The sequence below is a fragment of the Peromyscus eremicus genome, chromosome 6, assembly GCF_949786415.1.
Source record: "Peromyscus eremicus chromosome 6, PerEre_H2_v1, whole genome shotgun sequence".
Classification (NCBI taxonomy): domain Eukaryota; kingdom Metazoa; phylum Chordata; class Mammalia; order Rodentia; family Cricetidae; genus Peromyscus; species Peromyscus eremicus.
Window position 1 is genome coordinate 81,929,984 of NC_081421.1, and position 71,643 is coordinate 82,001,626.

General features: G+C 44.9%; 2 protein-coding genes across 2 annotated transcripts in view; both read right to left on the reverse strand.

The window, feature by feature from the left end:
- Positions 1-12,328: 12,328 nt before the first annotated feature.
- Positions 12,329-47,631, reverse strand: Fndc7 (fibronectin type III domain containing 7). The gene is made up of 13 exons (XM_059266608.1): positions 47,569-47,631; positions 47,072-47,090; positions 38,232-38,486; positions 36,924-37,184; positions 32,093-32,350; positions 26,929-27,183; positions 25,266-25,523; positions 23,679-23,933; positions 22,641-22,895; positions 20,095-20,355; positions 16,330-16,359; positions 13,392-13,453; positions 12,329-13,308 (listed from the first exon to the last, which is right to left on the reverse strand). The coding sequence occupies exons 1-12, from the start codon at positions 47,629-47,631 to the stop codon at positions 13,410-13,412; spliced, it is 2,214 nt and encodes a 737-aa protein (XP_059122591.1). The 3' UTR covers positions 12,329-13,308; positions 13,392-13,409.
- An 18,020-nt stretch (positions 47,632-65,651) lies between these two features.
- Prpf38b (pre-mRNA processing factor 38B) overlaps positions 65,652-71,643 on the reverse strand; it is a 9,404-nt gene continuing 3,412 nt past the window's right edge. The window contains exons 2-6 of the mRNA XM_059266112.1: positions 71,251-71,319; positions 70,897-71,048; positions 70,756-70,816; positions 68,085-68,308; positions 65,652-67,620 (exon numbers count right to left, since the gene is read on the reverse strand). Of these exons, the coding sequence (XP_059122095.1) occupies positions 66,777-67,620; positions 68,085-68,308; positions 70,756-70,816; positions 70,897-71,048; positions 71,251-71,319 (1,350 nt within the window). The 3' untranslated portion in view covers positions 65,652-66,776. The remainder of the gene's footprint in view (positions 67,621-68,084; positions 68,309-70,755; positions 70,817-70,896; positions 71,049-71,250; positions 71,320-71,643) is intronic.

Here is a 71,643-nt window from a genome sequence, read left to right on the forward strand (position 1 = left end):
CCTCTGAGGTAAGTAGGCCCCTCTGTTTTTGCATCTGTCCATGAACATGAGCTGTGGTAAACTGGCTGTCTGTGTAGCTGTTTGTCTTTTTTCCTTCAGCTCATCTTTTTTTTTTCTTTAAGATTTATTTATTTATCATGTATGCAGTGTTCTGTCTGCATGTATGCCTGCATGCCAGAAGAGGGCGCCAGATCTCATTACAGATGGTTGTGAGCCACCATGTAATTACTAGGAATTGAACTCAGGACCTCTGGAAGAGTAGCCAGTGCTCTTAACTTCTGAGCCATCTCTCCAGGCCCCTTCAGCCTATTTTAAAGCCTGTGTCAGAGAAATTATTTCTGCTTTCTGGGACGATGTGCCCCTGGGCAAAGTTTGTGCCCAAATGACCTCCTTCTGGCCTGGGACCACTGCTGCCCCCAAATACCTGGTTCCTTCTTGAACGAAGTTGCTGCCATCTGTGTAGAGATCACATCTCTGGTGATTAGAAGAATGTCTGTCAGGTCGGGTTGCATACCTTGGATGATGTCTAGCATCTCCAGTGAGTCGTGGATGGGCTCCTCAGGGTTGTCTGTGGTCCGGCAGCAGGGTGGTAAGATTGATGGACAAGGATTTATCAAAGATCAGTCTGTCCTTATCTAAAAGAAGGGCTTGGAACTGAGTCAGACAGGCATTTGACATCTACAGATTGGTGGCATCCCTCAGCAGGGTTTCCACAGTGTGTGAAGCTGTTACAGTTAGAATCGGTCCCAATGTGAGCCTGTCAGCTTCTTTTATAAGAATTGTGGTGGCTGTGATGGCTCTTAAATGTGGAGGGGAGCATCCAGAGGCTACAGGATCTGGTCTCTTTGAGATGTAAGCTATTGGCCTTTAGACCCAGGGTCTAGGTCAGTACTCCCTTGGCAATGACCTTTCTTTCATGGACATAAAGATGGAAGGACTTGGAGACACCGGGACAGTTAAAGAGTACAAGGGCCTCTTTTAACTTCTTAAAGACCTGTTCATGTTTCTCTATCTATTCCAAAGGGTGGTGCCCCTGGCTGTAGCAGAGTCCAAGGGTCTGGCAATTTCAGCAAACCCAGGTACCTAAGGACAGCAATAGCTCCCAGAAACTCTCTAACATGTTTCTTGGTAGTTGGAGCTGGATTTGCAGTACGGCTGCTATACAGGCCTGGGAATGCAGTCTTTCTCTTCTCTCAGTTCATATCCCAAGTAGGTAACCTGAAGTGAGTAAATTTGGACTTTCCTTTTAGAAACTCCACAGCCTAATTGGGCTAGAGTTTCCAAAAGGTCTCAGGTAGCTCTCAAACAGTCCTCCTCATCTTCGCAGCCAATAATAAATCATCCCCATAGTGAAGCGAGGTTACCTCGGGATGCTTGCTATGGAAGAGACTTATCCTGGTGGGGTGCTTCATCGAAGGTGGTGGGAGAGCCTTTGAACCCTTGAGGCAGTGTGGTCCAGACTACTGGTCCCAATATCCCTGGTTCAGGGTTGGCCTCTTCAGATGTGAAGATGGGCTGACTTAATGACAGGAGGATGGAGAAGAATGCATCTTTTAAGGTCAATACAGTGTAAACTTTACTCTCTGAGAAAACTGTAGGGATCTGTAACAGTCGTGTGAATGATTTCTACCTATTTGTTCACGTCCCTCAAGTCTTGTGGTGGTCTATAGTCTTGAGTTCCAAGCTTTTGGACAGGAAACAAGGGGATATTCCAGACAGACTGACAAGGAGTAAGTATGCCTCATTCAAGAAGGAACCTGGTGCAAATCTTAATCCCTTCACTGGCTTCTGAGCTGATGGGGTATTGCTTAACTCAAAAGGGAATAGCCCCAGGTGTTAGTTGAACTATGATGGGTGGCACATATTTGGTCAAGCCAGGAGGATTATCCTCTGCCCAAACTGTAGAAATTTCCTGGATTGACAAATATTTCCATCCCCCCCTTCCAGAGAAAGGGTTGGATTTTGAAGGAGTAGATATTCCTCACTTATTGGACAGGCTTTAGCAGGGCCTCCCAATTGCAACTTAGGAGTGTCTCCTGAGAATAATAATGTTGCATGGAGCTTGTTCAGGAGGTCCTGTCCTAGTAAAGGGTAGGGACATTCAGAAATGAAGATAAAAGAATGAGTCACATAGTTAACAGTCTGGTCATTGGTTCATTTATATTCTTTAATATCCCCTGTTGCCCCCTGCATTTTCATTGTTTGGTTGCTAAGGGGTCCTGGGGTTACCATAATACCAAATGTTTAGCCCCCATGTACACCATCAGGTTGGCCCCTCATGGTGAAGATTACTATAGGCTCCTGGAAGCCTGGTTCAGAGGAATCTTGGCCTTGCTGATCCTCCACAGACAGGATTGGCTTGGGTTTGGGGGCCTACCTGTTTTCATCATGGACATTCATTCTTCCAATGACCTGTAGGCACAGTGCTCCTTTTGTAAATGTTTCCTTTTTTTTATCATGGAGGTCATGGGCAGTGTTGAAAGTGACTGGAGCTTATCGTGTAGCCACAGTGGCCCACCCCATTTTCTTTGCCAAAATCTTTTCCAAGATCTTCTTTGCTGTCTCGGCTGTCAAACACCTTCTAGGCTACTTCTAATAGTTCTCACCTGTGGTGATATATTGTATCTGTTAATAAAATTTGCCTGAAGATCAGAGAACAGAACAAGCCACTAGATTAAACACAGATGCCAGGCAGTGGTGGCACACACCTTTAATCCTAGCACTCTGGAGGCAGAGATCCGTCTGGATCTCTGTGTGTTCAAAGCCACCCTGGACTACATGAGATTGACTCAGTCTAGGAGAGAAAACAGAGCCAGGCAGTGGTGGCATACACCTTTAATCCCAGTACTGGGAAGCACACACACCTTTAATCCCAGGAAGTGATGACTTGGCAGAGAAAGTTCTATAAGGCATGAGGAGACAGGAACTAAGGCTTTTCAGCAGCAGCGTCCCTTTCAGCCAGAGGCTTTTTCAGCTGGAGCCTTTCAGGTGAGAACTCAGAGGATTTCAGTCAGAGGATTCATGGAATTGGTGAGGTGAGACGTGGCAGGGGCTTGTTCCTTTGTTTCTCTGATCTTTCAGCATTTACCCCAATATCTGGCACTGGGTTTTTTATTAAAAGACCTATTAGAAATTCATGCTATACAGACTTGTTCTTTCCTGAAAAATCTTTTATATCTTCTATGTATGACCATCTTTTGTATCTTGCTATATCAGGGCCAACTGAATAACAAAGGCCAGGTTAAACACCTTGAAATTTGCCAGATTCTCTGAGTTTATAGAGGTGTATAACCAATAGGTGTCCAGGAGGCACTCCAGGAAAGCTGAAGGCTATTTATCTGGGCCCTGTTTCACATCTGCTACCTTGATAGGTTAGTGGTTAGTGGGTTTTCAAGCTGCTGGTTTCATCCCTCCTCCTCCTCCTCCTCCTCCTCCTTCTTCTCCTTCTTTTTGTTTTTGTTTTGTTTTTCAAAACAGGGTTTCTCTGTATAGTTTTAGTGCCTGTCCTGGATCTTGCTCTGTAGACCAGGCTGGCCTTGAACTCATAGAGATCCACCTGGCTCTGCCTCCTGAGTGCTGGGATTAAAGATGTGTGCCACCACTACCCAGCTGATTTCATCCCTTCTGACATGACCTGGTGGTTCTAATCAAGTGACCTCCTACCTCCCTCTGTGTTGTAGTCACATTGGGTTCTCCATGGTGACAGAGCATGGTCGATTGCCTCTACCCTCTGGTCATTTGTTGCAGAATATTTGTTTAACTAGGCAAAGATGTGTTGCACTTGCTTAAGTATATAAAGATGTGTTGCTTTTTTTCCTTGCCTGCCTAAGGCACCTGACTGGTCTAATAAAAAGCTGAAAAGCCAATAGCAAGGGAGGAGTTATAGGCAGAACTTCCAGGCAGGGAAAATAATAAGAGGATAAATTTAGGCTCAGAAGAAGAGAAAAAGAAGAAAGAGGAAAGAAAAAGAGGTGCCAGGGAGATGCTAGGGGCCACCCAGCCAGACACAGAGGAAGCAGGAAAGTAGGACATATAGGATGTAAAAAAGGTAAAAAGCCCCAAGGCAAAATATAGATGAATAGAAACAGGTTAAATTAAGTTAAAAAAAAGTTAGTGGGACAAGTATAAACTAGGGCTAAACATTCATAATTAATAATAAGACTCTGTGTCTTTATTTGGGAGCTGGTTGGTGGCCCAAAGAAAGTTCCAACTACAAATGGCACCCAACATGGGGCCCAAATTTCCACTGAGGGCCTGGGCAAGATGTATCCAATCTGATCTGAGTGGCTGGGCTTATTGAGGGTAACATTCACCACCTCCCAAGCTGTCTGAGAATCAAAAGTACCCCTGAGGGGGTCAATCAACCCCAAATGTGAGCTATTCAGTTTCATAGAATATTTGGAGGCAATTCATAGTGACAGGATAATCATAATCCTCCTTGACTATGATGGGGGTAACGTTTGTCATTCTTTAGAACACAGGCTAGAGGGCTGTTTGGCTTGCTAGTTATTACCCATACTGCCCATCTGTTCAGTCACCTCAACTCCAAGATAACCCAATTAACACAGAACACAGAAAGTACAAAAGACTGAGACAGCAAAATGTGACCAAAGACGAGACGAATAAAGACAAGTCAAACAAGACACAAAACCAGACCAAGACCCTCAGGTGGGCAGGGTGATGTCTTGCTTTTTGCCCTGGATGAAAGAGTATTGGGTCTTATCAGACCCCTGCTCAATCCAGATCTGGATTCTAATAGAACCAAATGCCACAGAAAATTATTGTGATTTACCCAGGGAGGCCTCCATTGATGCTTGCTGCTTTTCTCTGCATGGTAGTTCACTCTGACAGTCCATGAAACCAAAAACATACCTTGGAACTGAAAGGGAAAAATCAGTAGCCATCTTGAGAGATGCTTCCCCCTCCCCTCCTCCAAAGGTATTTGCTGACCAGCAGTTTTAGAAGTGACCAGAAGTTCAACTTATAAGGCTGGGACAATAAATCTATGTATCCTGGACTTGGCAAAACAAGATATGGGGAGTAATGGGCTCAACTAACCTCTGAGGAAAATAGGACTGGAACAATAAATCTGAATGTATATATACTGAATTCAGCAAAAGCAGGACATAGGGAGTAAAAATTTATGTCTCTGTAGATACTCTGAATCCTGTTAGCCATCAGTAACCTCATGCTTATAGTTCAGCCAGTAACTTCAAAGAACTACCTCACTCCTATCCCGACGCATCCAATCCCAAGCTGCATGTAAACCTTTCCTATATAAACCCCTTAAAGTGAGTGCTGGGGCCATCCTCCTCCACCACTGTGTTGGATGTTAGATGGCAGACCAAGCTTGCTTGTTTTGTTATTAAAAACTTCTGTGTGCTTGCATTGGATATTGGCTCTGTGATGGTCTTGCTTGGGGGACTTGCGACCTGGGCACAACAGAACCTTGGAACTTCTCAAGGTGCACACCTCCTGAGGTGGCCCTTCAGCCCAGAGTCCTGGAATGAAGATATGGCCTTAGAATTTGGGAGGGTGGTCTTATTTCACTGGGGCCTCCAGAAAACGTTAATCCTCTGGGTGAGAATAAGACCACTACCACAATTTTGAGCCATATTTGAAGCAGGCTTTGTTTTATTTGGGTGTACCTGAGAGCTGCCAGTGACTGTCTCCTGTCAGATTAGAGAGAGAAGTGCTGAGTTCATTTCTTGGGGTCCTTTTAAGGAGTAAAATGACAAGTAGTTGCAAAGCAGCTTTACAGAAGGGACACAATAGGGCAGTTAGGAAGGGCAGAAAAATCTCAAAAAGCAAAAAACAGTCATCATGTAGTCACTGGTTAGGGAGGGTTAGGGTGTCCTCAAAAACAAGTCAGAGTCGTGGGTTAGAGCAGGTCAGGTTCTGGGAAAGAGAAACTTTAAGACAGAAACTCAGCCCTTACAGTAAATGGGAGTTTATTTTTAACAATACAACAAAATGGCTCCTGCCTTCAAAATGGAGTCAGGCAGGTTCCTGAGCATCCTGTAGTAGTCAAAAGAGGGTTGAAACATTGAATGCTTTAAAGCCAGATGTCATGACCCAAATCTGCTGTCTCCGTACATAGAAGATGAAAGCAGGAAGATCAGGAGTTCAAGGTCATCCTTGGCTACATACCCAGTTCCTGGCCAACTGTGAGAGCTAAAGTTATGTTTTAAGCTTTAATTACTATGCCTAAGAGATCCATGAAACAAAAATGCCTGTGACCTATATGCCCCTTGCCCAAGGACAAATACTTCCTGAAATGCTGGAGGCTGTTATTTATGGGAGATAACAAGCCACATGTTTCCACTCCCTAAACAAGTTTGTTTGACTCAACTACACTGAATGTGTTTGATCACATGTAGGGGGGACGTTCATAGGCAGGAAATATGTCAGGATCATTTGCCCCTGATTGGATGTAGGCAGGAGGTACATAGGGAGTCTACCAGGATGTATGCTTTCTCCTGATTGGACCTGATGGGAAATGTGGTGAATTGTGGGTTTTGCCTTTTAAGCCCTGCAAACCATGATGAGAGGCCATTTTCTGGAAACCCAGACATGGGCCTGGTCAGAGTCTATCAACCTGGCCAGTATTTAATTAAAGCTTGCTTCAAATTTGACTTTGAATTGTGGTAGTGGTCTTACTCTCATCCAGTGGGATTAACACAACTGAGACCAGAGACCTTGCCCCCCCCTTCACTGACCCCCAAAAATGAATGCCTTAGGGACAGAATATAAATAAATGAACCAAGAAAACAATACTCTGTTATCCAACAAGTTTGTGCAAAAAATGCATGGAGATTATCCATATTTTAAAACCCCAAATGATTGCTGAAAGCTGATGAACAGGGATTGATTTGAGCTCAGACTAAGACAACTTAGGCCGCAGCCTACTTGAGAATCAGTCTTGGGCCCTGGAAGCAGTCAACCAGCCCCATCCCTGAGGGCCTTGACAACCATTATTTCCACTGGCTGACATAAGCTTCCCTACAGGATTTTGCAGAGAGCCAGCAGCTCCAAAGATTCAAACTGGTCACACGGTGAAAGGGTTAGTAAGTACTGTCTCTAATCACGTCTAATGTTGACCGAGTGCTTCGTGTACACCACGCACCAGACGAAGTGGATTATCTCTTCTGTCCTCAAGCCGTCCACAGAAGCAAGGAAGCCGACTTGATGCTGTTAGTTAGCAGGATTCCCTGGCGTGTGCTGCAGTGGGGAAAGACTGAGCTTGCTCGACACAGAGAACAAAGTGGCGGGGAGTGGGAACATACTGCGACAGGAGTGTTTTCTCTGTGTGAGGTTTTCGTGGCAATAATAGCTGGAGTCTTAGCTCCCTTTAAACCTCCTTTAAATTGATTCGGTTGCTCACAGTTTTAAATATATGCACCTTCTTTCCCACTACCTTTTCAAATTTAAGTCAAGTTCTGCTTAGTATGTATAGTAGGGTGGAGCCCAGCCCATAAGAAAAATCCCAATGGAGCAAATCTCCCTGGAGTTGTTTACCCTGGGGGTCAGAGAGAAAGAAGTAAGGTGGGTGAGATACCTCTGTGTTGTACCCTTCAAAAGACTGGGTGTCAAGAAATGACACAAAATGCCCTTCCGAGCTGGAAGTATGGTCACAGGCGCTGTGGTTATGACCTGTGTCCCTAAAGGCCCAGGGACAATGCGGAGTAGTGGAACAAGGCTAGGCCTTCGCTGCACACATACACAAGTCCACAACGTGCAAATTCCAGGTCTGATTCTTACTAACAGTGTGCATTCAAACCGGTTGCATTGTCTGTGTGAGATACATTATATTTGTCTGTTGTGGGGAGCAGTGTGTGGGAGCATGTGTGTGGGAGCATGTGTGGGAGCGCGTGTGGGAGCGCGTGTGTAGGAGCATGTGTGGGAGCCTGTGTGGGAGCCTGTGTGTGGGAGCATGTGTGGGAGCACTGTGTGGGAGCATGTGTGTAGGAGCATGTGTGGGAGCATGTGTAGGAGCGTGTGTGGGAGCGTGTGTGGGAGCGTGTGTGGGAGCATGTGTGGGAGCATGTGTGTAGGAGCATTTGTGGGAGTGTGTGTGGGAGCATGTGTGGGAGCATTGTGTAGGAGCATGTGTGGGAGCATGTGTGTGGGAGCATGTGTGGGAGCATATGTGGGAGCCTGTGTGTAGGAGCATGTGTGGGAGCATGTGTGGGAGCATGTGTAGGAGCATGTGTGGGAGCCTGTGTGGAAGCATGTGTGGGAGCCTGTGTGGGAGCATGTGTGGGAGCGTGTGTGGGAGCATGTGTGGGAAGAAGCCAGAGGCCAGTGTCAGGTGGCTTCCTCAGTTACTTGTCCACCACCTTTGCTTTTTTGAGGTGGGATCTCTCACTAAATCTTGCAAGGAAAAGTATCGGCTCATGACCCCCAAGACCAGGTTCTCAGCACAAAGGAGATTTATTTACCCCAGAGAGACAGAGGGCAGGGATAAGAGACAAAGGCAGGAGGCAGAGGAATGGGAAGAAAGGGAAGGGAGCCAGGGAAGAGGGGACAGGGGTGTTTGTCCCAAGGGGACAAAGGACTGCCTCTGGATAGAGAGGAGACAGACGTGGCACATAGGGAAATGACAGTTTATAAAGGTACAAGGGCAAACCCTGTGTTAGAATGAGGTGTTCAGTTTTGATTGGGCATATTAATTAGGTGAGCCAACGGGGGCGGGGGGAGGGCTTTTGATTGGTGGATTTCAGTACTTTGATAGCTGAACTTTGGTAGTCAGCCTCAAGAGGGGGGATTGGCTAAGTAAGGGAATAGACTTTGGAGTCTACCTTTGGGAATGTAATCTAATGGTTTTTAGCAAGGCAGAGGGAATTGGGGAGAAGGGCAAGGCCTGCCAGAGCCACATCCCTTCAAACCTGGAGCTCACCTATTTGGAATAGCCAGGCTGGTCAGCAAGCCTCAGTGATCCTCCCCAGGACTGGGATTACAGGCACACAACACCATGGCCAGCTTTTGCCCAGCTTTTGATCCAAACTCAGGTCCTGTGCTTACTCAGCCAATACTTAACCAACCAAGTTATCTCCTCAGCTCCTGAATAGATACATCCCAAACCTTGCAAAACCCAGCAAGCTGAAAATCTTTATTGCTGGTTTACAAATGAGAAAAAACGAGGCTGAGGAAGGTTAAGTACAACATGTAAGATCTCAGGATGAACTAGGATCTGAAGCTAGGTGCCTTCAAGATCACGGGCGCCCTTGTCTGTCTTCCCACGCTTCCTAGTTCTGCATAGCCTCCCTGAGCTGTTTCTCCAGGTCTCCTCTAGTTGGCTCTCCTACACAGATTAGAAAGCATGTTTGGATTCCTCTACTATGACACAGCAGAGTGAAGGCAGAGCACACCAACGCTGCCAGAGATGCAAAGCTGCACAGGTCGTAAAACAGTCAAACAGATAAAATGGCTTGAATTTCCCGCACTGGAATTAGAGCAGGTCACCCACCTTTTATCCTGTTTCCCTTTATCCAATGCTGGTCTTTTCCCCTAGCAATTGATGAATTTATCATAATAATCTAGCGAAAAATTTTCCATCAATAAAACATTGACCTGCAGGTGTCAGCAATTGCACTCCTGATTGTGACCCCACCCCCACCCCCCAAAGTGTTTGCACCGGGGAGTTGTGTGAACGTGGGTGAGTGTCTTGACTTTGCTGGGCTTCTTTTCTCCAGGAAAGAGGCTCTTACCTAGCTTGTGGGGTTCTTATGGAAGTGAAATGAACATGTAGAAAGCTCTTAGCAGTGTGTGGTCTGTGCATTACATATACAAGTAAGTGAAGTAAACACTAATTTTGCCCCCACATTGCCTTTTGTGGAATTCTGGCCAGCACATCTTAGCCTTAGACACAGCCAAGTGGATATGGCCATTTTCTTGCGCTGATCTTTGAGAACAGAGATCTTGCCCTTCCATTAGGCTTCAGCTGTCGTCTCTTCCAGTCAGCCATAGGCCGGATTCTGAGGTACCATTCTGAGGTACCATTCTGAGGGTACCTGTTGTCAACTAAGTGTATCGTATAGTCTCACATGGGTGCTAGCCTACACAGTCCAGAATATGCTTCCACTTCTCTTCCACCAAGGCTTCCCCACCAGGACATGGACCTCCTCTGAACACTGTGGGTCTCACCAGTGTTTCCTCACGGCCACAGTTCTCTGTTGTCTCAGCGTCCCATCACTGAAGTCTTACTTCAAAAAAGAACTCACCAAGGCAAGCACAGGAAGTTCCCCAAACTTCTGCATGTCAGAAGCGCTAGGTGAGCATAAGACAAACAAACCAACAAATGAACAAACAAACCCAACAGTTATTTCTGGGCCTGGTCCCATACCTAATTATGACAGCTGGGCATCTAGATCAGAGACTGCTGTTCTTTCACTGGGGTTCAGAAACAAAAGGAGAAAGGAGACTCACGGAATGGGACAAGGGAGGATAATGGGGGCTGAACATGAGCTAAGAATAATAATATACATGTAAATTTTTCATAATGACACTTACGTTGTTCTTTAACAAAAATTAATTCATTAAAATACATTAATAAATTGTTTACTTGTTTTTGTTTTGAGACAGGTCTCTCTACATAGCCATGGTTGTCCTGGAACTTACTATGTAGCTCTGGCTGTCCTGGAACTTACTATGTAGCTCTGGCTGTCCTGGAACTCTCTACATAGCCTTGGCTGTCCTGGAACTCACTATGTAGTCAAGGCTGTCCTGAAACTCACAAAGATCCACCTGCCTGTGCCTCCTAAGAGCCAGGATTAAAAGCGTACACCACCATGCCCAGCTAAAAACAAATTTTTTTTTTTGAGACAGGGCCCAATTATCTAGTTCTTGCTGGCCCAGAACTCCCTATGTAGACCAGCCTAGCCTTGAACTCACAGAGATCCATCTACCTCTGTTTCCTGAGTGCTAGCATTAAAAGTGTACACTCTCATGACTGGCAAAAATAATTTTTTTTTAAGTGAACAAAACTCAACTCTTCCTATTTGTGATTTTGAAGCATTAAACTCCACCTTTAGGACTGTCTTGACTCTGGGGAAGATCTCTTTATCAAGGGGCTCCTGGAGCCCCACCCTCCCCCTCCGAAGCACTGGCTATCAGTAGATCCTATGAGAGGAGGGATGCTGTCTTTAGTTGTGTGTCCTCTGCTGAGCCCACCACACCCCAACAGATAACCCCAAACCTAGGGTCACACAGATGGCCCTGGCAACTCTTGACATGAACACGACAGAGATGTTGTGGAGAGTGGACAGGGATGGTAGGAAAATGGGAAGTGAGTGTTGAATCTGCAAAGTGTACAGATATGAAATTGTAAAATTAATAATAACAATAATAATAATAATAATAATAATAATAATAATAATAATGGCCAGAGAGACAGCTCATTGGTTAAGAGCACTTGTTGCTCTTGCGGAGGACCTGGGTTCAGTTCCCAGCACCCACATGGCAGCTCATGACCACCTATAACTTCAGTTCCAAGGGATCTGATGTCATCTTCTGGGCTCCACAGGCATACATGTGATGCACAGACATACATTCAGGCAAAACATTCACACACATAAAATAAAAATAAATATTTTAGAAATACATACTATAAAGATCTCTTTATCAGTGACACGTTTTGCATCTCTGATTTATTGAGATATTTCTGTATGTTTGCCAGGCTGGCCTTGAATTCGTGATCCTCCTGCCTCAGACTCCTAAGTTTTGAGATGACCAGCATGTGCCCTTATACACGGCTTTCTGGTTGGTCTTATAGATTAAAAACAAAAAACAAAATTCATCCTCTCCATTGGATTTTGATTGGTTTCTTTGGAAAGGAGCTTTCTTTCCAAGAGAAGGGAAGCTTGCTCTCTCTTCCTCGCTGGCCTCAACTCATGTCTAACTTCACGCTCCAGTTCCTCTGGGCAGAGTTTTAGAGTTGCTTCCAAGCACACACATTCTTGACTCCATAGCTACGCTTTTAAAAACATGATTTCTTTTATAAGTGTGGGTATCTTTTCTGCATGGGTGTCTGTGCACCACTTGTGTGCCCAACGCTCTCAGAGGCCAGAAGAGGATATGGATCGCCACCACCACCATCACCACCCCGGAACAAGAGAAGAAGAGTCACAGGTGGTTGTGAGCTACCATGTGGGGGCTGGGAATGGAACCCAGGTCCTCTACAAGAACAGCCTGTCCTCTTAACAACTGAGTCATTTCTTCAGACCCTAGAGCCACACCTCTGCGGACTGAGCACACGGCCGCGTGCGCACGTGGGAGACAAATCTTATTCACACGATTCTAAAATCAGGCTTCTGGCATTAGACAGACATTGTTCTAGGTACAACAGATTTATGTTATATAGCACTGCTTTTCTCTCCAAACATGGAAAGAAGCCATTACAATGTGAGGGGAGCGTACAGAACAGGCTACAAGATTGAGGAACCCCTGAAAAGCTGTGTGTATGTCAGTCGGCCACGGTCTCAGACTCTGCCCTTGGCTGCCGCTCCACCCGACGCCTTCGCTCACCCCGAGAGCCTGATGGCAACCTTTCCAGCCACAGGCCTGCGGTTCTGCTTTTCCCAGAGGCTCTGGCAGATGTCTTCTCACATGCTGCTCTGACTCAGTGAAGTCTGCAGGCATGCAGCTCAGCTTCCCCGGGAACTTGTGCCGAGGGCGTTTGTTATCCCACGTTTCCCTAGCAACTGCTGCTAACTGACTCCAGCTAAAAAGTCCCAACTGAGGCGCGTCTTGGGGTGGATGCTGTCCTCCTGAGGGTGACCTGACTGCTGTGGGGGTACACGCCCGTCCTTCCCGCGGGGAGGATGCTGTATGGCAAGCTGTTGAGACACTCATGAACAGGATATATTAAAGTCTATAATGGAGTGCTGGGCAAAAAGGCGCGTTGCCTGCAATCCTAGCACTCTGGGAGGCTGCGGCAGAAGGATCCAGAATTCAACGCCAGCCTGAGCTACATGGGGTTGGGGTGGGCAACGTTCTGTGGTGCGTCGCGATGTGAAGCCTCGGAAGAAATTTCTGCTAAGCAGAGCTTTTATGCTTGCAGGCTCTGGCGATGAGCTGACTCACTCTGGCAGCCTTCCAGGGCCTTCCTGGATCGTTCCTCTGTACCGTTCTCTCCTCTCCACAGCTCATCTTGACTTCTCTGCAGCTGATGACACACTTGACCTTGCCCTGTCAAATTACAGAGTACGAATTACTCCGGTAAAGGCCAGTGGGGCCTTTCCTATCCTACGGGCGTTCTGTGTTCTAAATAGCTTGTTTCCGTCGCTGCTCGTGAACAACCCAGGGACTCTGCGGGAGAAATGAGAAGAGTTTTTAAAACGGAGGACAAATTTTTGCCGTGGAATCATACAGAATGAATTCTCACTACTCACCTCGCGGAGAGTCTGTTTTTACCTGGGGCCCACCGTGTCGTTCCTCTTCCCTCTGTAAATCACTGAAGGGGCCGGGGAGAGGACACGCGTGAGACCCGGTCCCCGGGCAGACTTCTGCTTAAGCACTCAGTTTGTTAGTGTTGACGGTCAGCTGGCTATTTCTACAGCACTTCACAGCAAGCACTGAGGAAAGCCAGCTACCAAACTGTTCAAAGTGACCAGGAGTTTCTGACTAACTAGCGTGTTTCACAAAACCAACCCTCCAAGTGCCTCTGAGCTCACATTACTGACTGGATGAGGAACATTCCTTTCACTCCCAGCCCAACTTGCTGGGTCCCAGGCAAGCGCCACCATTTCATCCATCCAGGCATTTGCAGAAGAGGAACATAAACCCTCTACTGCTAAGGAGGTTGTGGGGAGGAAAGTCCCCAAAGCTCCCCAGGTTGGGCAGGTGACACAGTGCACCGACTGTCCACCTGTTGCTTTCTCCTCCAACCGGGCATCAAGCTTCCTGCAACAAAGGAGCTCTCCTGAATTACAGCCCTGGTCCTCAGACCTGAGGCCGCTTCACTCTGGTGGGCTTGTTAAAGCAAAGTTGCTGGGCTCAGCCTCAGAATTTCCTGGTTACTAGGCCATTGGCCAAATCCCAGAGACAGCATTTTTCTTTCCCTCCCTCCCTCCCTCCCTCCCTCTCTCCCTCCCGCCCTCCCTCCTTCCCTCTCTCCCTCCCTTCTTTCTTTCTTTCTTTCTTTCTTTCTTTCTTTCTTTCTTTCTTTCTTTCTTTCTTTCTTTCTTTCTTTCTTTCTTGTTTTTGTTTTTCAAGACAGGGTTTCTCTGTGTAGCCTTGGCTATCCTGGAGCCTGCTCCGTAAACCAGGCTGGCCTCGAACTCACAAAGATTTGCCTACCTCTGCCTCCTGAGTGCTGGGATTAAAGGTAAGCACCACCACCAGCAACAGAGCATTTCTAAAAGCTTACCAGGAAACACTGGTGATGTTAGACTTGAAAGGGAAAAATCAGTAGCCATCTTGAGAGAGGTCCCCCTCCCCACTTCTCTAAAGGTATTTGTTGACCAGCAGTTTTAGAACTGACCAGAAGCTGAACTCATGGGAAGATAAGGCTGGAACAATAAATCTATATATCCTGGACTTGGTAAAACAGGATATGGGGAGTAATGGACTCAACTGACTAGAAATTGAACTTGTGGGAGAATAGGACTGGAACAATAAATCTGAATGTATATATCCTGGGCTCAGCAAAAGCAGGACATAGGGAGTAAAAAAACTATGTCTCTGTAGATACCCTGAATCCTGTTAGCCATCAGTAACCTCATGCTTACAGTTCAGCCAGTAACTTCAAAGAACTGCCTCCCCCCTACCCTGCTTGTCCAATCCCAAGATATCTAACTCTCTGGATGTAAACCTTTCCTATATAAACCCCTTAAAATGAGTGCTCAGGCTGTCCTCCTCCTCCCGCTGTGTCAAGTGTTTGGAATAAGGACCAAGCCCGGGGCTTGCTTTGTTATTAAAAAACCTCTGTGTGCTTGCATCGGATATTGGCTCTGTGGTGGTCTTGTTTGGGGGTCTTGCGAGAGGGCACAACAGACTCACATTTTGAAAAACAATGTGTTAAAGTATTATAAGGTTAAAATGTAATTATGTTAGAAGTGGCACATTAAAATGTTAATATCTAGAACATAACAGAAATTTATGAGGTGAAATTGATCCTGAATTAGTAACTACCACTTACTAATTACTACAGGCCTCTCACTAATTGGTTACATTTCATTTGACCTTTATTATGTTTTATGAATCGACTATTACTTCAGTTTTCAGATGAGGAAAAACTAGGCTTAGGAAATTTAACTAATTTGGCTAAGGGCAAATGAGAGCAGCAGGTTTTGAATCCAAAACTGTCTTGTAGAAAGTCAATTCAACCAGGCATTGTGGTGCACGCCTTTAATCCCAGGCCTTGGGAGGCAGAGGCAGGCAGAGTTCTGTGAATTCAAGCCCAGCCTGGTCTACATAGTGAGTTTCAGGCTAGAGGAGGCTACATAGTGAGATCCTGTTCCACCCCCCACCTCCCCCAAGCGTTAATTAGTGGGGTTGACAAGATTTTCGCTAATCCAAGAATCAAGAAGGACCAAAAATCTTAAGCAAACAGAATCCCAAGGCTCCTTTTAGCAGGTTAGAGGGCCCTTGCCAGCCAGGATCCTGATCTGGCCAGTCCTGTGTTCTTCCTAGATATGCTTTCCATAGCCCTGCAGAGGCTGTCAAAGGACTTACTCAGAGAGGGGGAGGGGCTGATTCTCTCCACGCGGCGCTATTCAAAGCATGCTCAGCCCTCACCTCATTAGCGGCGGCATGGAGCCTCTGCCCCTGCCAAGTGACAATGTGCCTTTGATGCGGCTCTGGGGAGCTGTGCACACGGTATGGAGAAGCCCCGCTTACAGCAGCGGCTCTCAGCCCTCAAGTCCCTTTAAAGTCATCAGAAGCGCCTTTTAAAACCCTGCTGCCCAGCCTTCACCTTGGAACAATGCTGCCAGATGTTCCGGGGCCAGAGCCCCAGCACCAGGAAAATGGAAGGTCTCCAAGGAATCTTAATGTGCAGCAAGGCTGGAATCATCTTCTAAAGTATGGATGAGGGGAGAAGGAAGAATCAACTGCCCTCTGAAAAATATTTGCATTTTTCTCTGGGACTCTCGCAGAATGAAAAGACTTCAACATCTAAAGGAATTCATCTCGGTTTGTGCGGTGTGAAGGGAAGCACCCTAGTAAGGGAAAGGCTATGGGGGAGCAGGGCACTCTTGCATCAAAGAAACGCTTGGGATTCTTTGTAATTATCGAATAAGCTTTGATCATGATTTCATTAAGTAACTACAAAACACAGCATCACAAATTCTCCCCTATCTCTATGCATGGAGGAAAAAAATCACTTACCCATCCCAAGTGTACTTCCAGAACAGGCGACTGTAAAAAAAAAACAAAAACAAAAACATAAGCATTGAAAATACACTCGTTGATGTATTTATTTATGGTGTGTGTGTGTGCGCGCGCGTCTGCACTAGCGTGTGAGTTTGCATGGGTGTGGAGACCTGAGGCTGATGTCAGGGGTCTTTCTTTGATGCTCTCCACTGTTGGCGTTTGAGACAGTGTCTGTTTCTCCTGGAACCTGAAGATTTGCATAGGTTGGCTAATAAGCTTCAGGGATCTGCTCATCACCCCGCCTCCCCCAACGAGCACTGGGACTACAAGCGTGTGCTACCTACCACACCTGGCTTTTTACTTAAGTTCTGGGGATCCAAACTTGAGTCCTTAACATTGTGTGGCAGGCACTTTACCCACTGGGCCGTCTTCCCCTCCCTATTGATGTATGTCAGATGGAAAAGCTACACATTTAAAAAAGAAGAAAAGGGCTGGGCGTGGTGGTGCACACTCGTAATCGGAGCTACTTAGGCAGCTGTGGCCACTGTGGGCAATTTAGCAAACCATTGTTTCAAAAATGAAGTTTTAAAAGAAGGCTAGGGAAAAGCCCCGGGGGTGGTGGTGGTGGGGATGTTAGCTCTGCAGTATGGTGCTTGCCTAGCATGCACAATGCCCTGAGTCTAATCTCCAGAACGGCAAAAAAACAAAAACAAAAACAAAAACAAAAAACAACAACAAAAACAAAAAACCAAAACCAACCAACCAAACAAACAAATAAACAAGCAAAAACCCAATAAATGGAAAGTAGGCCAAAGATAAGGAGAAAAAAACTCAAATAAGAGAAGGCAATGTTGAGGTAGGCGAGCACAGTGAATGGTTTGGTGGCCTGCGACTCTACCAGGTTTGGGCTGTACACACAGTCCCCTCTTCTGACGATGCATCTGGCAGCCTAGCTCCTCTGCAGGGCACAGACTATGCACACATGTCCCTCTCCAAACAACGCACCTAGCAACCTCAGGCGCACATTTGCACCGAGCTCCATGTCCACCCCTCTCTGACTGTGGGATAGGTTTCTCCTCTCCTAAGAACAACCACCCATGGACAATTTCCATTAAAAAATATTCCAAATGTATCAGGGTGGGAAGAATGGAAAGGATGACCTGGCCTGAACTGATTTGGGGCTCATGAGTAGTAAGGCAAACTATGTCCTCCAAGTGTGCTTTAGGAGGGATCCTCCAGTTACCATTCCAAGTCTGTGCATAACTGGGCCTGTATACAGTTTAGTGACTTGCAGAGAATTGTGGTAGATACAGACTTGGGAGCTATTGAGTCTCAGTTTCCTTATTTATAAATCGGACACAGTAAGGTCTGCTGAATCTACTTAGGGTTATTTTGAGCATTCAACCAGATATAAATGTGAGGATACTTGTTAAGTTGTAAAATATCCAGCGAGCATGACATGTTGTTATTGAGAGGTGAGCTCATCTTCCAAAGAGCTCATCTGTACCCCAAGAATCTACTCAGAAGGCTGTGCTATGGGCCAGATTATTTGCAGGGGGACAAGATTTAAAAAAAAATAACATTCAAAGCATGACATCTAAGGCTGGCGGGAACACCCCTTCAGGAAGAGCTGGCCATGTGCTGTCACCAGGAGCCATCTTGGACTTCCTGTCACCTCCGTTTAATTAGAAAATTAGACTGCTTATCAGTAAGGGTTCATGACTCATCTTTTCTTCTTCCTGTGTTCACCTGCCAAGTTCCATGGCCTTGTTATTGCGTTTCTCTTCTTTCTCTTAGAAGAACATGAAAAATATATGACTGTGCCCTGGTAGGGTAGCAGAGGGTGCTGGAACACAGAACAAGAGAATTGCTAATGTCTCCTGCCAGCTCTGCTGAGATGGCCTGGCTGACAGCCCTGGTTTGCGATCACAGCCTGTCTACCCACGCATATTTCCAGCCCTGATTTATGATTTATAAATTCCCTTTTCTTTGATCCTCAAACTTTTCCCTCATCCTCATTCTCAATCTGTGCAAATGAAACTTCAAGACTGTTTTTTTTTTCTTTCTTTCTTTTTTTGGTTGGTTTTTTGAGACAGGGTTTCTCTGTGTAACAGCCCTGGATGTCCTGGAACTTCCTTTGTAGACCAGGCTGGCCTGGAACTCACAGAGAGCTGCCTGCCTCTGCATCTCAAGTGCTGGGATAAAAGGTGTACATCATCATTGTCCAGCAAAGTTCAAGTCTTTTAAGGTCCAACACGACAAGGTGTCAAGTGACATCTCTAGACTATGTTTAAAAATCTGTCCCCAGATCTCCAATCACTTTAATTCACTTTCTATGAAAATACTAAGTATCTGGTCCACATTAAATAACAAAACACCACAATTCTAAAGAAGTCTGAATGCCTGCAGCTTGTAGACAATCCACACCCAACAGTTAAGTGGGATTGCCCTGCATCTTAATTCACGGGGCTGAGTGAAAGGTTAGTTTTAATATTTTTCGGGTTTATTAATTTTGTGTATGTGAGAGTGTGGGTACACGGATGTACACAAACCATTGTATGTGGAGGTCCGAGGACAACTTACAGGAGTCAGTTCTCTCCCTCTACCGTGTGCTGGCTAGTTTTATGTCAACTTGACACCAGCTGGAGTCATCTGAGAAGGGGGAACCTCAACTGAGAAAATAATGGGCTGTAGGCAAGCCTGTGGGGGCGTTTTCTTGGTCAGTGACTGATGTGAGAAGGTCCAGGTCATTGTGAGTGGTGCCACACCTTAGCTGGGTTCTGTAAGAAAGCTGGCTGAGCAAGCCAGTGAGCAGTGTTCCTCTACAGTCCCTGCGTCAGCCTCCACCCTAACTTCCCTCGGTAATGGAAGTGCAAGCAAGTAAACCCCTTTTCTCCACAAGTTGCTTTTGGTCATAGTGTTAAATCACAGCAATAGAAACCCTAACGAAGCCGGGCGGTGGTGGCGGCTCACGCCTTTAATCCAAGCACTCGGGAGGCAGAGCCAGGCGGTCAGCCTGGGCTACCAAGTGAGTTCCAGGAAAGGTGCAAAGCTACAACAGAGAAACCCTGTCTCAAAAAACCAAAAAAAAAAAAAAAAAAAAAAAAGAAAGAAAGAAAGAAAGAAAGAAAGAAAGAAAGAAAAAGAAAAGAAAAAAGAAACCCTAACGAAGACACACAATGTGGGTCCTAGGGATTGAACTCGGGTCATTGGGCTTGCGTGGCCAGGCAAGTGCTTTCACCCACTGTCCTGGTTAGTTTTTATTACCAACGTGACATAGTTTAAGTCACCTGGGAAGCAGAACCCTCAGGTGAGGAATTTTCTCCATCAGATCGGCCTGTGGACATGGCTGTGGGAAATTGTCTTTCTTGACGATTGATAAAGGAGGGCCCAGTACACTGTGGACAGTACAATCCACAGGCAGGGGGACCTGGGCTGTTTGAGAAAGGGAGCTGAACCTGAGCCTGAGAGCAAGCCGGTAAGCAGCATTCCTCCGTGTTTCCGGCCTCTGACTTCCCTTGATGATGGACTGTGACCGATAAGACAAACAAATCCTTTTCTCCCCTTACTTGCTTTTGATCGTGGTGTTTATCACAGTGACCGAAAGCAAACTAGAGTACCCACTGAGCCATCCTACCAGCCCCAGGGTTAGTGTGAATCTTCCTTGTGTGTTTTTCTTTTGGGTGCTGGGGCCTTGCGCATGCTATGCTAAGTGCTGTACCACTGAGCAGCGTTCAGCTCAAAGGTTGGTTTTAAACTAAGGCTCATAACTTGATTTACCTGAATATATCTTCTTTGGACAGAACGTAAGCTTCAGTCCTGTTTCAGCAACTGGTGAGACCATCACAGTGTACACGTCCCCACAGGGGATGTCGGTGACATCGCAGAAACTCAGGCCAGCACTTGGGGCACACGTGAAGATGCCTTTGGAACCATAGAGGTCAGTACTGTAATTGGCAGAGCCCCTGGAGGCTTGCCAGTAGATCCGGATGCCGTTAGGGCCCAGCCTATATAACTTGACCCCCAGCGGGCAGCAGGCACCTACAGGAGAAAAACAAGCCCAGAATTATTCATTTCATCATCACGTGAGCACAGCGGTGTGTTCAGTTGCTACAGAGGGGAAGCGCAGCTTGAGTCCTGTGCATAGAATGATTAATCTCTGGTTAGAATACAGCAAGGTTCGAAGGGCCACATGTGTTCTTCCCATGCCGAGCTACACGATCAGAAGTCCGTGTGTGTGTGTGTGTGTGTGTGTGTGTGTGTGTGTGTGTGTGTGTGTATGTGGGGGGTGGGGCTAATATAGACCACTGGCGAATCAAAGATCTACAGTTGGCAGAGAGATGCTGCCCTGCTCAAGACTCAAGCAATGAGTCCAATGCCCACGATCCTGTCAAGACATAGCACGATGCCCCGATTTCACTTGACTTTAGTGGGACTAAACTGAAATATATCACTGTGTTCACCTAGCAGCTGGGAACAGTAGCACACCTTAAAAGCAGCCACTTCTGTGACGGGCTTGTGAGCAAGTTGCCTGGTCCATGCTTCATCTGTGCTAACTGATTAGATACTCTGTGTATCTCTGCGTAGCCCTGGCTGTCTTGGAGCTCACGGTGTAGATCGGGTTGGTCTCTATGTTAGAGATCTGCCTGCCTCTGCCTCCTGAGAGCATCATCACCACCTGGCTTTGTGTCAGAGCAACAAGAAAAGCAGCTAATATACCTGGCTTAATTTATTCTTTTTACTTATCGAAAACAATCGTATGGTTTTGTTCTGTTTGAGATAGGGTCTCATTTAGCACAGGCTGCCCTGTGACGCAGGATGACCTTAATTCCCTGACCCGGTCGCCGGTCCTTCCCAAGTACAGAAATTACAGTCATGAGCCACCTTGCCTGGACTGATTCAACTTATTCTTTTTTTTTTTTTTTTTAATTGTTTTAGGGCTGGCAAAGTGGCTCAGCTGGTAAAGGTGATTGCCACCAAGGCTGACCAACTGAATTCAATCTCTGGCCCCCACGTGGTGGAAGGAGAGAACCAGTTCACGTACGGCGTCCTGTGACTTCCACGAGTGAGCGTACCCTGACACAAAATTACTTAATTTAAATTTAAAATGTTAGGTGGACGAATAAGCAGTCCACCATCTTCTCAGAACTGGAAGTGAAGAGGAAAACGAGGCAACAATAACTGAAAGCAGTGGGCTGGCACTCGGACAGGACATTATAAATGCCTCCATGCGGAGGCCAGGCAGACATTGCCTTTATTTCTTTCTTACCGAAAAGGAACTAGAATCATGGACAATAAAGGCAACCAAGGTTGTGAGAGGCCATTTCTAATTTAGGCTCCCAGGTAAGACATTTTCTACAAATTTGGCTGGACTGTCTGGATACCAAGCACCAGGGATGGTCCTGTCTTGGCCTCCCCAGTGCTAGGACTATAGGCGTATGCCATCCCAGAGCTGTTACGCTCCTTTTCCACATGAGTGCTGGAGATCAAACTCATGCGTGTGTGGCAGACACCTCACCCACCCGGCCAATCCAGCCAAATTGGTGAGTTCCAGATTTGGTGAGAGAATTGATCTCAAAAAATAAGGTGATGAGTGACTGAGGATGGTTAGCAACATCAGCTGTCCCCTACCACACACACACTGAGAAAGTAATCCGAATTTGAGGGAAGCTGGATAGAGATGCAACATCTTTTTTTTTTTTTAATGATTTAAATTTTTTTAATTTTGTGCATTGGTGTTTAGTCTGCATTTATGTCTGTATAAGGGTATCAAATCACTTTGAGCTGGATTACAGACAGTTGTAAGCTGCCATGTGGGTGTTGGGAATTGAACCTGGGTCCTCTGGAGGAGCAGCTACGGCTCTTAACCACTGAGCCATCTCTCCAGCCCCATACCATCTTTTTAAAAGGGAAGGACAGACTGGGCCTAGACCAGAGACCATGGACTCCTTAGCGATTGTGGCGGTTTCAATGAGACTGGCCCCCACAGCCTCATATATTTGAAAGCTTGGTCCCCAGTTGATGGAACTGTTTGGGAAGGATTAGGAGGTGTGACCTTGTTGGAAGAGATGTGTCACTGGGGTGGGCTTTCAGATTTCAAAACCCCATGCAGGCCCAGTCTCTCTCTCTCTCTCTCTCTCTCTCTCTCTCTCTCTCTCTCTCTCTCTCTTTCCTTGCTCCAGGTCAGCCAAGGCTACACAGAGAAACTATATCTTGAAAAACAAAACAAAACAAATAAAAAACAAATGGAAAAAACGTTGCCTTGGTCACACTGAACAGTAGTTAAGACATCAATGTTCAAGAGCTAGAGTTCAGAGTTCACTTACTGAAGGAATAACTTTGGTGGGCACAGTCCGCGGTCAGCCCAGTGGGGCTAATGGCCTTTAGTGCCACCGTGTAGTTGATGCCGCACGCAACGCATCCCAGAAGGCAGTGGTTCTGACGGGTGTGACACTTAGACTGTCCGATGTGTGACTCCAGCACCGTCACGTAGGTTTGAGCTGCTGTCCCAATAGTCCAGCTCACGTTGATTAGAGACTGGGAGACCTGAGCTGCTGTCAGACCAGCTGGACAGCACGGCACTGATGGAAAAAAGGGAACAGAACTGAGTTTCACCCCACGGAGTACTGGTAGACGATAACCAGTCACCGGGCTTTGAGGCTGCACTCGGGATAGAGCCCTTGAGGAGCAAGCTGAATCCAGTCCCGGGGGGCTCACAGTGGAAGCGGAGAATGTACTCCACAGTCCTCTGACCTCCACACACAGCTGATATGTTCACACACACACCCCCATCATACATGTGCACTCACACACAGTAATAAATAGCTAATAAAAAGAAGAGGACTTTGCTCACGTTTTACTCAAAATCCTAAATTTCCTATGTTTTCTCTTTTTAGTGTGCCACCACTGCCCAGCCAGTCAATGCTCTTAAACCACTGATACATCTCTGATACATCACTGATACAGCCCCAGAAACTAAACCCAGGTAGTGTTTTTAGAGAAAAATTAGAGGTCTCAACTAGAGATATGAATAATCAGATCATTTTCTTTCTTGTTAGCTGTTTTGACAGCGGCTTGGGATAATATAAATTCTAGAGAAGGTTTCTGCAGGGTCGGCGTATTGCTCCTTAGATGGGAATGTTGGGCAAGACAAGAGAATTCTGAAGATACATTTACAAAACGTGTAAAATGACAAAGGTTTTTTTTTTTTTTTTGTTTTTTTTTTGTTTTTTTTTTTTTTTTTTTTACCTCTAAGACTGGGACTCTTTGAGTACTGTAGTACTGTATTTCCATCATCCTTAGGGCAGATTAAATAAAATCCCTGTCCTCAAGCAAGGACTCACCCAGTCAGGGTTGCTCCATACCTGTTTCCAGGGGCACGCTGTAGCTGGGTAGGCTCTTTCCCGCCTGAGTTTCAGCCACGGCTGTGACGGAGAACACAGAGCCGCAGGGCAGGCCCTCAATCATGCAAGTCTCCCCGGTACTGCTACACCGGAACAGCCCCTTCTGCCCGTGGGCAGTCACCGTGTAAGTAGCGCCTTCATTGGTAGATCGCCAGTGCACATTAATCGTGGAGAATGCATCCTTTGAAATATTTTTTATCTCAGGACTGCAAGGAGCTAAGAAGTGTTAGATTAATAAACACCAGAGTCAAAAATGCCACACGTGCCATTTGGTCTAAAATGGAGTCCTCTCCCTCCCATCCCCCTAGCAAAAAAAACCAAAACAAAACAACAACAACAAAAAAAACCATCGGGGCTGGGAATGTGGTTCAGTTGGTAGAGGACTTGCCTAGACACACTAAGCCCTGGGTTTCATCCCCAGCACTGTAGCGACTAGGCTGGGAACCACACCTTGAATCCCAACATTTAGGAGGCAGAGGCAGGAGCATCAGAAGTTCAAGGTCATCCTTGGCTGCACGGTGAGTCTGGACAACTTGGGCTACATGAGACCCACTTCAAAAAAGAAAAGTAGATTGAAATGGAGCCATGTATGGTGGCTTATGCCTGTAATCCTAGTACTTGCAAGCTGAAGCAGGAGGATTGCTGTGAGTTGAAGGCCATCCTAAGTTAAAGAGACACTGTCAAATAAATAAATAAATAAAATAAGTTATCTATTAAGAAAGATCACCTGGTGGGGGAAGGAATAAAAGGAGAAAATGACAGAATGGTAAAATATATTATGTATGGATGAAATTGTGGAAAAGTATTCTTTCTTTTGTTTCTTTTCTTTTTTTTGTCCGGAGCTGAGGACCAAACCCAGGGCCTTGTGCTTAAGCGCTCTACCACTGAGCTAAATCCCCAACCCCCAAAAATATTCTTTCAAAAAACTAAACCTACAATTTTCAACCATACACGCACGTAGGTCAGATTCACAGAACCTTTTTGCAGAAAAATGTTGACATTGGCATAGGGTATTAGGTTCCTGCAGTTTTGCGCCAACTGGAAAATAAAACATTTTGAACTTCAAAATCCAAAATACCCAGGACAAACATCTGCACACCTCATGGAGAGAGCAGGCAGGCAGTCTCCAGTGGCAGCAGGAACAGGATGGCCGAGGTCAGTAATCTCTGCCCCCAGCCCCCATCTCTCGGTGACCTCTTCTCTTACTGTCTTCCTTTCCACTTTCCCTTTTTAACTTTCTTCTCTGCCTCTCCTCAATTCAGTAATCCGTGTGTGTCCGGGTGTGGGTTTGGACACGTGCATGCAGTGCCCACAGAGGCCAGAAGAGGGCATCAGATCACTGGATCTTGAGCTACATGAGGCTGTGAGCCGCCTGATGTAGGTGCTGGCAACTGACCTTCTATCCTCTGTAGGAGTAGTAAGCACTCTTAACAAATGATCCACCTCTCCAGCCCCCTTTTATGTGGGTCTTGCTGAATAGCCATCGTGAGGCACATAGGGAGGGTGACGATTCAGACATCAGTGAATGACAGTGTAGGAGTACCGTACCTGTGGTGATGTAACGGGAAGAGCAGGACAGATTGCTGCCCCGGACCTCGCTGAAGGAATACACCGTGATGTTGTACTTGGTGTCACAATCCAAAGCAGAGAGGGTGCAAGCAGGAGCAGGGTCGTTGCACTCCACCACACTGTACCCAGCTATGGCCTTGGTTTCATAGAGTTCGGCACCACGCACAGGAGACCAGGCGATTTCCACTCTGTCACTGGACACCAACACCGGGCTAATGTCATTAGGACAACAGGGAGCTGAAAGCGGGATCCCAGAGGGAACCAAGGTCAGTACAGGAGCCATGCCACCAGAGGGGGATAGTGAGTCTTGCCACTGCCTTCCTAAATGACTGCAAGATTGGTCAGCTCCAACCTCGACCTTATTCCCACCGCACCCGGGGCAAGTCCTGATGTACCTGAGGGTACATCAGACCTCCCAGGTCTACACCTGACCTTTGCTCTCACTTGTCTATGTCTTGAAGAATTTTGGTCTCTGCTAGAAAACCCGATCTCTTCTGTCTGATAAAGTCATACTGAGCCTGAGTCCTCAGACGCTGTCAGTCTGCCTAGACTCTAAACAGATAAAGATGGGGTATGCGTATATGAGGATTTTACTAGTAACTCTTAGAAGAGGCCCAAAGAACCCCACTGACAAGTATCTAGTTCAGCTTGAGATTTCTCTGGTTTTCTTCCCACCTGCATTCCATCCATTCTTGAACTCCGGTTCGAGGCCACTCCTGTGCTCTTGAGACCTTGTTGACAACCTCTTCTGAATTCCCAAAGCACCAATTATTCAGATCCCTCACCCTGGTAGAGTTTATCATAATCCACCCTTGGAACACTTTATAATTATAATATTCTATAAATAATTCATTTCAAGGCACCCACTCAACCATTCTCTAAAGATCTAGTATCTCCGTATGCTCGTAGCACTGGGATTAGAAACGATGACAGAGAAATAAATCACACACCATCCCTGCCCCATGTAAGCCCCAAGCCTAGAGGAGGAGGAGGAGGAGGAGGAGGAGGAGGAGGAGGAGGAGGAAGACAGTGATGGTAACCAAGACAACAGATGCTGATAGTGATGTAATAGTGCTGCCAGTAAAAATATTTGCCTTCTGCTTTATCACATACAAAGACCCTTTTCCCATCTGTGTTGTTATTGGCCCATTTTGCCGTGGAGGGAGGATGTTGAGGGGGTGGGAAGGCACATACCATTAGCCTACTGTGTGAGTGAGTTAGAGTCAAGGTTGGACTTAATCCCTGGTGTCCGACTCTAAAGCCCTCCACACCATGTAGCATCTGGGCCACTGCATGTGTCGTGTCCAGGGAAGGACTGTGATCCTGAAATGGAGGGACTGCCTCCCCTTCAGAACCTCAGGCAGGCCCGGGGTTTGAGTGGGAACTTCGTTTTCCAGGGTAGGGGTGAGCGAACGCCTTTCCCCTCCCCCACTCTCATGCCTAATCTTGCAGTCTTGTTAGACTGGGCCTCTGAAACCAGCTCATCCCTACTCTGGAGAGAATGTAAAACAAGGGATTTAAGAGCTAGTCTTGGTCCTAGAATGACTCCCAGACGGTGAATCAGTAAGTACAAGAGGTTGTTCATCCTGCTGCTGAGTTTCCTGAACTCGGAACTCTCTTTCCCGGCATCACCGTGACTTACCTGTGGTGTAATTGAACACATCACCCAGGGGGCTCTGTCCTGCTTTGTTATAGGCGAATACGCTAATGAAGTATGTAAAGCCGCATTCGGACAGGAAGGTGCACTGAGTGAGGGAGGTATTGCAGTGTACTTCCAGGCCATCGTCACTCTTCACGAAAGCCACATAGTAATCGCCCAGCTCTACATTAGACCAAGCCACGGACAAGTGACCAGGGGGGTCTTCTTGGATTGTCACTCTCCCAGGTGCACAAGCCACTAGGAAGCAATAAAAAAAGAAGCAGTCATATGACTCTCGTAGGAGACTTTCTTTGCATCTTGGCAGTTATCTGAGATGTCAAGACAACCCAAATCAGCAACTCGGAGTTTTGTAACAGATTGAATTTGATGCAAAACATGTAGAGCCATGTACCAGAAACATTAGAGGATATTTTTATAGAAACAAAGACTACACTAGATACCAATGAGCTCTCCAAATTCTTTCATTATAACAAATGTTATCTGAAATAATAGGCCATTGGAAGTGTTTATTTGTTTGAAACAGGGTCATATGTATTCCAGGCTTCACTAAAACTTACTAGATATCGAAGGATAACCTTGAACTTCTGATCCTCTGGCCTGCATCTCCTAGGTGCTTGGATTACAGCCACACTAGCTCTTTATGTGCTTCTGGAGTTCAAACCCAGGCAAACACATTAGCAACCAGCCTGTATCCCTAGCATAAGCCACGGGAGTTTGAGAGTCAACTTAAGATGTGTGGATTTTGTCAGATGCGGTGGTGTATGCTTTTAATCCCAACATTTGGGAGGCAGAGGCAGGAGGATCTCAGGGAGTTTGAGGACAACTTGGTCTACAGAGTGAGTTCCAGGACAGCTAGGGCTACATAGAGAGACCCCGTCTAAGGAAAAAAAAAGTGTGGGTTTTCATTTTGGGGATATTTATGGAGAGATTTTGACTTTATTCAGAGATGAAGTCTGTTTGATATGAGCCAAACAGTAAATGCCTGTAACTTACCTTTTTCAAGGCAAAAATACACCCATTATGGTTTTTTGCTAACACTTTCTTTTATTCTCACAATAATTACCATCATTTTATAATTGAGTAAAATGAAGCTCACACAGGATAAATAAGTTGCCCCAGATAATATAGCTAGAAAGGTAAGGTGTGGCAGTCTGAATAAGAATGGCCCTATATGTTCATGTATTTGAATGCTTAGTCGTCAGGGAGTGGAACATTGGAGAAGGATTGGGAGGCGTGGCCTTGTTGGAAGAAGTGTGTCACTGTAGGTGGGCTTTGAGGTTTCAAATCCCATGCCAGGCCCAGACTCTCTCTTCCTGTGGCCTGTGAATCAGCATGTAGTCTCAGGGACTGCCATAGTGCCATAAGTGCCACCAAGTTCCCTGCCATGATGATAATGGACTAAGCCTCTGAAAGTGTAAGGAAGCCCCCCGATTAAATGCTTCCCTGTTCAAGAGTTGCCATGGTGATGGCATCTCTTCACAGGAGTAGAGCAGTGACTAGGACACAGGGGGTAACTTATTCTTTCTGGGGGCTGCGTGAAAACCTTTATAGAGTGGGGAGTTCTAACTGCCGCCTTCTATGCACTCAGTGACCCAACCACATTCTTTTTTCTTTTTTTTTTCTTTTTTTCGAGACAGGGTTTCTCTGTGTAGCTTTGGAGCCTGTCCTGGAACTCACTTGGTAGCCCAGGCTGGCCTCGAACTCACAGAGATCCGCCTGCCTCTGCCTCCCGAGTGCTGGGATTAAAGGCGTGCGCCGCCACCACCGCCCGGCCCCAACCACATTCTAGAGCCCACTCCATCTCCAGAGAGCATCCTGAGCAGATAGGTAGAATGCTAGGTGCTCAGACAAGTACCAAATCAAACGATAAGCACAACTCGGTGCAAACCAAGGAGATATGTCAGACGCCCTCCACTTGTATTTCGCGTGATAGATGTTACACTATCTCTTCCACATTCATGGATCTCCTTGGCTAAGGTTGCTTGGGTTTTTGTGTCAAGGCGATAGTTGTTTTTTTTGGTTGTTGTTTGTTTTTGTTTTTTTCAAGGCAGGGTTTCTCTGTGTAGTTTTGGTGCCTGTCCTGGATCTCACTCTGTAGACCAGGCTGGCCTCGAACTCACAGAGATCCGCCTGCCTCTGCCTCCCAAGTGCTGGGATTGAAGGTGTGCACTGCCTGGCCATAGTTCTTTTAGCTAAGATCAGCATGGACTGAAGTCTTCTGAAGGAATGACTTCAAATGAAGGTTATCCATTCAAATGATAAGCTTTCAAAAGTTTTGTCATCTCTACTATAAGTCCTCCTGAAATAAGTTCACATTTCTGGGCCCTTGGGAACTATAATCCTTTCTAAACATAGTTCTTTAATTGACAAACCAAGGTTTTCTCATGGTCAGTACTGACTGTGTCATACCCACACTACAGTGGTAATTCCTGGACCAATAAGGGCAGGAATTGAAAGTTGGAAGGACTCTTTCGGTAGCACTTAACACTGACAACATGTTAAAAATCAATTGGGGAGCTTTTAAAAACTATTCTATTTAGACTCTATTCCCAGAAATCCCAATTTAATTGATCTTGGTGGGACTCGGGTATTTAGATTTTATGAACATTTCCTACATACTTTTTGATGTGCATCTGAATTTAAGAACACAGGATGGTTCTCTCCTGCATTACACAACCGACTCAGAATGTCTACGTCTTTGAAGTGTTTATCTCTCCCTTCACCCTCAGCCACTCTGTCTTCAGAATCACTTTTATTGTACCTGCTACACGAACTTGTAATTGTCAAAAGCGAAGTCTAATCACCAAGCTTGTATTGGTGACCTCAATTTAACCACTCTAAGAAGCTGTGGGTCTGAGAGTTTGACTATATTTTTCCCCTTGAAGAAGAGAGGACATCAGCTTGGTGAGAGCTCCAATCCTCTGTTCAGAGTCCTTTTCACCTTACAAAGACATAGTTCTGACCATTGAACAGAGTGGACATTGTTACATTGTCTTCAGCCCAGAGGATCGCAATCAGGCACGGGTGAGTGCAGATCTCAGCGGCAGGCACCTTTTGTTAGCGGTGTGCACTGGAGGAAACAGCCTTCATGGTCTCTGAGCTTCAGTTTTTGTATCTAAAAGGAAGAGATAAGCCAGACCTGGTGGTGCCTACCTGTGACCGCAGCACTTGGGAGATGGAAGCTGGAGGATCAGGAGTGCAAGGCCAGACCCAGCTACAGAAGTGAATTTGAAGCCTACCTGAGCTTTACTAGAGCCTGATTCAAACAAGCAAACAAACAAGCAAAATCAATAAAAAAGACAACTCACAAAATTATCCTAGGAGTTAAGTAGTGTAGTTATGGTGCCTGAGACGTTGTAGATCTCACTAAATGTTTGTTCCAACTCCCCAGACAAACGGACACTTCTAAATGGAGCAGTAAACCTCTCCGTATATGTCTTTACATCTCTAACAAGAGTAAAATTGGGGAAACACTGAAACACACTTAGAACTAGAAATCTCCCATCTTTAGTTTTTAAAACAGCTTCTACCAAGCCTCAGTCATAAAACATGTCAAGAAGAGACAGTTAGGGGCTGTGGAGACGGCTCAATGGGTCAGAGTACTCTCTTCAGCCGTGAGGACCCAAGTTTCAATTCCTAGAATCGCACAAAAAGCTGATGGCTACGCACGCGTGTGATCCCCGCGTCTGTGGATGCCGATGGGCAGATCTTCCAGACTCACTGGCCAAACCGGTACCTTCTGGTTCAGTGAGAGATGGTTGAGTGCTTGCCAAGGCAAGAAGGCAGTAGTGACGGGAGTGACAGGGAGGATGCCTGATGTCCTGCTCTGGCCTCTGTGGATGCACACATGGCTGCAAGCATCCTTATACTTACATATGTGCACCACACATATCACACATGGATGAGCAGTTAGTTACTTGTACTATGAAGAACTGTAAATAACAAACTGTGTCTTAGAATTTTCAAAACTTTAAAAATTAAAACAGCAAGCAGTTCATGTAGGAGGCTCTCTTGAGCCCTGGAATTCAAGACTGGCTTGGATAACAACATGAGACCTTGTCTTGAAATGTAAAATAAAATAGCATATAATGAAATAAAAGAAAGATGAAAAAGAAAAAGAGCGAAAGACCAGGAATAGAGGCCACACTTGTGAATGAATAGTCAAAAGAGTGCTTTTTTGCAATATATAATACATGCTTCTCCATTGATATTATTCACTCATCAAAACCCCCAGCTCAATACTTTCATTTAGACCAGGGTTAGCTTTCTTTTTTCTTTTCTTTAAAAAATAGTCTATTATTGTTGTGGATATCGCTCTGTGTAAATAAAATGCTGATTGGCCAGTAGCCAGGCAGGAAGTATAGGCGGGACAAGCAGAGAGGAGAATTCTGGGAAGTGGAAGGCTGAGGCGGAGAGACACTGCCAGCCGCTGCCATGACAAGCAAGATATAAGGTACCGGTAAGCCACAAGCCACATGGCTACTTATAGATTAATAGAAATGGGTTAATTTAAGATATAAGAACAGTTAGCAAGAAGCCTGCCATGGCCATACAGTTTGTAAACAATATAAGTCTCTGTGTTTACTTGGTTGGGTCTGAGCGGCTGCAGGACTGGCGGGTGAGAGAGATTTGTCCTGACCTTGGGCCAGGCAGGAAAGCTCTAGCTACTTATTATTATTATTATTATTATTATTATTATTATTATTATTATTATATTGTGTGTATGTGTAATGTGGTGGGGGAGGATGCAGCAGCATGAATGTGGAGGGCAGACACAACTTGGTGGAGTTGGTCTCCTTCTACCTTTGTGTGGGTTCCTGGATTGAGCTCAGCTCTGTGCAGCGAGCACCTTTACCCACTAAGCCCTCCTGACAAGCCTCTCTTTTCTTTTCTGCAGGCAAGCTCTTGCTACATAGCCCCAGCTGGTTTAGTACTCAGTATGTAGCCCAGGCTGGCCTCAAACTCATGGCAATCCTTCTGCTTCAGCTTCCCAAATGTTGGGATTACAAATATATGTCCATCTTAGACCAGGCTTTGTTCTTCACTGCCTCCGGAATATTCTAGAAGCTTGCTGGAGATTTCTGTTCCCCTTATGGCAGCCACGGTGATCACCGGCCCTGCAGGGCTTTCACTCTTTCTCACATACCAGTCTTCAGGGTCACTGCAGAGGACGACCTGCTGGACCCAGCATCGTTACTGGCCGAGACAGAAATCAGGTACTCCGTTCCACACTGCAGGGAACGGATGCTACAGGAACTCAGAGCTGTGCTGCAACTCCGCTGGGAAGAATCGCTGGACGCCATCACGGTGTAGTTGAACGCTCCTTCTGTTGGTGTCCATGAAACAGAAGCCTTCAGGGCCCCGCTGTCAAAGACGACTTGAATATTGGCAGGGGCACGAGGACCTACGTTTTTGAGAAACAAGAACCCATGTAAGATTTAGCTTAGTAATGCTGAGGTCATCAGGAGATACAAGACTGACTAGTAGCTGGTTAATGTTAAGTTGTTCAGCTTAAAATTGGGACTTAGTGTACCTGGAATTGGTAACGTAATGGCCATTACTGTGCAGACTCATTCTTAGCTATGCAACCTGGGTCATATTATTTAATCTTTGTCTTTGTAAAAATTGATATAAGAGCACTATTTAACACATAACTGACATTTAAAAGCATACTTTGAATGCATAAATACACTGACAAGTGGTGAAAAATCACATTGGGGAAGCCTGGGATGGTAGTATAATTCAGCCCTTGGGATGCTGAAGAAGGAACATTGGAAGCTCACGCCAACCTGTGCTACGTAGTGAGACCCTGTGTCAAAAAGACCAAGCAACCAACCAAACAAGAAGAAAATGGGCATGTGCATGTGAAAGACCGAAAGGGTCTTCTGAGTATGTTGTCACATGGTAGGTCAAATGTTTTCTCTATTATTGACCCACGAAGCTAAGTGTATACTTTCTTAGGCTGGGAAAGCAGCTCCGTAGTAAAGTGTTTGCCAAGCATGGGGGTAGAGAGTGGGGGCAAGGTTCAGTCTCCCCCAACGCCCCCTTTTGTTTTTGACCTCTGATGACTTCTTCTCTTAACAGCTTTTAGTTCACAGTCGCCTCTAGATAAGCAAGCGTCCCATTCTAGGTCAAAGGATAGAAAAGTCTCAAATATAAGTTCACACGTGATGGTCGTCTTTCCCCCATTCTTATAAACAAGCCTCGATTGTCTTCGTGGTTAAACTGTTTACAGACCTGGAGGACAGTGCCAGCCAGGTGGCTTAGCTACCAAGCCTGACCTGAGTTCAGAATCCGCACGGTGGAAAGAGAGAACTGACCCCTGCAAGTTGTCCTCTGACCTTCACATGTGTGTCATGGCATGAATCACACACACACACACACACACACACACACACACACACACACACACACGTCGAAGTAAAAAAACTACTTGTTAAAAAACCGGAGAGCAGGCACTCATGAGGAAAGGTTGCTGGTCTCAGGTCTCCTGGGGAATCTGCACGGACTCGTTCCAGCGAGCACATCCTCCTCACACATCTGTGGTACAGGGGAGGCTCTGCCTGAGGAGACAGTTAGACACTGACTCATTCTGTTGGAGGAAGGTACCCTCCCTGTTTCCCTTACAGGCCATCTTGACAGGACCTTTTCCCCCATACATGGTCTGCTTGTCCCCAGAGAACCCTCAGCTTCTCCCTTGAGGTAGTGCTGGATCAAGGCTGGTAGGGGTTGCCTGGAGTGTCTGAAGACAACTAACTTTCCAACCCAAACATAGGTAACTTAGGGAAACAGGTAGGACATTGGAAGACTGTCAAGGGCTAACCTGGGTGCTCCAGAATGCACATACTGACTTGCTGCCCCAGCACTTCAGAAAGTGACCTTGGGTTGGGGATTTAGCTCAGTGGTAGAGCGCTTGCCTAGAAAGCACAAGGCCCTGGGTTCGGTCCTCAGCTCCAAAAAAAAAAAAAAAAAAAAAAAAGAAAGACAGAAAGTGACCTTATTTGGAAATAGGGTCATGGGTGATATAAGTTAGTTAAATGAGGTCATTAGGATGGGGACCTAATCCAACAAGATGATGTCCCTAGAAAGAGAAGAAATCTGGACACTGACGTATGCATATAGAGGAAACACAAGGTGAACAGAAAGATGGCCACACACAGGCCAAGAGGAATATATCTTTCTGGATATATCCTTCCTTAGTTCTCAGGAGGGACCAACCCTGCCAATGCCTAGATTTTAGGTAAGCTTAGCCTCCACAACTGTGGAACAACTGATTTCTATTACTTAAGCCACCCAGCCTGTGGTATTTTCTGACAGCAGCCCTAGAAAGCTGACACAGAGACAAAATCTGGACTCTAAAACAGGAGGAAACAGTGAGGTGCCCTGGCGCACCACAGCTGGGGGCAGGCAGAGCAGGAGTCAAGGCCAGCCTTGCTACAGAGTGAGCTCCAAGGAAGCTGGGGAGCTCGGTGTCAAATAAAAACCAACAAAACAGAAGAAAAAACCCCGGGGAAACAAGCAAAAGGGAGAGAAGAAAGCAGATGGCCACATCTGGTTCTCTTTTGCCCCGGTCTCAGGGACCATCACACAAGAGTAGAAAGAGATCAAGAGAGCGAGGTCGGGGAGAAACCCACATGGAACAGCGTCTCTGGACATGTCAAAACCTCTGCGTGAGTGAACTCCAATCAGCTATGGCTGCTCCCCGAGACACAGATTGAGCTAGTCAGCATCCCAGCATGAGGGGGAAGGCGTTCAGGAGCCCTTGCTATTAACTGAGGAGCCATTGACGGTTGATGGCTTCTGGAGGAGGGCGAGGCAAGTTATTTAAGGGTGTGGCCCCTGGTAGGCTGACTAAGCTCCAATGACCTCACACCCAAGAGTATATGGGCAGCACAAATTAGTCTTGCTGGATTATATTTTTTTAACTTTGTTTTAAATGATTTATTTGTTTTTATTTCATATGCATTGGCGTTTTGCCTGAGTGTATGTCTGTATGAGGGCATTGGATGTCCTGGAACTGGAGTTACAGACAGTTGTGAGCTGCCATGTGAGTGCTGGGAATTGAACCTGGGTCCTTTGGGAGAGCAGCCAGTGCTCTTAACCATTGAGCCATTTCTACAGCCTCTGCTGGATTATTTCTTAAGGCGGGCGGCTAGAGAGTTGGCTCAGTGATTAAGAGCACTGGCTGCTCTTCCAGAGGATGGGAACGGGGGTGCAGATTCCCAGCATCTACATGGTGACTCACTGATGTCTGTAACTTCAGTTCCAGGGGATCTGACACTCTCTTCTAGCTTCCTCAGGCAACAGGAGTGCACATGGTATATAGACATACAGGCAGACAAAATGCCTATATACACTTTAAAAAAAAAAAACATGAAGTTGGGGGATGAAGGGTGAGGTGGGTCTGGGAGGAGTTATGGGGAGCAGTAGGGGTGAATATCAAAGTATATGTATAAAATTCTCAAAAACTAACCCAGCAGAGGTGTCGCATGCCTTTAATCCCAGCACTTGGGAGGCAGGTCTCCAGGCTAGCCTGGTCTACAAAGTGAGTTCCAGGACAGCCAAGACTGTTACACAGAGAAACCCTGTCTTAAAAACAAAAACAAAACAAAACAACAATTCTCAAAAACTAATAAAAATATTATTAAAAAAGGAACCAGGTGGCTCTCTTGTTCCCTGCCGTGGTGTAGACGCTCCTTCCTGGGCACACGGTACGGTTCTAGCAAAGTCCTTTGTTACACGTGACCATAACGTCCACGTTCTACATCTTTGGACAGGCTCAGTTCTTTGGGTGCAGGGATTGCTTCGTTTCATCTTGTACTCCCAGCTGCTAAATATTTCCAGGAAGACGAGGGGGAAGAAAGAGAAGGGAAGGTGGGAAGGAGAGAGGAGAGGAGAGGAAAGAGGAGAGGAGGGGCCAGGGCAGGCAAGCCACTAAAAGGCCCAGGAAGGCTGGTTTGCCACAAATACCCCGAGGCATCAAGCCAACCATGAAATCACCTTGGGGCTGCTCGCCATCTTTCCGCATATGAGTATTATGTAAGGCAAGCCCTCTCCTCTCCCTGAATTTCTGCTTGGCTCATAAGGCATGAGATTCCCATTCCAAACTTAGAGAAAGCTGAAGAGACTATTTCCAGTTTCTTCCCACCTTTCCTGGGTCCTCCCCTAAGAGAACTACTCTGGTTAGGTTGGTGAAGGTCTGGCACTTATTACACACACACACACACACACACACACACACACACACACACACACACACACGTCCTTTCTCCCTCTGATTCTTCAGGTTCTAGCAGCTGAATTTGGACTTCTGGTTTTCATGCTTAGGAGCACCTCCCCACCACTGTGTTCCTGGGGTGGAAGGCTGAGAGAACACATTACACTCCCACTGGGCAGTTCACAGCTAGAGAAGGGGCGGTGGGCAGCCCCACGTCAGCTTCAGCCTTGTGCCAAAGTGTCGGGGAGCTATAACATCTGAAACAGACTCTCATGTCAAGCCCAGGAGCAGCAGGAGCTCGCTCTGTGCCTGTGTCCCTGGGACAATGCTGGCTGCAGGTCGGCACACACTCACTAAATGTCTGTTGAATGAATGAATTCCTATTTGCCTCATTTCCTTTTTGTTTCGGCTGTTGGCTTGAACACAGGAGGGAAAAAAGCAGGGAATGCTTGAGTTGGTCCAACAAGACCAGGAAGGCACAAGGAAGGACTGGTCAACCTAACCAGAGCCCTTTCCTTCTGGGATCTGGAATGTGCCCGCTGTAGTGGACTTGGCTACCAGAGGGGGAAGCACTGGGCTCCACCTCACTCAGAGAGCTTTTGAACTGCTGCCTAGCAATAGTCAAGGCACTATAAATAACTTCGTAGAAATTTAAACAGCTGTTGCCAGCTGCTCCGTACTCATCACTTAGCGTTGCTCTCCACAGCCCCCTCATTAATCAAAAGTGAGATTGTTCAAGGCTGAGCTGAGGAGTCCTTACTGGTTCTCTGGTTGCAGGTGGAGTCATCCCCAGGGATTCCATTGGCATTCCACGCATAGGCCTTTATAGTGTAGAGAGTCCCAGCATCTAAACTGCTGAAGGTCAAGGAGGTGTTTGTGGTATTCTCCTTCCAGATTCTACCCAAGCCATTGGCTCGCATAACCGACACAGAGAAGCCGATGGCCATGTACACCGCATCCCACCTCACAAGGATGGAGTCTGGACTCGGAGAGCCAACTTCCAGGATTGGTGCAGCCAACACTGTTAGCAAAAACAAAAGGAAACGTGAATGCGTATCATAAAACTCTGTAGAGAATAATTCAAGTTATTGAGGGATAAATAAGTGCAAGTTGACTATCCATTTTATTCGTATCATAATGGCGGAGTTCCATTCAGTAATTGCTAATTGGAGCTGAGGACGTAGCCTGGTGGTAGAGTGCTTGTTTGTCTGACACCATGGAGGCCCTGGGCTCATTCTACAGTATGATTTTTAGGAAAGCCATTGAAGTGTACATTAATAATAAATGATGTGGCAGGAAATGTGGACACTCAAGCAGGAGGGGTGATGCACACTTACAATCCCAGCACTCAGGAAGCTGAGGCAGAAGGACTGCTTGGAGTTTGGGCCCAGGTTAGGCTATCCTGTCTCAAAAAATTTGAGGTAGGAAGACACTAGAAAACACCAGGCAATACTTTCAGCTTGCAGTTGGTGAGAAGTTAGATAAAGTGTCCATAAAATGAATAAGAAAAAAATGATTGTTTATACTATTTTAGTGTGCAAATTACTTTTATTTTTCAATGCTGAGAGTGAACTCAGAGCCTTGTAAACGTTAGGCCAGCACTCTCCCACCGAACTAGACACCAGTCCTTGCACACAGCTTTTCAGAAATATGCCCAGGTGTGACTTTATGAAGTGAATTGAATGCTAATAGCAAATCCCGAAACTTTCATTTGTTACCGTATCTGCCATATGCCCGGTGCGCCGCAAAATCTGTTCCGTGTGTTCCCTGTTTGGCATGGGTAAAAACAGAACTCGCTTGTTCATGGATTTAAAAGCATTCTGCTTTTAAAATTGCCCAGAAATGGATTTTAAATCCCAAAGCAGAGTACTAGGCTCTGAAGTGTCACTTTCTCCACAAATTGCTGAGTCGCAATAACAAAAACAAACAAAAATTGGTGGCTTTTGCCTCTGGGCCTTGCACTGTGGAACTCATGTGTGCACAAACCACACAACACATTTGCAGTGCTGTTAAAATTGATCTAAGTCACCAGCAAACACTCAGACCGCATTAGCATCCAGCTCTCTACCTGTCTTCGCCTGCTTTGGGGACGAAGCCTCGCTTTGTCCAGAGGCACTGATGGATCGGATGGTGATTTGGTACAAGGTCGCAGCCTTCAGGCCTGTCACAGTGCCTGGGGAACTGGCCACCGTGGTCTCAATGACTGTGTCCCCATCTTCAGCTGTGAGCAAGTAACTTGTGGCCCCTGGCACAGTCGTCCACTCTACGGTGATACTATTGCTGATTTTTGAATATGCCTGATCAATAGTTGGTGTTTTGGGTGCTGGAAGATATTTTTGAAGTTGTACATTAGCCAGGATACCCTACAAGGATGACATCTTTCGTCACTTCCTCCCTAAACTACATTATTCTGGTTCTTCCCATGAACATGAGCTTAAGCTTCCTTTTCCAGAGAAAGAGGGAAGCTGGGTGTGGCGGAAGCAGGGGGATGAAATTAAGGCCAGTCTGGACAACTTTACAAGACTCTGTCTCAAAATGCAAAATAATAATGATTACGATTATAATAGGTATCTGAATGTAGCTCAGTGGTAGAGCACTTGCCTAGCCCCTGGGCTCAACATCCAGTATCACAAAAAAGAAAGAAAAGAAGAGAGGGGCTGATGCCAGGGCTCAGAAGGCAAGGAGGCTTGCCACCAAACCTGACGATCTGAGTTTGATCCCTGGGATCCACATGTGAGAAGGAGAGAACTGACCATCTGAAGTCCTCTAACCTCTATATAGGCATTGTAACATGTAGGTGCGTGCACCACACAGACACACACAGGAGCATGCATGCACACCATACACACGCATGCTACACACAGGCACACACATACACACAGGCATGCATGCACATACCACACGCACCCACTCACACCACACACAGAGAGACATGCATGCACCCCATCCATACACACACACACACACACACACACACACACACACACACACACACCACACACGCACGCACGCACGCATGCACAAATAAGTAAATGTAATAAAAATACAAATTAAAAAAAAGTAGAAAGAGCTAAAGAAAGAGTGGGGGAAGCTAGAAGGAACAACTGTTTTCCAAGACAGCCAGAGCACAGCCGTCACTTCCCAGCTGCCTGTGGGCCACTCGTACTTTCCATGCTTTAAGTTAAGTAGGAGTGGGAAGAGACTGTGGGAAAGAGCTGAGAAGGGGGAGAAGATAACGGAGGGGCTTTTTTCCGGAGGCTTCTCCTCTGGGTTGGTGTTCTGTGAGTTTCCAAGGCTGCTGTGTCATTGACGTCCTCCCTGCCCCCACCCAGGCAGCACCGCTTCCAGCTGGGCCCTCCATGCCCACCTCTCTCCCTGCCTGTGGTCACTTTCTCATGACTCCGCACATTTCCCAAGTGGGCTCTAATCTAACAGAGGAAGGAGGAGAACTGAGCGCTTTGTTACAGTTGTTCCATAGTGCTTTGTTACTATCGGAGCAGAACAACTTTCAGGTTCTTCTGTATACAAGAAACTCATTCTTCCTTTGCCTGCCAAAATATACGCCTCAGTGTAAGGCTTAGATACTGAAGCCCTTCCGGGGCTGACTGCGGTTCAGTGTGGGAATGTTCGTGTCCTGAGCATACAGGAGAGCTCTTGGCTTCCGATATAGGGTGGAACATACAGTGTGAGAATCAGATCTACCACTTGAGAAAATCTATAGACACACACAGACACAGACACACACAATGTCCTGTATCTTGTAGAAGCACACACACACACATTCACACACACACACACACACACACACTGTCCTGTATCTTGTAGGAGATCGAAGCAGAAGAGATCAATAAACGTATGCTGGGTTTTTAATTCTGCAACTGTCTCTCCGCCTTTTAAGGTTAATGGACTCCACTTGTTGAGCACAGTCAAGGCATGCCAAAACCGAGGGGTGAGTCAGACATGGTGGTGCATGCTTGTGACCCAGCACTTGGGAGCTGAGGCAGGAGGATGTCAATCAAGTTTGAGGCCCAACTGGGCTACATAGATCCTATCTCAAACAAACAAACAAACAAACAAACAAACAAACACAACAACAACAACAAGCTAAAGCCAGGTATAGCATGCATGCCTGTAATCTCAGCACTTGGGGGAGGGGGTCCTCCTCAACTTCACAGAGGGTTGGAAGAGGCCAGACTATTTGCAACCCTGTCTCAAAAACAACAACCTGTGGGAGCCCGTTCTCGGGTTCCTCGTGGCTTTACCCAGCAGGTCCGCATAGAGGATGATAAGGACCACGGGCCTGAGTGCAGGTGTCTGAGATGGTCTGCACTTGGCTGGGCTGGGGGAGGAGGTCTTTTGCTCCACCCCTTGGTTCTATAAATACCTTAGGGCAGAGACAGTCAGGGCCCGTTGGAAAAGGTTCCAGGCCCTCTTGAGGCTATCCTGTATTTTCTATCTGTTTATCTCCGCAATCTAAATCCTTCTATCTAATAATTCCTGCTGCTCGCACTCAAGAAAACTCTGGGGAACTGTGGGGTTGGTGGGTAAACGCCCCGCAACAACCAAAGAAATCCAAAACCATCGATCGCCCAACCAACCTTCCCTAACCAACCAAATAAAAAGATTACAGGGCAAGAAGACAGAATAAAAGCCAAGTGGTTTGCCAGCATCAACTCTTCTGGCTTTCCCTTCAACCAACCCCCTAGGTGCACAACACAGACAGCCTTCTCTTTCTGCCCCAGTAGTCAAGAGAGTGCATGTTGGCAGTCACTCAAATAATCAGGCTGCCAAAATGAACAAAGTCTTCACTGTCCTCTGGCCAGATACTTCTGGAACATCATCCAGGAGTGTCTCTTTGTCACAGAAAGAAAATCATGCTCGTCATATATGCTGGGGAAAGGCGGGGGCCTGGTGGCCTTTTGCCAGTGAAGCTGATTCTGCAGGGAGAGTGGATGCCCCTTGTGTCCCCTCAGAACAAAGAGCCCCCAGGAGGGCCCCCCTCTCCTGCCCCCTCTCTCCTCTGCAGACCCTCCCACCCCACCCTCGGAGCGCCGTTTCCCTGTGATCTGTGCCTTCTTTCTTCTTCTCCGGTGTCTCTCAACGCCTTCTGTTTCCTCTGTCCCACAGTTTATTTCAGCTCCTGTGCTAGACAGAACTGCTCGTCGGAATGGACAAACTTCTGGGAAAATGACCAGCTGCAGACACAGAAGGCCTGGTGCTGCCTTCATGGAGAAGAGCTAAAAGGCGGGCGTGCACAGGCCACCTTCCCACAGGCCGCCTTCCCACAGGCCGCCTTCCTTCCCACAGGCCGCCTTCCCACAGGCCGCCTTCCCACAGGCCACCTCCTTCCCACAGGCCGCCTTCCTTCCCACAGGCCGCCTTCCTTCCCACAGGCCGCCTTCCTTCCCACAGGCCGCCTTCCTTCCCACAGGCCGCCTTCCTTCCCACAGGCCGCCTTCCTTCCCACAGGCCGCCTTCCTTCCCACAGGCCGCCTTCCCACAGGCCGCCTTCCTTCCCACAGGCCGCCATATTGCCTGAGCGCTCTACATGTTCCCATCCAGCTGAGCAGAGAGGGAGCACTCAGGAAGCTGGATCAGCAGAGTGGAAATCAGGGTGGAGAAATAGCAAATCATTTGGATTCAGGTGTTCTAGGTTTAAGGCCTGGCTCTGCTTTTTACTTCTGTATATGAGTGAATGTGAGACATTTAAGCTATTCTCGTGTAAGTTTCCTTTGAAAAACTGGGTAACTACCCTTTAGGAATTACTTTGAAATGTGTAAAATGCCTGTAACTTATGATTATTGTAAAGATTAAACAAAAGTATATCTAAAGGTATTTTGAACGTGTGTCATTCCCCACCGTGTGTGTGTGTGTGTGTGTGTGTGTGTGTGTGTGTGTGTACCAAGGTAAGCAAGTGTGGATGGGTTTTGAATAGCCAGATCAGTATAGCCATGAGGGTTCCAGTGAGACTCTGGGGTAAACACAGGCAGGAGACAGACAGAGACAAACAGAGAGACAGAGACACAGAGAGAGACAGAGAGATAGAGATAGAGACACATAGAGAAACACATACAGAGACACACAGAGAGATAGAGAGAGACAGAAACACAGAGAGAGACAGACAGAGACACAGAGATAGAGACAGAGAGAGACAGAGACACAGAGAAAGATAGAGACAGAGAGACAGAGAGAGACAGAGACACAGAGAGAGATAGACAGAGACAGAGACACAGAGAGACAGACAGAGACACGGAGATAGAGACATAGAAACAGAGACAGAAAGAGACAAAGAGAGATAGAGACAGAGAGAGACACAGACAGAGACAGAAATAGAGAGAGACAGAGAGACAGAGAAAGAGAGAGAGAGAGAGTATGCCTGATTCACAGTTGGCTCTCAGCAAATTGACTAGTGCTAGCTACAAAAGCAAATTAACTGAGCCCTCTAGACCAGTGGTTCTCAACCTCCTGATGCTGCGACCCTTTAACACAGTTCCTCATGTGGTAGGGACCCCCCAACCATAAAATTATTTTTGTTGCTACTTCATAACAATAATTATGCTACTGTTATGAATCATAATGTAAATATCTGTGTTTTCTGAAGGTCTTAGGCAATCCGTGTGAGTCATTGGACCCCCCAAAAGGGGCTGCAGCCTTCAGGTTGGGAGCTGCTGCTCTAGGCGATAAGAAACAGCATCCCAGTGTTCATGGGGAACGGCATGGGCAGATGCTCTGGATGGGAGCGTTTGAGTGTATCAGAGCCGGTGAGCCTGATGTAAGGAGCAAGTGTGGTCCTCTGCTGTAGTGCAAAGGAGTCTGAGTGCCCAGTCCTGGTGTGGCAGAACGAGACCAGGTGGGGCCAGACTTTGAGGACATTTTTTTCCGTGAGGGGGATGGACTGGGAGACAGATGGTGCCATGACAGTTTTCAACAGACCTTCGAAGAACTGAAGAAGCAAAGCCGCTCTTGAGTGGCTGGGGGTGTGGCTCAGTTGGTAGAGTGCTTGCCTAGCATGCACAAAGCTTTGATTCCATCCCCAGCACCTCATAAACCCAGTGGGGGCCTATAATCCTAGTACTTAAGAGGTAGGAGTAGGAGATCACAAGTTCAAGGTCATCCTTGACTACAGCGGAAGTTTTATGCCAGCCTGAGGGACATAAGACCTTGTCATAAAATAAAATAAATGCAGGGCTTTGGGAAGAAGATAGAGCCTGGGAAGGGATAGCTGAGAGGGATGAAGCTGATTCCAAGGAAGCAGATACATCTATTGGCACTGTTTCTCCTTTGAGAACAGGTAGCATCTATTAATAAGAGGCTGACAGTGCTAAGCTTTGTTCCTCTCCACCCATAGTGCTAGGGATTGAGTGAAAGTTCTCACACGTGCTAAGCAAGCTTCGGTAACTGAGCTTACCACCCCCCAGCTAAATGATGATTAAATTATAGTATTATCATTTAGTAATAACATGGGTGTGGTGATATTTTTTTGTACTCTAATAAAATTTGCCTGAAGATCAGAGGACAGAGCCAGCCACAGAGTTAAACATAGAGGTCAGGCAGTGGTGGCACACACCTTTAATCCTAGCCCTTGGGAGGCAGAGATCTGTCTGGATCTCTGTGAGTTCAAGGCTACACTGGGCTACATGAGATTGATCCAGTCTAGGAAAGAAAAAGAACCAGGCAGTGGTGGCACACACCTTTAATCCCAGTATTTGGGAAGCACACACACCATTAATCTCAGCACTAGGAAGATTGATATAGGAGTGAAATGGCTGGGTGGAGAAAGGCTTATAAGGCATGAGGACACAGGAACTAGTGTAGTTGAAGTTTTCCTGTGTCCCACCTGGCCCGTGGTCAGGACAAATCTCTCTCACCCGCCAGTCCTGCAGCCGCTTGGACCCAAGTAAACACACACAGGCTTATGTTAATTAAAACTGTATGGCCTAATGGCTCAGGCTTCTTGCTAGCTAAATCTTACATCTTAAATTAACCCATTTCTATAAATCTATACCTTGCCACGTGGCTTGTGGCTTACCAGTATCTTTACATCTTGCTTCTCATGGCGGCAGCGTCTGGCAGCGTCTCCTGACTCAGCCTTCCACTTCCCAGAATTCTCCTCTCTGTTTATCCCACCTATACTATACTTCCTGCCTGGCTACTGGCCAATCAGCATTTTATTTATCAACCAAATCAGAGCAACACATTCACAGTATACAGAAAAATATCCCCAGCAACTAGAGAGCCTTTTGGCTGAGAACTCAGAGGTATTCAGTCAAAAGAATCACGGAGTTGGCAAGGTGAGAAGTGGCTGTGGCTTGTTCCTTTGTCTCTCTGATCTTTCAGCATTTACCCAAATATCTGGCTCCAGGTTTTTATAATAAGACCATTTAGGATTTGTGCAATACGTGGAGTTTTTGTTTTGTTTGTTTTCTTTTGCTTTTTGTTTGTTTTCTCTCTTTCTCTTTTCTTTTTTGGTTTTCGAGACAGGGTTTCTCTGTGTAGCTCTGGCTGTCCCTGTCCTGGAACTTGCTCTGTAGACCAGGCTGGCCTCCACTCAGAAATCCACCTCCCTCTGCCTCCCGAGTGCTGGGATTAAAGGTGTGCACTACCAGGCCCAGCTTTAATATTGTTATTTTATCATTATTAAAATCTGGGGAAGAAATTATAAATCCTATCCACCCCACTCTCTCAATCTGAGAGAGAGAGCGAGAGCGAGCTAGCACTGAGAAGTGGGGATGTCAAGTGTCAGGCACTCCTTGGGTTGATGAAAGGGGAGACTTTATTCCCTAGATGTGCATATAACCACACTGATGCATCCAAAATGAAACCTTTGATTCTCAGCATCTGTGAGTTTGACCAACTCAGAGAATCTAAATCAGCTCAAAGTCCTCAGAGCCCAGACACAGATCAGTGGCAATGCCAAAGCCCAAAGAGAAGCGCACACATGCACGATGGAGCCTTCTCCACAGTACAAATCAGATAAAGTTCGTCTATTGAAAAGCCAAGATGAATTTGTTAACAGCATCACTGGCATCGAATCTAGCCCTCTTGATTTCTCTCCAATGGGATGAATCATGTTGGGACTAAAAGGAGTCCATCCGAAGGTCTCAATGAGTCCTGGGTTTACCAGGATTTTATAAGACACAATGAAGTCTGATTTTGCTACACAAAGGACAGCTCTTTATTTTTTTAATCACTTATCAACCAAGCAGAGTAGTGTGTGCATGTGGTGCCGGCTGCTCAGGTGACTGAGGCAGGATTGCGTAAGCCCAAGAAATCAAAGCCAGGCTGGTCAACATAGGACTCATCTCAAATGAAATAAAGCCAATAGTAAAAAAATAAAAAAATAAAAAAATAAAAAAAAATGAAAAAATCACTAGGAATGTGGTTAATCAGTCTTTCTCATAGCTTCCTGGACAATCATGAAGGTCTCTCAAGAGTAATATAATGATGATGGGCTGGAGAGGTGGCTCAGTGGTTAAGAGTACTGGCTGCTCTTCCAGAGGACCCAGGTTCAATCCCCAGCAACCATATGGTGGTTCACAACCACCTGTAACTCCAGTCCCAGAGGATCCAATATCCTCTTCTAGCTTCTTCAGGCACCATGTATATGTGTAGTACATGGACATACATGCAGACAACACACCCATACACATAAACAAATTCTAAAAATTTTCAAAGAATAATATAATGAGTAAGAATAAAGCAGAAAGTTGGTTTTAAAAGCCAACTGAATAGCTGGATGTGGTGGCACACACCTTTAATTGCAGCACTAGGGAGGCAGAGGGAGGCCGATCTCTGAGTTCGAGGCCAGCCTAGTCTACAGAGTGAGTTCTAGGACAGCCAAGACTACACAAAGAAACCCTGTATGGAAAACAAAACAAAACAAAAACTACACTGTATATGTATGGATTTTATGAAATATTAAAATGTAGCCATATATTCAATGTAAAATTTCCTAATTCTACATTGTTTTTTATGATGTTGGCAAAACAATAAAAATTGTTCCAGTGTGTGTTGAATCATTATGAGAGTTTATCTCCAAGAGAGCTGATTTTTATGTTTTTTTGCCAATAATTTAAAACCTGTTCAACATAAATTGCTATCCTGTGGACTTAGATTTATAGATGTATGAGGCAGAAAGTATTTCTAAAAAAATTGCTGTGGCCTCCAGTCATTTATTCAAGAAAAAAATGTTGATTGAAATCTTTTTTAAATAAGGAAACTTCTTTTCAGTTCTGAATCATTATATTACTGGATTGATCTCAAGATAAGGCTAGATGTACAAAGCACTCTCTCTCTCTCTCTCTTTCTCTCTCTCCCTCTCCCCCCCACCCCCGCCCCGCCTCTGGTGTGCTTTTAGTTTGCTTTTTTGAGACAGGATCTCCTGCACCCCAGGCTTGCCCCACAATTTTTATGTAGCCAAAGGCAACCTTTATCCTCCCACCTCCGCCTTCCAAGTTCTGGGACTATAGGCGTGCACCACCACACCTGAAACAAAGTTTTTTGTTTGTGTTTTCTCTTGGTAGAGGATCTCGAAAATGTAATTAAATACAGCATTTCTGTTTGTTTGTTTGTTTTTTCTAATGTCTCAGCAGACAAGTAGGAACATTATATAGGTAGATCATTGTGGTGTGATTTTACTTTTTGACTGGACTGATGATCACTGTGGTAGTTTGTCCACAGCTAACTGCATGGAAAATGTGGTGCTGTATCATAGTTCTCACTAGCAAGACCTTACCAATTATGTGCTCTCCAGCACCTTTTACAGTGGTGTTAGTCCCCAGTGTGCATGCTCAGCAAATGTTGATACCTGCCCTCTATGATAGTCTTTATAGATGAGACTAGAGCAACCAACAGTGGGAGTTAAAATCAAATATAAGAAGGAAAAACTTGCATGTCAGAAATTGTTACCTGTTTTGGATGAAATAACCTGAAAAGGAAAATTTAGAAAGTTAGAAGAATAAGGAAAAAGAGCATTTGGGGAAACAAAACAAACACATCAACCAGAACACAATAATCACGATGTTTCTGTGCACAGTCAGTAGCTTTCCATTCACGTGAGTGCTTTTCTGTTCAACTCATTTATTTATCATAAAGCAACACTGAAAACGACTCCGAGGCTGGGCACTATTAGATTGTGTTACTATTTCATTTTCCCCTTGAGTCTGCCTGTTGAACTAAGTCAGAAACTGTTGACAGATTTTTTTTTCAAAAGTCTTTGTTCTTGAAACATGATGATATTCTTGTCTCCTTTCCTTAGCACATCTCAAACACAAAAACATACCATCTTAGTATGATTTTAAGGTATTTCTAGTTACCTTTCCCTACTCCTCAGCCCTTCATAAAGAGAGAAAGATGGGTATCTTTTCCCCCTAACTAGTTGTAGTTGATTGAAAAGGCAGACTCACCGTGTTCAGACAGAGGAGAGTGAATCCTATCACAGACAAAGACTTCTTGGGTCTTCCAGCCATCCTGTTAGACAAAGTACTCACATAGCACAAACCAGTGATCTGGGTCCTCTTTGGCTCCCAGAAGCGCAGCACAGCACCGAAGGTGAAGGTCGCAGAGCGCAGTGCTGGGAACAGACTCTGGAAGTCGCCTCTCCTTTGGTGCAGCGCTTACCTGTAATGAGGGACACTGGGGACTGGCAGGAACAGGTACTGCAAAGATTGGAAAAAAAAAAAAAAAAGAGCCAGAGAAAGCCACGCCAGGCAGGCCAAAGAAGCTCCTGTAACCTTGGCTTCAAGGAACTATGTTCAATGCTCTCCTTTTTAATAAATTTTACTCCTGGCATAGTAGACCTTTAATCCCAGCACTTGGGAGACACAGGTAGGCAGATCTCTGTGAGTTCAAGGCCAGCCTGGTCTACATTGTGAGTTCTAGGACCGTCAGAACCCTGTCTCAAAAAAACAAAAACAAATTTACAAAGCTGTAGAGAAAACTATTGATAAGGTAGAGTGATGTTAAACTCAGGGATTCCTGTCTTATTTTCGCCTTTAGTTGATGCTCATGTATTAGCTAGACTTTGTGTATTTTAGTCAGCTTTTTGCCGTTGTGGCCAAAAGACCTGAATAACCAATTTAAGAGAGAGAAGGTTGGTTTTGGCTTCTGGTCCCAGAGGGGTCAGTTTAGCTCCACCTGCTAGGGAAGGGCATTCTGACATCCTCAATGGCATGGTGAGTGTGAGGCCAGCCTGGACTATGTGAGACACTGTCTTAAAACAAACCAAGAAGACTTGGGTCTGGAGAGATGGGTCAGCTGGGCGGTGGTGGCACACGCCTTTAATCCCAGCACTCGAGAGGCAGCGCCAGGCGGATCTCTGTGAGTTCGAGGCCAGCCTGGTCTACAGAGTGAGTTCCAGGAAATGTGCAAAGCTACACAGAGAAACCCTGTCTCAACAAACAAACAAACAAACAAACAAACAAACCAACAAAGAGAACTGGTTGCTCTTGCAAAGGATCCAGGTCCAATTACCAGCAACCACATGGTAGCTCACAACCACCTGTAACTCCGATTCAGGGCATTCATTATATGCCCTTTTCTAGTCTCTGTGGGCACCAGGTTCACACGTGGAACAAAGACACACATGCAGGCAAAGCATCCATGTGCATAATAAAAATTAGAAATACAAATTGTAAAGACTTAAAAATGCATAAATAAATGGACTCAAGCCAGATATGGGGGGGTGGAGCCTACATTTTTAGTCTCAGCTACTCAGAAGGCAGAAGGATCTATTGAGACCACGAGTTTGAGATCAGCCTGGGAAACAAAGTAGGATTGACTGACTTCTCCCCAAATTATTAATCGATTAGTAAAAGTAGACTCAAAACCTAAAAATATATCAGAAATGAGAAACTGTGTAGAAGAAAATATTTATCACCTTGAGTTAGGTAAAGATTTTCTTTTTTAAAAAGTGTGTGTGTGTGTGTGTGTGTGTGTGTGTGTGTGTGTGTGTACATATGCGTAGGTGTGTGAATTATTCTCAAAACCCAGTAAGAGAACAATTGAGGGCTGGCGAGATGGCTCAGCAGTTAGAGGTACTTGCCGCTAAGCCTGATAGCCAGAGTTGGATCTCTAGAACCCATGTAAAGGTGAAAGAAGAAAATCAACTCCGCAAAGTTGTTCTCTGTTCTCCACGCGTAGGCCATGGCAAGCATGGTGTCCGGTTTGATTTCTATTGCTGTAATAAACACCATGATCAAAAGTAACTCAGGGAGGCAAGGGTTTATTTGGCTTACAGTTGTATGTTACAGTGTCTCATATGGAGGAGGCCAAGACAGAACCCAAGACAGGAACCTGGAGGCAGGAACTGAAGCAGGGACCATGGGGAAGCAATTCTTACTGGCTTGCTCCTCATGGCTTTCTCAACCTGCTTGTTTTTTTTTTTAGGTTTTTATTTTTATTTTATTTATTTTATTTTTTAAGAAAGGGTTTCTCTGTGTAGCCTTGGGTGTCCAGTAGACCAAGGTGGCCTCGAACTCACAGAGACCCGCCTGCTTCTGCCTCCCGAGTGCTGGGATTAAAGGCGTGCGCCACCACCACCTGGCTCAACCTTCTTTCTTATACCCATTACAACACCTACCCATTGGTGGCATTGTCCACAGTGGGCTGGGCCCTCCCACATCAGTAATTAATCAAGAAAATACCCCATTGATTTGCTTACAGGCCAATCTCAGTTGAGGTTTCCTAGTTGACAAAAAACCCAACCAGCACACATGCCTACACATTACATCATGTATACATATACATATACATACATATATATAAGAAGAAGAAGAAGAAAATAATTTAAATAAAAAATAGTGATGGATGTGATAGCACCTGTAATTCCAGACAGGAGGATTATGAAATCAAAACCAGCTTGGGCCACACAGCAACACTATGTCTCAAATAAATCAAGAGCTGCACATACCTGTCATCCTAGTATTGAGGAGATAGAGGCAGGAAGATTGAAATTCAAGGCCAGCCTACACTACATAATGAATTGCAGATCAGCCTGGGCTACATAATGAAACCCTGAAAACACAAACAAGGGCTGGGGTATAGCTCACTGTGATAGCAGCTCCCTAACTTGGTTTGAGTCCCAGGAGATGCTGAGCATCGTTAATGATCAAGAGACCGCACATCATCACAATGAGATACTGCTGTATACTTATTAGGTGTCTGAAATTAGAAAGATTGAGTGGCGGAGGTTGCTCAATAAAAGAGCATGTGTCTGGAGGCCCTGGGTTTGATCTCCAGCACCAACAAGTACTCACAAAGTAAAATTAATAATAAGACTATAAGTAGAGTTGGTTCAAGTGTAGAGCAACCAGCAATCTCATTGTTGTGGAACTCTGTCCTCTGCATGACACGACTGCCTCCATCTTGACATCAGAGCAGCTGTGAACACTTACAAGGAGACTCTCAGAAGACTGAGTCCACTAATGTTCCTTTGTGGGGGGAGGGCATGGTTCACAAGGTTCATAAGGTGGTACACGGGACGCTGCCCCTCTTTGAGGATACATAAGGAGTTCACAGTTGCTTGGTGGAGACTCTTCATTGTGTAGCTGCCGTAATTGCCTGTGTTTCTTTAAGTAGTCCTTAACCCACGGTTTTATAAGTAACCCCAATTAAAACCATTGCTTCATCAAGCTGGACTTGGTTGGAATTGTTTATCTACTTCACCTGGGGTGAATTGTGTTTGTAATATTCGTTCTTCTCCCTAGGAAAAGTCATGGCAACACTTATATTGGCCGGCATGTGAAATGGTTTGGCCACCTTGGAAAACAATTTGGCCGTTTCTTAAAAAGCTGAACAATATCAGTTGGATGTGGTGGTTCATGCCTGTAATCCTAATATTCAGGAAGCTGAGGCAGGAGGATTATGATTTTGAGGCCAACCTGGACTACCTGTAGCATTTCACTCCTAGATGTTTACCGCCCCCTCAAAAAAGGAAAGCATACAAAACATACATAAATATTCAGAATAGTATTGTTTTTATTTATCTTTAAAATGTATGTTAACCTTCCTTTTTATTTTATGTGTGTATGTGTGTGTGTGTGTGTGTGTGTGTGTTTTGGCTGCATGCATGTATATATGTGTGTGCAGTGATGGTAGAGCCCAAAGAGGTCGACAGATCTCCTGGGACTGATGTTACAGACAACTTTGAGCTGCCCTGTTGGGAATCGAACCCAGGTCCTTTGGAGAGCAGCCAGTGCCCTTAACCACTGAGCCATCTCTCCAGCCCCAGAAGTATCGTTTCAGTAATCCTTAAGCTATAAGCAAATCAAATGTTCACCAACCAAGATAAATTATGAGCACGTGGAATATTGCAGGAAGAAAAGAACGAGGGGCTGGAGAGATGGCTTGCACTCACAGGCCAGCTCCCAATCATCTGCAACTCCAGTTCCAGGGGCTCTAATGCTCTCTTCTGGCCTCCAAAAGTGACAGGTGTGAGCACGGTACACAGACATACATGGAGGCAAACACTTCTACACATAAAATAAAATCAAGAGTGAGACCAGTTGCTGTGGGGCACATCTGTAAACCTAGCACTTAAGAGGTACAGGCAGGAGGCTGGCAGGATGGTTCAGTGGGTAAAGCCTGTGTAAACCTAGAGACCTGAGATGTCTTCTTACACACACATACACATCAACAACAACTCTACTACTAAATACATAAATAAGATAAAAGAAGTGCAGGCAAGAGGATTATGTATGAATGGAAGGCCATCCACAGCTACGTGGTTAGCTGGAGGCCAGCCTGGGCTACATGAGACCCTGACTTAAAAGAGGAAAGTACTTTATAAACAACTGAATGAAAGAAACCAAGAAAAAGGAATGGAGAGAGAGAGAAAGAAGGGAGATGAAGAAAGAACAGAGAAGAAGGTAGCTGGCTGGCTTTATACACTTAGGTAAATTTCTTTAAAACATGCAAACTATTCTAAAAACAGAAAGCAAATTAATGGTTGCCCAGAAACAGGAAGGTAGGAAGAAGGAAGGACGAAGCAGAGGAGGCCCCTCAGGGGTGGAGGCTTTGCTCATCCTCTGAAGGGTGCTGATGGTTCATACGTTATGCACACATGTCAAACATTGTTTATGCTTCAAGGATAACTTTCAAACAGAAATGTACTGCATTCGTTACTTTTCCTGTTGCTGTGATTAAACACACATACCACCAACAACAAATGGACTAAAGCAACTTAAGGGAGAAAGTGCTTACTCTGGCTCACAGTTCAGGGTACAGTCCATCACGGTGGGGACATCCTGGGGATGGAGCTTGAAGCAGCTTGTCACATGTCCACAGTCAGGAAGCAGAGAATAATGGAGGCTGGTGTTCGTCTCAAGGTCTCCTTTTTATTCAGTCCAGGACTCCAGACCCTGGGATGGTGTTGCTCACAGTTAAGTGGGCCTTCCGGTCTCAATGAAGCGAATCTGGAAAACCCCTCAGGTATCAGGGAGCTTGTGTTCCAGGTGATTCTAGATCCGGGCAAGCTGACAATCAATATTAACTATCACAGTCAGTTATACCTAAATAAAATAAGTTTGGGGGGTCTGGAGAGATGGCTCAGTGGTTAAGAGCACTGACTGTTCTTCCAGAGGTTCTGAGTTCAACTCCCAGTAACCACATGGTGGCTCTCAACCATCTGTAATGAGATCTGGCACTTATAATAAATAGCTAAATCTTTTTTTTTTTTTTAAATAAGTTTGGGCCGGGCGGTGGTGGCACACGCCTTTAATCCCAGCACTCGGGAGGCAGAGCCAGGCGGATCTTTGTGAGTTCGAGGCCAGCCTGGTCTACAGAGCGAGTTCCAGGAAAGGCGCAAAGCTACACAGAGAAACCCTGTCTCGAAAAACCAAAAAAAAAAAAAAAAAAAAAAGTTTGGGGCTAGCAAGATGCCTGAGTAGGGTAAGGGCTCTTCTCAAGCCTGAGGACCTGAGTTCAATCTCAGAATCTACATAGTAGAAGGACTGATGTCTCCAGGTTGTCCTCTGACCTCCACATGCACGCCATGGGACTTATACATACACACACACACCACCACCACCACCACCACCACCACCACCACCACCATACAACCACACACACTTTTTAAAAAGACATCTAAAAAGATCAGTCTAGCTAGGCATGGTGGTACACCCTATACTCCCAGTACTTGGGAAATGAAGGTAGGAAGATCAACTAACTACTCACGATCATCTTTGGCTACAGAGTGAATTTAAGGTCAACCACATGAGACCTGTCCCAAAGCAAAGCCTGTCCAACTGCAACATCCCAAGCTCCTGCTGCTAACCCTGCCGTGAGCTGACTACTAGGAATCTAGGTAGTTTCGACTGTGTGGTCAATAAATACATGTGGAGGAACTACTCCACACCAAGAACTGTTCTGGATACCAGGCTAGAGATCTAAGGGAATAGCAGCCCTGCTCTCATTGAGCACACACTTTAGCAGAGGAAGATAAAAATCAACAGCTATGCTGATAAAATATACCCTGTGTTGCAAACCATTAAAAGGAAAAATAGACCAGAGTAACGGGCCAGGACTGAAGGATATAGTGCTAGTTTATACAAGTTCAGGGAGAATTCTGGGAGGACAAGGGCTTGGTTAGGACACTGTGGGTACTCAGTGACTGGGAGTATTCGTGGCTATGAGCTTTGGCAGTCTTTCTCTGACCTGTTGTTGACTAATTTCCTTATTCAAAGCCACATGCACACCCACAAACACCTTCAGTGACTGATGGATGAAAGAGAAGCAGTGCCAGGCGTCGGTGGCGCACGCCTTTAATCCCAGCACTCGGGAGGTATAGTCCGGCGGGTCTCTGTGAGTTTGAGGCCAGCCTGGTCTACAGAGCAAGATCCAGGACAGGCACCAAAACTATACAGAGAAACTTTGTTTTGAAAAACAAAAATAAAAAGAACAAAACAAAACAAAAAAAAGAGGAAAAGAAAGGAAGGAAGGAAGGAAGGAAGGAAGAAAGAGAGATTAGCAGTGTCCCTTGCCTGAATCCAGGACAGCTCCGGTGAAGGAGTCCGGGTGACTAGGTAACACACCATAGCATCCACTAGGGCTGGGGGTATTGCAAGAGATGCAGCCTAAGTGCGTGCATGTCTAGAATTTCAGAGGTGGGAAGCTCAGATTCTGGGAGTGATGGTCAAAAAGGCCAATTCTGCATCCATCTTTGGTTCAAGGCCCATTGGCTTTACCTATTGGGATACAGCACCAAATCATGCTCACTGCCTTAGGGTACAACACTGTATCCTGAAGGATTAAACCCTATTCTCCCATCATATTCTCTGTCCAGATGTACTTTTCCTGCCTCTTTGTTGACAGGCTACGACTGATTTGATACTTCATGACATAACACCAGTCAGCATTATTGTCTTGTCTTCAGTCAATTGCATACAGCCTCAGAGTAGACTGAGAGCTGTATTTAATTTGCCTCTGGGTATCACTAAGTAACTAGGAAGAGGCATGCTAGAAAAGACATCAGCGAGGAGTCAAAGATGTTTGCCAGGAAGTGATTTATGATAGTGGGCATCGGAGACTAAGGGAGATAAACAAGGAAATGAGGCTTGCACTCATTCACTGCGATGAAGGCTGAGGTGGGGCTACCACGGAGAATAAAAAGCTGGCAGGGCAATAGGCTGGAAGACCCAGGCAATCAGGTAAGTGTTAGGTGGGATATTAGAGAAAATAAGTAGGAAAGACAGAAGTTGGTGGTCAGCCAAAGGACTCCAAGTCAACATGTCAGAGGGATCCACACATCAGTGTTTAGTGGAGTTTGTTTCTCAATAGCTAAATTGTAGAACCAACCTGCGTGTCCAAAAAACGGAGGAACGGATGAAGAAAGCGTGGTCTATGTGGACAATGGGACTTTTTTCAGCCATAAAGAAAAGTGAAGTTATGGGTTTTGCAGGCTGTGAATCAACTGGATATAACCACAATAAGTGAATTTTAAGCCGGCCTCAGAAAGACAGATATCCTGTTTTTCCCCTCACGGTTCCTGCATTTCGTATTGAAAACTCAAGCCTGTGTGTATATTTGATGTGAAAGAAGAAGTAGAACGGCCTAGCGGAACAAAGGAGACTGACAGGAGATGGGGGGTGGGGAGAGAAGCAAGGGCACGCGAGTGTGGGAGGAAGAGGAACACACAATGTGTACTTGTTTGAAACTTCCACGAAGACACTGGCCGTTAGGGGATAGGTCCGAATGGGAGTGGTGGGACCAGTTTTAGCTGTTGATAATGGACAGTTAGTTCTGGGATGGTACCGCAGTGCAACTGAGATTAGGTGGAGGGCGAGAGAGCACTGGAGATCAAGGAGCCTCAGTATTGGGAAGATCGTTCGATAGACATTGAAACCACTGCCAGTCATAGCAGCAGGGCGGGGTGTAATTCAGTAGCAGAGTGCTTGCAGCACAAAGACCAACAGGCAAGTAAACTAACACATGGAAGAATTATGTGAAGGTATGGTAGTGTATGCCTGAAATCCTAGCATTTAGAAGGTAGAGAATCACCTCCAAGTTCAGGGGCTAGCCTGGTCTACATAGTGAGTTCTAGGACAATTAGGGCTACACTGTAAGATTCTAGTCCAAACAAACAAATACACAAAACAAAAAGCCAAAGGCAGACAGATGCTGTGGTTCAGACCTGGATACCAGCACCCAGAAAACAGACACAAGACACAAGATGATCTTGAGTTTTTGGATAGCTTGGGATAGACATTGTCTCCCCCTACCCCCAACACACACACACACACACACACACACACACACACACACACACACACACACACCAAAAAAAAAGACCTATGGCAAGAACAGGGAGGAAGAGGCATGGAGCCACATGCCAGCCAGCTATCTATTACTGTGATATAATTTCTGACATGCTATCAGAGGATTGAGTCTATGGTCTCTGTCCCATTGCCTTTGGGTGAACCTCTAGAGACTGAACAGTATGGTAGACAGGGCAGGTGGAGGAAAGTCCTTTACCTCGGGGCAGACGAGAAGCAGAGACTGACGAGAAAAGATGGAAGTCCTGATGTTCCCTTCATGGGCACACCCTTGATGACTTAACATCCATCTACAAGTTTCATAACTTCCTAGAAGACCACAAGTTGGGGACAAAACCCCAGGGTTCTCTGGGAGGTTTTTTAAGATCTAAATGATATGCTGGGTGTGGTGGTACACAGCTGTAATTCCAGCACTTGAGAAGTGGATGGAGGAGGATCAGGAGTTCAAAGCCAGCCTCAGCTACACAGCAAGTTTTAGGCCAGCCTAAGGTATATGAGACCCTGTCTCAAAAAATCAAACTAAAACAAGACAAAAAAGATCCAAGCCCCAGCAAGACATCTGTTGAAATTTCTAAGCACTGTTAAAACCCTAGGGGGGTACTCCCAAGGACAATGAATGATAAGAATAATTGAGGAACACTAGTTTTTAAAGGAAGTAAAGCAGGAGGTTTAGGACAGAGGGAGAAATTGTGGCTTGGAAAACTTTCACTGCCGTGGGGGGACGTGCAGCTCCCATCCACACAGGGCTCAAAGGGAATCCACGGAGTCAGCATGTACTAAGACTTTTCTCTCTGAGGGGGTGAAGGGAAAAAGACACACATTCTCTTGATGGTTTCCTTCTTTATTCTTCTGTATTCTTCATTCTGTGTTCTATATTCTCCTTTTTTTAATCTCTATCCAGAAATGTTCCTTCTGTCTCTCTAGATGTTTTCCTTCTCCTTCTAACTCTCTTGATGTTCTCCTCCCAGTTCTCTCATTCTTGATGTTTTCCTTCTAGCCCATTTTAACTCTATCTTTATTCTTTCCCTTACAGATTATATATACCCCAGCAAAATCTTTCAGGTAATATAAAAATTACACTGTGGTTACATTCTGTTTTTCAAGTGAATGATTACAATGAATACAAAACAAACAGTAAAAAACAGCATGTTTTCCATATCCCTGGCATGATTAAACATTTTCCGTATTACAGTTCAAAAACAAATTATCCCAAGATAATGTACATACATTCATACCCAAGCAACTTGTTTATAGATTAACTGAATGGGCAAGCAAGGTATTCTTCTCAGTCAGGTCTTTTACTGGTAGGCTTAATTTTGCAGTTATAAAGAAAGGACCAATTACTTTATTAGTTATCTTGAAAGGTAATCTTATAAGGAACCTTAAAGGAATCACAAACCTAAACTTTTATATATAAAAAAAAAATCAGTCAGCTCTACTTTAAACCTTGAGGGTGCATACACACTCATCAATAGTTTCTTATATCAGGAGATTGAGGGCAGAAATGGGTATAAGGAATTAATCATCACCTTTGGTCATCAAACAATTCTAGCAAGAAAGGTGTGTCAGCGAATGATAACTGGGCTGCTTTGTTCTTTTTCCCTGATCTTTTTTTTTTTTTTTTTTTTAAGATTTATTTATCGTGTATACAGTGTTCTGCCTGCATGTGTCCCTGCAGGCCAGAAGAGGGCACCAGATCTCATTATAGATGGTTGTGAGCCACCATGTGGTGGCTGGGAATTGAACTCAGGACCTCTGGGAGAGCAGTCAGTGCACTTAACTACTGAGCCATCTCTCTAACCCTTTCCCTGATCTTTTAAAGGGTTCCACATTCAACTATATGTCTTTCTAAAACTTTAGATTATCTTCTTGGATTTTTCTTTCTTTTCTTTTATTCTTTCTTTCTTTCTTTTTCTTTTCTTTTTTTTTTTTTTGAGACAGGGTTTCTCTGTGTAGCTTTGGAGCCTTTCCTGGAACTCACTCTGTAGCCCAGACTGGCCTCGAACTCACAGAGATCCACTTGCCTCTGCCTCCCAAGTGATGGGATTAAAGGCGTGTGCCACCACTACCCGGCTTCTTCTTGGGTTTTTCACCTCAAAGTTATTTGACAAAAATATCTTAGTCTAACTTTGTTATTTTCAAAGCTTTGTTTCAGCTGTGATGCACTCTGAAACCTGTGAACACATCTCCCAACATTAAGGTTAAAAGAATTTAAGCTAGCTGGGCTAACTGGGACTCAATTATTTTTCTTAATCATTAACCTAAGCCACAGTCTATACAGTTCCTCAATAGAAACTCATGTGTTGTAGCAATGTGACACTTCTTTGTTTATATTTTTATCACCAAAACTCTATTTAAACTACATTATTATTATCATTTAGATAGTACAGCTTAGGAAGAAATCATGTTTATAGTAATTCACAGGAAAAATATCCAGTAGAATGGGATGTTTCCATGAGATAAACATACTACATTACAGGCAGTGGGGATCTCCCTACACCCATTCACACCATGCGAGATCCCAGAGAAAGATGGCAACAGCAAACCTGTAAATGCACAGCAGAAGCAAAAGACATTCCGGGGTCTGGGATCTCCGGGCCTTGCCTATCCAAGATTTACCGACCCATCAGAGAGTTTCCTCCTGGTGGGCTGACACCTTGAACTTCACTTGCCACCTGCTGCTCCTCTGACATGGCTACCAGCACAAAACAATGATTTTTAAAGAAATGAATTATATAGTATATGTATAGTATATAGCTTTGAATTAACAAAATTACCAGTTGTTTGAATCCTATTTTCAGAAATGGGATTCGGCAAAGTAGAACATACATAAATTTAAACAGTAAGGGAACAGGGTCAGCTACAAGAGTGAGCCTACTGGGCTGGGGATGTGGCTAAGTTAATAGAGTGCTTGCCCAGCATGTTCGATCCCTAGCACTGCATAAAAACTGGAGGAAGGGGTCAGAAGACAAAAGGATGAAGATTAGAAATTCAAGGTCATCTTCAACTATTTAGTGAGTTCAAGGCCAAACTGAGCTACAGGATATTGCCTCAAACAACAAAACCAACAGTAACAGTAGGAAAACAACAACAATAACAACAAAAAATGGGCTGACTAAGCATTAGTGTGCAATAGGGTAACACTTGGAACATTGGAAGTAACCAGTTGAAGATTTAACTTAGTGGTGCTTAACATAGCAAGGATGAGTACTTTACACAGCAAGGGTGAGGTCCTGAGTTTGATAACCAACACCTACACACATACACCCAGCAGTGGTACCAAGATCTGGAGGGTATCTGATTATTAAAAGAGAATGACAAGCATCTGAAATTAAAGATTAAAATTTAGGATGCTGTATACTAATTTTGGCTTTTTCTGCCCCTTATCTCTCTACCGGTAGATTAGTGCAGCTTTCAGACCTCATCACAGAAGACTCTTTCCAGTGAGTGCTGGTTAATGCAGAAACTAGAACTAATCAAAGTGAAGAGAATCGGTGTATGAAATGTGCTCAGCACACACGGGATGTCTCTATTACACATCGCCACCCAAGGCTCGGAGAGTGTCATGGCAGAGGGGGCAGAGCGAGTATAAGAACTAGAGGCTGGAGAAGACTGGAATAACAGTGCCTTCTGGACATGGCAGGACCACAGCCTCATGAACTCACAACAGCTGTGCTTGCTGGCATGTGGCCAGTACAAGATCAAACCAGTCAACATTCCAGCATGGAGATGGGAGCCACAGGAGCCTCACCCCTAACTGAGAAGCTGTGGACAACTGATGGCTTCTGGGAGTGGGAGAGTCAGTTTTCGTTGAGGGTGTGGCACCTGGCAAATGGACCGTGGTCTACTAAACAGTTCCATATCCAGGAGTATAGTGAGCAGCACCAATTGGAATTGATAGAGTGTTCCCAAGAAAAAAAGGAGCCAGGTGGTCGTAGAGAGAAGGCAGGTGTGACTGCAGCTAATCTCGCAGTCTGGAGAAAAGAAGGTAGCAAGTTGAGGGACTCCACTTAATAGTCTGCTTGAAAATGAGTGTGGAGGCAGAGTCCAAATTTGAAATAGCCATTGGAGGATTGTAGGGGATATATGAGAATTGTTTAGGGAGCGGGGTGTGGTGGTGTATGCCTTTAATCCCAGCACTCTGGAGGTAGAGGCAGGTAGATCTTTGTGAGTTCAAGGCCAGCCTTTTTTATATATCTAATTCTAGAACAGTCAGGACAGCATAGAAAGATCCTATTTAAATAATAATTAAAAAAAAAAGATTCAGTAGCCTGGTGCAGTAGCACATGCCTTTAATCCCAGCACTCTGGAGGCAGAGGCAGGTGGATCTCTTTGAGTTCAAGACTAGCCTAATCTACCTGGCAAGCTCCAAGCCTGGGCTACATAGTGAGATCTTGTCTTAAAATCAAGTAAACAAACAAAACACAAAATCCAACCAAACAAAACAGAATTATTTGGGAGCCAGGGATATAGCTCAGTGACAGAGTACCTGCTTAGAATACACAAGGACCTGGGTGTGGTGATATTGTATTCCCCAATATATTGTGCACCCTAATAAATTTATCTGGGTTCAGAGAACAGAACAGTCACTAGACAGACATAGAGGCCAGAAAATGGTGGCACTCACACCTTTAATCCTAGCCTTCTGGAGACAGAGATCCATCCGGATCTCTGTGAGCTCAAAGCCACACTGGAAACAGACAAGCATGGTGACTCATACCTTTAATCTCAGGAAGTGATGGCAGAAAGCAGAAAGGTATATAAGGCGTGAAACCCAGGAAATAGAGCTGGTTAAGCTTTTAGGCTTTTGAGCAGCAGTTCAGCTGAGATCCATTTGGATGAGGACTCAGAGGCTTCCAGTCTGAGGAAACAGGATCAGCTGAGAAGTTGGCGTGGTGAGGTTAGTTGTGGCTGGTTCTGATCTTTCAGCATCACCCTAATACCTGTCTCTGGGTTTGTTTTTATTAATAAGACCTCTTAAGATTCGTGTTACACCTGGGTCTGCTCCCCGGTACACACATACACCAATTGTTTCCAAGGGTGAAAGGTGAAGCAAGCTTGATTGCACAGGAAACAGTAAGAAACTACATTTCAGTGGCCCCAAGTCACACTCCTTCCTTCCACCAATCCTATTCTACCTTTGGGCAGAGAATTTCTACCAAGGAAAAGGAATTGCACCTAAAACGTTTTTGGTTGGCTGGTCAAATCAAGTATGACTTTTTTCGGACTGGTGCTGAGGCTAGGTAGAATTTCTAAGTAAGGAAATGCTAGGCAGAACCTCCCCCATCAAGGTTCGATGCTGATAAGAGTAAGAAGAGCCGGGCGGTGGTGGCGCACGCCTTTAATCCCAGCACTTGGGAGGCAAAGCCAGGCGGATCTCTGTGAGTTCGAGGCCAGCCTGGGCTACCAAGTGAGTTCCAGGAAAGGCGCAAAGCTACACAGAGAAACCCTGTCTCGAAAAACCAAAAAAAAAAAAAAAAAAAAAAAAAAGAGTAAAAAGAAACCAGAGTTGGCTCCTGGTTCCAAGGGATAGAAACTCAGACTTTTCTAAGGAAAGCAGAGACATTACAAGGATATTCATTGCCCAAACTCAAAGAAAACAAAATAAAAACCAGACAGCCTGGAGAGCCAGCGGGAAACAAGGCAGATTCAAGGTCCAGTGACTTATGTACTGGGATCTCTTTCATGTGCCCATCCTTGTGTGTGTGAGTCTGGTCCAGTCTTCTAAGGTTGGCTCTGTTCTTGTCATTGAGGATTCCACCCAGGGCCTTGCACATGCCAGGCCAGCACTCATCACTGAGGGACACCCGCCACACCTTATGTTGTTGTTAGTCAAAACACTTGCAGGGAGCCAGTCTGATTCACTTGCGTAATTATTAGCAAACTTGCTCAGCTGAGCCCTTCCTTATACTAGAGTGTATCAGAGGTCACAAGCAGTGTGAAGAGGTGGCATCAATATGGCCAGTATCATCATGATACCCTGGATCCAGTCAGGACACAGAAAACACACAACTTCAATAAGGAAGGTTTGATGCAAAGAATGATTAACCAATAAGGAGAATATGAATTCCTAAGGATAAAGATATCTACAAAATAGAGAAATGGTGCATATAGAAAAACAATGCTACCTTTAGGGATGAGGCAGAGATCCCAAGGAAGGAAAAAAATGGTACCCGTGCAAGCCTGCGAATCACCGTTGGAGAGGCTGTAACTGTGGCCCTGTTTGCTGAGATGTTGACGGCTGGAGCAGAACTGGAGTGTCAAAGGTAGCTAGACCACGGGGTCCTAGTGCTGAGGGGACATGGACACAAGCTCCCACCCCTAACCAAGAAACTGTCTCCAATCAACAACTGTTTGCAAAGGAAAGATCAGTTTTCTTCAGTGGAGTCTCACTGGGTATATAAACCACACTGAAGGACAGAGCCTGTGCCCAGCGGTAGATGGAGTTTATTTTGTCTCCCATTGCTTTGTGCATTTAAAAAAAAAAAAAAAAAAAAAAAAAAAAATCTCACTGGTCTTTTGCTTATATATTATGGCTTCCAAGTCTGTGTCTTTATGTTTTGTTTCCTGTGGTGTTGTTGTTGTTTTTTTTTTCTTCATTTTCTTGCCTGTTTAAGAGAGAAAGAAGGAATGGAGTTGGATGGGTGGGGAGAATATGGGAGATGAGGGAGGAGAAACCATGATAATTTTCAATTAAAAACATGCATATTACAAAATAGCTAAGATTTTAGGTATCTTAGGAACAAAGGAATAAAAAACTTGATCCTTTAATGATGTATTAAAATGTCACATTGGATTGCCCCTCCCCGACAAAAGTTAGGTCTCCCTCCACTGGAGTACTGCCGAAACTCATGGGGAAGTTGTCTGGTGGAGCAAGGCTTGCTGGGGTTCCTGTGGAATTGCTGGAAACTCTGCTCACTTCCTTGAGAAGCCACGGCAATTTGATGACCAAGTGCCTGGGGTGTCCTAGAGCTAAGCTCCTGCACAGTGCAGTTACTACTAGGAACCAGGTCCTGACTTCTGCAGCATCCCTCCAGCATTCTGATGACAGCTGGGAGAGAACAATGTGTGGAATGGCCAGCTCCAGATAGATCACAAGGGCGAGCTGGGAAGGCTGGATTTGGAGCCAACACAGAAAACGAGATATACATAAATCAGTAGTGGTTCCCACACACAGCTTCACAAAACTTGGCATGGAAGGGGATGGGGGTGGCCGGATAAGTGTCTGGGGAAAATGTTCAGAGTAGTAAGACTGGCTGCCTTACTGGGAATGCTGGGTTATCTAGGAACTGGTGATGCCAAGGTTTCTAAGAGGGATCAGAGGATAGGGCTGCTCTTTCATTTGCTTAGCAAGCATCATTCACTTTTATGTACAGTTTAGGATGTTAGGGTGACCATGAAGAGGCTAGAGATGGCTCAGTGGCTGAGTGTAGTGTGCTTCTTGTCTGCTTCCTAGCACCACGTCAGCTCTAACTCCGGCTCCAGGGGGTTGGACCTCTCTGGTCTCGAAGGGCACCTGCAATTACTCCCCCGGCCCCATAATAAATAAATCTTAAAAAAAATGAGGACTGGTGGGCTACACTTGAAAATCAAAACTACCAGTTTCCTTAGGAATTTTAATCAAGACAAGACTGTGGCAGCTGTTTGCCCTGAACAAGCCTAACTGGAAACAGCGCTCACTCAGCACATTTCCCTTGTGCCCCACATTATGTACCAGGAGGCACTCCCTCCGGAGTAGACCGGATTTGAAGTTAGCTGTAACAAACGTTGTATTCATGTTGTTTCTTCTAATAACAAATAATGTCACTTCAGAGGTATTTGAAAATCCTACGGGATCTTATAGGAAGGAATGACAAGATGCTTTCAAAGGGAGCCAAGACTTATAAAACGTGTTTCCTCTTGAATAGCTATAGTTAAAAGGTTCAGCCCCTAAAGCCAAGGATGCAGCAGTCAGAATCTTAGTGTGTGCTAGGCACTGCACTGGATCCCCAGAATGGGGGTGGGCAGGACAAAAACACCATAAAGCCAACAGAGAGCCTCAATCATAAAGATTATTGTGCAGCATAAATACTAATGTTTTATACTAAATTTAAGAACAAGAATATACTGAGTCATCCACAGGACCTAACACAGACATAAAGCAGATGCAAAAAGAACATGGAAGATTTCTAAGTTCACAGAAAATGACAAAGGGTGCTTATATTAAGCTATTTTTTTCTTTGCTTTTTCAAGACATTACTGTGTAGCTCTGGCTGTTCTGGAACTTGCTCTACAGAGTAGGCTGGCCTCCTCTGCCTCCCTGTGCTGGGATTGAAGGCATCAGGCTCTATTAAAGCACTCTTCCAACTTCCCCAGGTCCCAAGAAATGATTAATGAATCTTCTAGAGCCAACTTATCTCCTCAGTCATAGGAAGCCACTGTCCAAGTAAAGCAGGCATCCATGTGACAATGGTATTACATGTCCTCAACCTACCAAAGGCATCCTTTGAAAACAATTCCTGAGACTCAGCTGTTGAGTACTTTCACCTCATTTTAAGGCGCTCTAAAAGCTTTCCCCATTCTGCCTACAATACACCACCACACACTTCAAATATAGTAGTATCTTAATTAAGGTATGCCAAAGGCTGGGACACAGCTCAGCAAGACAGCACTTGCCTACCAGGTAGCCCAGGGTTAGACTCCCCATCACTGCAAAATAAAATTCGATTCAATGTAAACCTGACCTATTACTCAGTACCCCTCCGATCTCCTTCAAAGTTTTTTTTTGGGGGGCAGTAACAGCACACATGTGGTCAGAGGACTTGCAGGTTTCTGAAGGTCACTCAGGTTGTCAAGGCTTGGCAGCATCCACGGAACTATCTTGCTGACCCTTTAATTTCCAGTTGCTCAATTTGAAACAGTACTAGATTTTTTTGTAGTAGAGCATTTCCTTCCTTTAATGAGATTTTTTTTCCCCTTAAAAGTAGTTGGTACAAATGTCTCCTGCTGGAGCACACTAAACACTTTTGTAAGATAACTTCTGAGTGCTCTTCAATTGGCCAATATTAGCCAGTGGGTTAAGACAATCCCTAACAGAAGGTCATTATGCTGCAATCAACATTCTCTTTTGATCTCTATTTTTTGTTCTAAAAAAGATCTTAGAAATTTTCAAAACATACTTGGTGTTAATACAATCCAAGTATGTCAACATCACCTTTGACATGGACAAAGTGAAAAAGCCACTGAAACATAACCCCCTCTCCGCCCCAATAAACCGTGCCATTAAGAATTCTAGTAAACAGCCGGGCAGTGGTGGCGCACGCCTTTAATCCCAGCACTCGGGAGGCAGAGCCAGGCGGATCTCTGTAAGTTCGAGGCCAGCCTGGGCTACCAAGTGAGTTCCAGGAAAGGCGCAAAGCTACACAGAGAAACCCTGTCTCGAAAAACCAAAAAAAAAAAAAAAAAAAAAAAAATTCTAGTAAACAATCTACAAGGATTAAAAAGTGTACAGGGGCACATGTGCACACCACGAGATGGTGTTGAAGTCAGAGGGCTCTTTCCTTCCCAGGATGAACTCAAGTCTGGCTTGGTGGCAAGCACCTTTACAGGCTGAGCAATGCATGGTTTTAAAAGTCACTTTTGCTCAAGATATCCTCTACACAAAACTGCAGACATTTTACCAGTTTCCACAATATTTTTTCTTAAATGTTAACAAATGGGGGGGAAACCAACACCCAGGATAAAGGATTTAATCCAGTATTTATTCCATACTCATGATGGTTTTCTGAAATCAGAATACAAGTCATAAGAACAATCTATCAAATAATTTGCTGATAGTCTTAAATAACGCAGCACTGCATTAGTTAATACTTCTGTCCTAGATTAAGTTTAAAAACTCAAACAGCAGTCTTCATTATCAATAAAAAAAGTTCTGAATTTTTAAAAAAGGATACTCTATCAAGCTGTTTCATAATTTAAGTATTCTCCATTTATAAAAATGCTTTGGAAGCTTGAGGCTTGAATGCTTCTTACTCATGTGCCCGCCCTCTCCCAATCACTGGTCAGTATAGGGCTGCTGCAATGCCAGGCTTTACACATTTTTTTTTAATATAGTACTTTTAAAATCTGAGAAAGAATTCAAGGAGGGAAAAAGCACATGTCAATGTAGTTTAAAAAAAAAGAAACTAAGTGAATAAATTTTAGGCATACTAACAGTGTCCCTTTGAGGTAGAATGCTAAAAGGACTTTTGATCAAATCACAGCCTAATTTAAACCTCTCATAAATTTTCTCTAACATTAACTGTGGAGAATATTAAGTATAACATATTAACAAGAGCTTCCAAGGTAATATACAGTGGACAAGAATGTTAACCCTACAACTGTTGCCTTCATGTATATTGAAAGCACATAATTCTCCTAAAACAAACATCCAAGATCCATTCCCAAAGTCTTTAGCATTCTATTATGAAAAGCACAGCCATGCTAACTTCAGTACACAACCATAATCCCACACCTACCAAACAAAAATAGAATTAGTGGCAGTTTATTGCCTTATACAAATTTAACCAACATGGCAACCATGCCAAAGGAATTAAAACATTTTCAGGACATATGTACAGACTGTACATTTTAAAAACAAACAAAAATGCAAGAACAATCTGTGCATCAGGTGTCAACTCAACCGGGTGAAAACATCAATGCAATAAATGGGATTACAAAGGCACTTCCCTACACAAAAGAAATGAAAACACAGCCTACAGGGAGCTCAAAGAGTGCATAACTACTGCACAATCTCAACTTGGGGGAGAAAAGCAGAATTTAATCAACATTTATAGGATTCAATGTGATCCAATTTTACAAAATCTTCACACAGCCTCATCTTTGTTTTTATGTTCTTTCTCTTGGCTCTCTGGCTCTCCACTCTGGCTCCTCTGGTGATCCTGTCTGTCTGACTGGTCCTTGCCATCCCCATGCTCTCTCTTGTGGGAGCGGTCTTGGCTTCTGCTGCGCTTTCTAGACTTCTCTTTGCTCGGGCTGTGTTCTCGTTTTCTCAGCTTTTCCACACTGCCAGTTCTTCCCTGACTACCACTTCTACTTCTCTTGTTGGACTTCTCTTTGCTTTCGTTTTTATGCTTGCTCGACTTGTCTTTGCTCCTACTCCTGCTCCGCTTCCCTGCATTTCTGCTTCTGCTTCTGTGTTTCCTCTCCCTGCTTCGACTTCGGCTGTGTTTCTTCTTGGAATCCTTCTTGTTGTCTCGGTGTCGCCTGTCCTCCTTGTCTTCTTTGTGCTTCTTCTCCTCCCCCTCCCCCCTACTCCTCTGCTCCTTGGACCGCTCTCTTGACCTCTCCCTGTCCCTTTCTCGATCACTGCCTCTCTCCTTATCATACTCTCGATCTCGCCTCCGACCTCGCTCATTTTCTTTCTCTCTTTCCCGATCCCTGTCTCTTCTATCCCCTTTCCTATCACGACTCCGACTGCGAGTTCTGTGCCTTTCCCTGCTGCGGCTGTGCCTGCGTTCTAACCCTCGGTCGATACTTCGCGATCTTCGCCTTTCCTTCTCTCTCTCTTTGGCTTCCCGCTCTAGTCGCTGGCGTTCTTTCTCTCTCTCTAATTCTCTGTCGAAAGAAGATCCATGGCCCTCCCGGTGATGACTTCTACTTCTTGATCTTCTTGGAGACCTCCGTGGACTCAGTGATCTCCTTGGAGACCTGAGAGAAGAGGAAAGGAAGAAACTGGAATAAATATAACACTAGAAGGGCCGAGGTACTTGTAGCTCAGTAGAACACATGCCTGGCATACTCTCAGACCATTGGGACTGACAGTCAATACCAAACACTCCCTAGTACTCTGCACACATGAACTAACCAAATCTACTCTAAAAATTTCATCACCTTACATACACACCAAGTATCATTAAACTTTGGATAGGTGCAGCTTGTGGCAGAGTGCTTGCTTAGCATGTATGCGTATGTCAATGCTCAGCACCAAAGGGGCACAAAAAGTAACTGTTCTCACTATAGATGCACAATTTTACTAGAAATGTGGTGGGAGAAAAAACCCACTATTTTTTGAAGGGGAATAACTAAACCAAACGTCTGTCCTAAGAACTTGTCACTCCCCAAGAATCGCCAACTTTGCACAGGCCCATTTAAAACAGTAGCTGCTACATTACCTGGACCGCCTTCGCTCAACATGCCGGTCTAGTTCTTCAACGCCTTCCTTGCCATCTTTCTTTATTTTTCTAGGTCGAGTTTTAATCTGCTGATCAATATTCTTCTGAACTGGAACTGGAATTCTCGGAAACAAAGTGGAAAACCACTCCAGTTTTGTGAGAAAGGAGCGAAGCATCTCTCCAATGGTCATTACACAGCCTCCGCCAGCTTTCACATCTAGGTCCTATGAAACATAAAAGATACCCTACTGGTTAAACAAAAAAACCATTATTTCAACATATACGTGAACACTAAAAAAAAAAAATTTTTTTTACCATCTTTGGAATCAAGTATAAAAAAACTAACAGAAAAATTTCAATTTTTGTATCCTAATCTGGTAATGAATGAAGACTATTTGGGCTAATTGTATACATGCAGGTGAGAACAAACCCTGCAGTCTCTTGGGCATAAAGGAAACTGACTCACTCATTAAAAAAATATGAAAAAGCCCCTTACATTGTTAAACTATGTGGAACAGTATTTAAATTTGTATTCCACATGCCTACACTTGAGGACCATTTGTACACATCAGACCTAGCACTGAAACCTGGCTATGTAGGAACTACTTTCAGATAATGCCTGTCTAAAGGTTATCTTTTAACAGCTGCGATCTAAAATGGAGCCCTGCTAAAACTGGAAGCAATAGCAAACCAACTGCCATGAAGCAGTGAGGTTTCTAAAGTTATGTACAAAAGAAATAAATGAACAAAGAATTGGAAACGCATAATCCATGATGACCATTGTCTCTGAAAAGGGTCATTACCGCATGAAGGCCTTCTTGCTATGCCCTCTCACAGCTCAGGACATGTTAGTCAGCTATTGTCAGTCCCAAACCTATAGTGCAAGCACACAAGGAAAGTGAGATTTGTTATCTAAACAGGAAAACAAGAGCTAAAGGTAAAACTGCTTGCACTCACACACATTTAAGTGTTCAGATATACAGTATTTCCAAATATAATCGCTGCAGATATCTAAAGAAGAAAACATATGTTAGCTCAAATAGAGGACCTCAGGCTTGTAAATACAATAAAGAGCAGATAAATCAGAAGCATTCAGAAACCGAATACAACAATTTGAAAAGTGCTTTAATCTTTCTTTAAAAAAAAAAAAAAAAAAACTCATGTAAATAGGAGAAAAAGTCGACAATCATGATTTTCACCTAACTTTCTGGATCTTTTGAATTAAATAAACAGCTCGGTAAACAGGCCCAAAACAGGGAAGGAAAATAACCACTGCTGGGCTTGATAGGCATGCTTGTAACCCCAGCAGTAGGGAATGAGACAGGATCTGCAGTAGTGGAGGATAGAGGCCTTCCTTTCTCAGCTAGTCCGAGGCTAACCCAAGTTACATAAGACCTTGTCTCAAAAAAGTTTTTCCTCTATGTCTACATCAGTGAGATTTTTTTTCTAGGTAGGCATCTAACAAAAATGAAATTTTCATTAGAAGCATGAATTCATCAAACAACAACAAAATTCTTTTAAGACAAGGCCTCACCCTGGGTGGCCTGGAATTTACTGCAGACCAGTCTGGTCTGAACTCAGCAATCCACCTGCCTCTGCCTAAGTGCTGGGATTAAAGGTGTGCCATAATAAGCATCAAACAAATTTTTGTTTGAACTCAGGAAGTAGCTGTTAACTATACCATACAAACAGTGATAAAAAGTAGATATATCAATAACCATTGCTTACAGCTGAATATATGTTGATACTCTAGTCTTCAATATGTAAGTAAATTAATACAGGCATGATTTTAATCTGACTCTAGCCTCGCTCATCATGTCCCAGGGCTTGAGATGGTGACCAGATTTAGACCAAAACAAACAAACAAACAAAAAAACAAAAACAAAAACAAAAACCCTAAAGTGCTAATCTAATTTAAGGAAAAGAAATGTTTGGGTTTTTTTGGGGTGGGGTGGGGGTGGAGATGGCAGTTTTGGGGATCAAGCCCAGAGCCATGCACATATGAGTAGAGATGAGTAGTAAGTTTTTTAAATTTTAAGCCTGGTCTCTAAAAAAGTATACTGTGTGAGAAAGATAGACATAGGCAGGCATGGCGGTAAATGCCTGTTCGTAATCTTAGCTAATTAGGAGGCTGAAGCAGGAAGATTACAGGTGTACGGTTGTCCTGAGTATCTAGCTCAAAAGGAAATGGAAAAGAAGTATAATTATTTCCTCACCTTGGAAAAGTGTAATCGTCAGGCCATTTAAGCCAATCCTAACTCTCTAAGTCTGTACTTATAAGCAAATATGAACGGTGCTGTTTGAGAAAAGTCACAGGAAACAACCAAAGGTCCAGGGGTTTAACATGCCTATAGGTACGGCAGCACATGTCTTCTACCACCTTAGAAAGTCACTATCAGCTGTCCAAGTTAGGATCAACACAATACAGTCTAATTGGGAAGAGAAAAGGTTATTATTCAAGTTATTAAAACATACTAACTCTTAAAACATATTCAAATAACTTAAAATTTTAACCTAACACGGAAAAGTCATCAAGTCTTAGCAAGAGGACAATAATCCCAAAAGTAGGACTGAAATAAATTTACAAAAATTCTGAGGACATTAAACTTCAACAAATAAAAGATCAAGAGCGGAGTAGCCCGAAGAAAGCTGATTCCCCTTGCTGACATACCTCCTCATCATCAAGGAAGGGCTCAAACCAGTCCCACAGGTCTGTAGGGGGTTGTGTATACCTAAGATCATGAAAAATCTGTTAGTTTATGGGAATTAAAATAAAATGTTTATTTAAAAATGAAGATAAATGCATGCGTACCTTATATACATAAATCCAAGGGCTCTGATATATGTAGAGTCTGTATGTGTTATGAGACCCATCACTTGTTTTCGAGTTAACTTCAGAGTAAATAATTTGTATAACAGGCAAAAAGCTGTAGAAACAATGCCTCCTGTTCCAACACCTCGAACCTTTAAAGGAAAACAGACTTAATAAAAAATAATAAACAGATCCTTAATGCCTATTGATTGGTGCTGTTTTAGGTATCAATAACCATGATCTAGAATTAAAAATAGAGCATAAAACTAATACCTCTCCTAACCTAATTCAATGGAAACTTGTATTTTGCATTTTCGAAAAAAACTGGAAAAAAATGCACGTACTTCTACTTACCCCTCCGCACATCCCCGTCTGGCCAGCTGTTTTCCTGCTTCCTTTCTCCCACGGCTCAACATGTGTGACCTGGAAATAAAAAAGAGGAAGACAACAAACATTCGTACTCTTCAGAGTCTGAGTAGAGCAAGCTCAGTTCACAAGAGCAATTCTCCCCAAGTGTCGTGCCGCTGTAGTGTGTCATCCACACCACCCTGCACTCACACTAAGTACAGAAATCACCTTTGGGAAAACTGCTCAGACAGAATACTACCAAATTATGAGATTTAACAAACCCCTGGCATGTTTCAGAGCCGACAGCTCATTAAACTAGCTTTATAGACAGGTCATACCTATGTGGAGGTCACAAAATTTCTACAATTTCCTACATTTGCAAAAATTATTTGGTACTAT

What these genes read in the sequence shown, in the direction of transcription:
- Fndc7 (XM_059266608.1), bottom strand. Translation starts at nt 47,631, where the DNA reads ATGGCTGGAAGACCCAAGAAGTCTTTGTCTGTGATAGGATTCACTCTC. An exon ending in TGTGTTCAATTACACCACAG is followed by an intron (nt 25,524 to 26,928) that starts GTAAGTCACGGT and finishes TCCCGCTTTCAG; the next exon opens with CTCCCTGTTGTCCTAATGAC. An exon ending in TTCCCGTTACATCACCACAG is followed by an intron (nt 23,934 to 25,265) that starts GTACGGTACTCC and finishes AACACTTCTTAG; the next exon opens with CTCCTTGCAGTCCTGAGATA.